Source organism: Salmo salar, chromosome 24, assembly GCF_965601325.2.
Source record: "Salmo salar chromosome 24, fSalSal1, whole genome shotgun sequence".
Taxonomy (NCBI): Eukaryota; Metazoa; Chordata; class Actinopteri; order Salmoniformes; family Salmonidae; genus Salmo; species Salmo salar.
Window position 1 is genome coordinate 24524667 of NC_138314.1, and position 72089 is coordinate 24596755.

At 44.0% G+C, this 72089-nt stretch overlaps 2 protein-coding genes across 2 annotated transcripts; both read right to left on the reverse strand.

Moving 5' to 3' along the window:
* Positions 1–2100: 2100 nt before the first annotated feature.
* LOC106585530 (transmembrane protein 132D) lies at positions 2101–17270 on the reverse strand. The gene is made up of 6 exons (XM_014171841.3): positions 15342–17270; positions 11083–11226; positions 5642–5847; positions 4976–5246; positions 4641–4832; positions 2101–4530 (listed from the first exon to the last, which is right to left on the reverse strand). The coding sequence occupies exons 1-6, from the start codon at positions 15501–15503 to the stop codon at positions 3154–3156; spliced, it is 2352 nt and encodes a 783-aa protein (XP_014027316.2). The 5' UTR covers positions 15504–17270; the 3' UTR covers positions 2101–3153.
* Positions 17271–24664: 7394 nt separating this feature from the next.
* LOC123730409 (transmembrane protein 132D) lies at positions 24665–52268 on the reverse strand. Its single transcript, XM_045706992.2, has 3 exons — positions 51356–52268; positions 45012–45897; positions 24665–24840 (listed from the first exon to the last, which is right to left on the reverse strand). Exons 1-3 carry the CDS (start codon positions 51426–51428, stop codon positions 24690–24692), a joined length of 1110 nt encoding a protein of 369 aa, XP_045562948.1. The 5' UTR covers positions 51429–52268; the 3' UTR covers positions 24665–24689.
* Between the last annotated feature and the right edge of the window lie 19821 nt (positions 52269–72089).

Sequence of the window (72089 nt, forward strand, 5' to 3'; positions counted from 1 at the left end):
AGAACCGGTTATTGTTTTATACTGAGGTAATTTAAGGCGATCTAAGCCAATAACCTGGTCTCAGAGCATTTTGTATTATTCTGTACATTATTCTGTACAGTATTATTCTGTACACCATTTTAACTCAGCAAAAAAGAAACGGCCCTTTTTCAGGACCCTGTCTTTCAAAGATAATTCAGAAAAATCCAAATAACTTCACAGATCTTCATTGTAAATGGTTTAAACACTGTTTTCCATGCTTGTTCAATGAACCATAAACAATTAATGAACATGCACCTGTGGAACGGTCATTAAGACACTAACAGCTAACAGACAGTAGGCAATTAAGATCACAGTTCTGAAAACTTAGGACACTAAAGAGGCCTTTCTACTGACTCTGAAAAACACCAAAAGAAAGATGCCCAGGGTGCCTGCTCATCTGTGTGAACGAGCCTTAACGATGCTTCAATGATTATGAGGACTGCAGATGTGGCCAGGGCAATAAATTGCAATGTCCGTACTGTGAGACGCCTAAGACAGTGCTACAGGGAGGCAGACCATGGGTAACAATACCTGCACAGGATCGGTACATCCGAACATCACACCTGGATAGCAGGTATACATGGTGGCTGCCCGAGTTATTGTTGGCGCACACACACCAGGAGCACACAATCCCTCCATCAGTGCTCAGACTGTCCGCAATAGGCTGAGAGAGGCTGGACTGAGGGCTTGTAGGTCTGTTGTAAGGCAGGTCCTCACCAGACATCACCGGCAACAACGTCGCCTGTTGGCACAAACCCACCGTCGCTGGACCAGACAGGACTGGCAAAAAGTGCTCTTCACTGACGAGTCGCGGTTTTGTTCCACCAGGGGTGATGGTCGGATTCGCGTTTATCGTCGAAGGAATGAGCGTTACACCGAGGCCTGTACTCTGGAGCGGGATCAAATTGGAAGTGGAGGGTCCGTCATGGTCTGGGGCGGTGTGTCACAGCATCACCGGACTGAGCTTGTTGTCATTGCAGGCAATCTCAATGCTGTGCGTTACAGGGAAGACATCCTCCTCCCTCATGTGGTACCCTTCCTGCAGGCTCATACTGACATGACCCTCGATCATGACAATGCCACCAGCCACACAGCTCGTTCTGTGCGTGACTTCCTGCAAGACAGGAATGTCAGTGTTCTGTCATGGCCAGCGAAGAGCCTGGATCTCAATCCCATTGAGCACGTCTGGGACCTGTTGGATCGGAGGGTGAGGGCTAGAGCCATTCCCCCCAGAAATGTCCGGGAACTCTCAGGTGCCTTGGTGGAAGAGTGGGGTAACATCTCATAGCAAGAACTGGCAAATCTGGTGCAGTCCATGAGTAGATGCACAGCAGTACTTAACGCAGCTGGTGGCCACACCAGATACTGACTGTTACTTTTCATTTTGACCCCCCTTTGTTCAGGGACACATTACTCCATTTCTGTTAGTCACATGTCTGTGGAACTTGTTCAGTTTATGTCTCACTTGTTGAATCTTATGTTCATACAAATATTTACACATGTTAAGTTTGCTGAATATAAACGCAGTTGACAGTGAGAGAACGTTTCTTTTTTTGCTAAGTTTCCAACATCAGAGGTTTTTTAAATCTACCAGTTGGCGCTAAATCGGAGATGAAGATGCATAGATAGCATTCTTTCATTGATCATATATTCTGAACACATTCTCTCTATGTATTCTATTGAGGCTGTCGACAAAATCCTTATTAAAGATACACCGTTTTTAAATTAAAGGGATGGCTTAAGATAAATGTACTGAAAACCCTATTAAATGAAAATTGAGCCAGAAAATCTATTAGCCAGAAAATCTGTTGGCCAGCAAGCGGGAGGGTTTTCAGCAGTAGGTAGCCATACCTGCAGAGTGTGAATACCAAATACTGAGAAGTGTGTAGGGAAGGCGTGCGTTGGAAAGGCGTAAATTCCTAAATCGGAATTAGCCCCAGACTGCAAAATAAATCAAGAGTTCTAGGACTAACAGATTAGTCGAGTGCAGTATCTAGTCTACAATCATCGGATAGATCACATGATCAATACCATAGAACTAAATATATAATAGTGGAACTCTATGGAATACACACATCATTGAGATATAGCTTTAATGAAAAATCATATCAGACACAATCAAAAAACAAATTAAACATGAATGTACACAATATGAAGACATAAACAGTGCATATAGAAAAATACCACTTGCTTATGTTTAGTACCTTTAGGAGTGGCTCATATAATCACTCTGGATAAATTGTTTGTAAAGCGTGTCCGTTTATGTGTGAGGGGGATACCACCATGTGAGTGTAAAAGGTAAGAGAATAAAAATGTTCACATGCAACAAAGACTCTCTTTAGCCCCGTTTATACTTGGTTCTAACATGCATTCTTTGTCCTGATCTAGTCCACATTCTGATTGTGCCCACATTTTCAGACAGGTGTAGACAATTAAAATATGCATAGTAATCTGATCTTCCTAACCACCTCTGGAGGTAGTCAGTGACCCACTGTTACCTTACAAGAGTGGACGGATCCCGCTTTCTAAAATTATTGACTTATGGCATCAATATGGGTCTTAAAATAAATAAATATCATTTCGAAAGGACAGCTGTCAAACTATTTGCATTCAGAGAGGGACCAGGAAATCTCGTCACGATGCGAACAGATATGACACACCTTTCAATACCATGTGTAGACATATTTCTGAAAATGTGGGCACAATCAGAATGTGGACAAATCAGGAAAAAAGACACATGTTAGCTAGCGCCAGGTATAAAAGAGGCTTTTGTGTCTATAAGCTTTGTAAAAATAATTCTTTCAACCAGTCAAACGGTTAAACCTCTCTCCACCACACAAAGTGCCATCAGTCGGTTTATGACAAGCATCCTCACACTTATTCACAGCATTTTGTCCAATATCTAATATAAAAATGTATCTCGCAAACCATTTGAGATATTTACATGTACAGTAAGACGCCTTTACAGATATTGAAACGAAGAAGGATCTTTGCGTAATCACATATAATGAATAGTATAACCAGTAGTAGTGATGCTCCTTATGTTGTCTGCTTTTATCCATGAATAAAGGCATTGAGGTGATCGAAGCCACATACACACCCACAGTTGGAGTGAAACGGTCCCGATACATATTATAAATGGTCCACGGGCTCTGTGATGGGCACTTGGGGTTCAACACAGTTCTCCTCCTTCCCCACCCAGTGGATCCCATGGCCGTTCTCTCTGGGGGGGTGTGGGGAGTGCTGACGGTCCAGAGAGGCAAAGGTGGTGAACTGGACCCTCTTCCTCTTGCTGGTGGGCGAATGGATGGACTCGTTGTGGTTCATGGGCTTGGCCCTGTGGGAGCCCCCACAGCCCAGAGGAGAGGAGGGGCTGGAGGAGACTAGGCAGCTAGGTCGCCTGGGCAGAGAGGCAGTCTTATCAGACCCAATGTCTATGACTGTGGTGGCGCTTTGGTTGTCTTGCTGGGGAGGACTGCCAGGCACGTTCATCACCAGCTCAGCGTCCGTGCCCAGCCACACCCAGTCGTGCCTGTGCCCCGTGGGCTCCTGGCCATGAGAGGGGGGCTGTTTGTGCCTGAACTTTACCACATAGGATATGCAGTTCACCAGGAAGACCAGGATGGCCAGACAGAAGACCCCCAGCAGGGCGTACATGCCAATCTCCAGGTCTGAGAGAGGCCGGTTGGACAGCATGTCCTCGCTGCCCATGTCCACCCCCATTGGCTCCTGGTCAGGCACCTCCTCCTGAGAGGGGAAGTTATTGTAGTTGACCAGGTTACCAGGTGCCTTCACAGTGCTACTGACTGCAACACTACCTATATCTTTAACTAGCCCACTGTCTGTCCCCTCAGCTGTCCTATAGTCACTAGGGCTGCTATAATCACTGTCATTGATAGGACTGGCAGGGCTGTTGAGGGTTCCAGCATTTAAGAAACTTCCTGTTTCAATGACTCCGCCTACACCGCCTTGGCTATTTCCATCACTGGACACGCCTGGAGCGGAGTCATGCTCGGTGGATTTGGCGGTGGTGGTGACCTTGCGCATGGCACTCTCCTCCCGCTCAGAGGCAGAGCTACTGGGCAGGGTCTGCTGGGGCTTCTGCTGCTTCCTCTCACTGTCCACCTCCTCCCCATCGTTCCCATAGTCACTGCTGCTGTCTTTACTTCTGCCACTGCCAACCCCACCTCTATCTCCACTACTGCTGCTGCTGTTGCTGCTGTCAAAGCGCCGGCTGTTGAGCTGGAACTTGACCTTGAGGCTGCCACTGCCCACGGCAAGGGTGCTCTTCCGTTTGGACTTCTGGCAGGCCTCACAGATGGCCATCTCCACCCTGACCAGTACTCCGTGTCCCTCACCCTCTGCCACCACTGCAGGTGGGGAGCCCTGCACCGACACCACGCCCTCATCCAGAGAGGTCACCGTCACACGGTAGTAGGCAGGGTCATAGATGTCCAAAGGGGTCATGGAGTCATCGCTGAATTGGACCCAGGAACTAACCACAGCCTCCTGATGAGAACAAATAGCAAGATTTTTTTTAACTTGAATTGAATATTATTAAACTCTACAGTGCACCGGTGTCTGATCTAATTGACATTCAAGAAGATCGTAAACGGCACCTGTTTGGGGCTCTGCAGTACTTCCTGTGTGGTTGCCGTGGCGAGGATGGCCCTGTTGCTTCCTGGGCTGAGCTGCAGGGACAGAGCCAGGCCAGTGACCAGCTGCACCCCCAGCTCTGTGATGGTCACTTTGTCATCTACCACCGTCACAGTCTTCTCTGCCAGGATGGAGTCAGACATGGGGGAGAACACCTGCTCAGGCACAAAACACAGACAGCATTAGATATCATATCATGTCAATATACAATGTCACATCTCTGGATGAAGGCCCAGTTAAACATTCAGTTAAACAGGCAATCAGCCATGCTTCCAATCAGACCTGATGGTTACCATACCTGGATGGAGGTGCTCCCCACGTCACGTCCTGACAGCACCCTGCCTGCCTGCAGTCTGGCGATGCGAGGGTCCTCCACCTTGAGGAAGTAACGCACCAGCCTGGTAACGTCCACCTGCCAGTCTGAGCCCAGGAAGTAGGCCTGTGGCTCCCGGGGGTCCGACTGCTCGGCTATGAAGTGTGTGATCACACGCACCAGGGCATGCTGGAACTGTAACATGCAGCCTTTGCCCTTCTTATCCTCCTCCTTCTCCTCGCTGTTCCAGCTGAGCCTAGGGAATGAAGAGAAACACTGTATTACGTTACAGCACAGGGCACACCTGTCTCAACACACACGGGCATGCACACACACAGACTCTTCCCTGTTAATCTCATCACTGTTTGTCATTGTCATTCTCCAAACAAAAAAAAAAATCTAATTCAAATCGGATCACATTGAGGTATTGTAATACATTATGTAATGGTATTAAAACACAAGCCTGAGCTATTATTTTTTATAAAAATGTAGACTCATTTTAGAGCCAAGGCTGCCTTTCAGGCAACTAGACCTCTATACTGGTCCCTTTGCCCACTGTACCTACAGTATGTACGTACACTAGTTTGTACAATGGGTGGAGGTTTTACTGTGACAGGAATGGGGGTGGCTGTTGTGTAGGTCCTACTGTACCTCTTGGTGGTGATGATGGGCACTCTCCACCCCTTGATCTGGCTGAGCTCTGTGTCAGACACCTCGATCTGGAGGGGCAGCCGTGGGATCCACACGTTCATCTCCAGCTGAGCACTCAGGTAGCTGTAGGTGAAGTTCACCATCATCCTCACCTTGCCCTTCATCTCCTTCCCATTCACAAACACATAGTCACACCTGTCTGACACCTGTTTACAGGAGGAGCAGAAAAAAGAACAAATCATAAAAACAGGCCTAACCAAAAACATATATTTCTTGTCATATGATATTCATGGGTAAATACTCAGTGGTGTAAAGTACTTAAGTAAAAATACTTTGAAGTACTACTGAAGTAGTTTGGGGGGTAACTGTACTTTACTTTACTATTCATATTTTTGGCAACTTTTACTTTTACTTCACTACATTCCAAAAGAAAATAATGTACTTTTTACTCCGTACATTTTCCCTGACACCTAAAAGTATTCATTACATTTTGACAGGAAAATTGTCCAATTCACACACTTATCAAGAGAACATCCCTGGTCATCCCTACTGCATCTGATCTGGCAGACTCACTAAACACAAATGCTTCATTTGTAAATTATGTCTGAGTGTTGGAGTGTGCCCCTGACTATCCATCAATAAAATAAAATAAAATTGTGCCGTCTGGTTTTCTTAATATAAGGGATTTTAAATGATTTATACTTTTGATACTTAAGTACATTTTAGCAATTCCATTTACTTTTGATAACCAAAAACTTTTACTCAAGTAGTATTTTACTGGGTGACTTTTACTTGAGTCATTTTCTATTTTCTATCTTTACTTTTACTCAAGTATGACAATGTAGTTCTTTTTCCACCACTGGCTATACTGTATTAGCATATGGTCTTCTAAATAAAACTACTGTATGTACAGTTTTGAAATAATATAGCATTCATTTGTAAATCAAATGGTGTGAAAATGTGACTGTCCTGATCATTACATGACACAGAGATTTTATATGAGATGCTTATCTACACTAATGAAAAGGAGAGATAATGAAACCAGGCTCTAAGTTGTCCTTAACCTAGACAAATAGTTGCATAAGCTTTAATGAACTCAACAAATCATTCTGCTGTAACTTGCTCCACTATGGTAATAATATAGTAAAATAATAGTCAAACAGCTGTAATAAACATTCACACTAAACACAAAGCACAGGCCATAATAAGATATAACATTGTAAATGTATGTTAATCCAATAACACAATGTGCTATATTAGACATCAAAACACACCAAAAACACATTCATTACATTTTAATGTAATGTAACCCTGGCGAGTAGTTTCTGTCAGCCCATTGAGAAATCTCATGTGCTTTTTGAAACCCTGGAAGACATAGTGCAGAGTCGGCTTGGTTCTATCAACATCCCTTGCTTTAATTCATTGGATAATTTACGGAGCATTGAAATACAGTTGTCATTGGCTCCCGTAAGTGCTCAGGGTAGCAGAAAAAAATGTCAGTGACTTTGACAGACGGCTCAAGGAGGAATGCAAATGGCAGAGATTGCTTATCTACCTATTCATGAATTTAGCAATTAGAAGATGGACTGTCAGAGTAATGTCCTGTTGGTTGTGGGGGGTCCTGTGACATCCTGTGACAATAATTAGCTTGCACTCATTAACTAAAATGGTGTTCTGGTTAAATGACTCTACCCTGATTCAATATGGAGAATTGAGTTGGAAAGAGAGTAAAAAGGTGCTGCTGCTACCACATCTAATCAAGCACTTATGTAACATTAGGGCCCACAATGCAGTTATGCAAAGTTATGAACAACTGTCCGTGCTATTATGCACTGATCTTTTTTCAATGAGATCATCAAGAGTTTTCATCCAGGCGGTAGACGAGGTCAGACAATCATCCTTAATCTGAGAGCATCTGTTCAGCCTGAGGCTCCCAGGTAAGAGTCCTCGTCCTCTCATCTCCAAAATACGCCATATTAGTTAACGCTCATTGAGTCACAAACCCTTCCATATTAACATGGCAACATAATCAAATCATTTCCCCAAAATATTTAATATACACTACATTACCATAAGTATGTGGACACCTGCTCATCGAACATCTCATTCCAAAATCATGGACATTAATATGGAGTTGATACCCCCTTTGCAGCCATAACAGCCTCGACTCTTCTGGGAAGGCTTTCCACTAGATGTTGGAAGATTGAAAGCAAGTCCCTGCAGCATTCAGCCACAAGAGCATTAGTGAGGTTGGGCACTGATGTTGGGAGATTAGGCCTGGCTTACAGTTGGCATTCCAATTCACCCCAAAGGTTTTCGGCGGGGTTGAGGTCAGGGCTCTGTGCAGGCAAGTCAAGTTCTTCCACACTGATCTCGACAAACCATTTCTATATAGACCTCGTGTTGTGCACAGGGGCATTGTTATGCTGAAACAGGAAAGGGCCTTCCCCAAACTGTTGCCACAAAGTTGGAAGCACAGAATCATCTAGAATGTCATTGTATGATGTATCGTTAAGATTTCCCTTCACTGGAACTAAATGGCCTAGCCGGAACCATGAAAAACAGCCCCAGACCATTATTCCTCCTCCACCAAACTTTACAGTTGGCACTATGCATTCGGGCAGGTAGGATTCTCCTGGCATCTGCCAAACCTAGATTTGTCCATCAGACTGCCAGATGGTGAAGCGTAATTCATCACTCCAGAGAACGCGTTTCCACTCCTCCAGAGTTCAATGGCGGTGAGCTTTACACCACTCCAGCTGATGCTTGGCATTGTGCATGGTGATCTTAGGCTTGTGTGCGGTTGCTTGGCTGCTCGGCTATGGAGACCCATTTCATGAAACTCCCGACGCATAGTCCTTGTGCTGATGTTGCTTCCAGAGGCAGTTTGGAACTCGGTAGTGAGTGTTGCAACAGAGGACAGGCAATTTTTGGGCGCTACGCACCTCAGCACTCAGTCGTCCCATTCTGTGAGCTTGTGTGGCCTACCACTTCACAACTGAGCTGTTGTTGCTCCTGGACGTTTCCACTTCACAATAACAATTACAATTGACCAGGGCAGCTCTAGCAGGGCAGAAATTTGACCAACTGACTTGTTGGAAAGGTGGCATCCTATGGCGGTGCCACGTTGAAAATCACTGAGCTCCTCAGTACCGGCCATTCTACTGCCAATGTTTGTCTATGGAGATTGCATGGCTGTGTGCTTCATTTTATACAACTGTCAGCAATGGGTGTGGCTGAAATAGCCAAATCCACTAATAGTTTTGTGTATATAGTGTATATAATATATGCCATTTAGCAGACACTTTTATCCGCTTTTATTCACAGTCATGCGTACGTACAATTTAAGTACAGTGGTCCCGGGAATCAAACTTTCTATCCTCCCGAGTGTCGCAGCGGTGTAAGGCACTGCATCTCAGCACTAAGAGGTGTCACTGCAGTCCCTGGTTCGAATCCAGGCTGCATCACATCCAGCCGTGATTGGGAATACCATAGGTGCACACTTGTGCACACTTGGTCTGGGTTTGGCCGGGGTAAGCTGTCATTGTAAATAAAAATGTGTTCTTAACTGACTTGCCTACTTAAATAAAGGTTAAATAAAAAAACGAAAATCCTGACGTTGCAAGCGCCATGCTCTACCAACTGAGCTACAGAGGATCATTTTATATCGATGTTGAGTTTTGCAGTGCAGAGCCAAGTCTCCTGCAAGGCTCCAAAGACACAATCTCAACATGGAGCACAGAATATAGCACAGAATACCAACAGTGTTGTACCGTGTCTGAAAGTTACGTTTCATTTGATGTTACTGATAAATGTTTGTGAGTCGAGTGAAAGATGCAAATGAAATTCATCTTGTTGACCTGAAAGAAAGATGTTCTCACTCTGCCTTGATACTGAGTGAAGTGAAGAAAGACAAATGACAGTGTGTGAAGTGATGAAAGACAAGTGGCATAGCAGTGAAAATATCTCTCTTTCAGGTCAACAAGATGAATTGAATCTTTCTCTCGACTCACAAACATTTATCAGTAACTGTGCTGACAGGGTGGATACCAACTGCATGGATTAGTAATCTTCCAAATAACCATCAAAGGTTGCAGTGAGTATACTGTATTCATGACACAAGATCCTAAAAATGTACAGAGAATAGACTTTTATTAATAACCATTTGTCATTTGATATTTGATGTGCCAGATTAATCTTAATCTCATTGTTTTTCACAAAAGTACCCATTACTCTCTTCACACATAACTGACAAGGCAAATGTTTCCATACTTCTTAAAAGCCTCTTTATCATCACAGATTTGACCTTGTCTTGGCATTTCAGCTCAGAATTTTTTTTATGGAATAAACCTTGCCATTTATCATCTGCAGATCTCATACTTTTTTCACATGCATTATAAGAGCAAAGATATCTGAGTAGAGCCGCTAAACGAAGAAGCTTAGGGCGAATTTTGCGACTCAAACTTACTGATATCTGATCAACAAACAAACACACACATTTTGGGGAAGCATTTGTTATATTGTATAATTATACTTATACTGGCCGAATGGCTGTAATAACAAAGTGACATTGTGCAACTATAACAAAAAGGAATATGAGTTTAGTTTTTCCTTTGTTTCCCTGTCATTTCCTGTTATGTGTCCATTTTAGCAGCTGATTGGCTTGATGGAGGACATCACTGGAGTGTCACTCACTCTTCGTTTTCTGATGTGGTAGAGAGAATGTGGAGAGGTGACTGGTACAACTTCTTTGCCTTTAGCAGTCTCTCCTCCCCTCTTACACCAACACTAAATGGCCCTCCTGTCTCATTGCAGCCAGACAGGACAAACATACATCCAGCACTATACTCCCTCCTAACCACAGTCAAAACAGTCTGGTCTTCATATGACCTCAAATCCCCTCCTTGGTTATTGGACATGTTTGCTCACACCACAGATCTGCAAAGTACCTGTCATGGCACTGACACCTGTTCAAAAAAGGTGCCCATAGGAGAACCCTTTGAAGAACCCTTTTTGATTCCGGGTAGAACCCTTTTGTGTTCCATGTAGAACCCTTTCCACAGAGGGTTCTACATGGAACCCAAACGTGTTCTTCCTGGAACCAAAAATGTTCTATGAGGACAGCCAAAGATCCCTTTTGGAACCCTTTTTTCTAAGAGTGTATGAACGGTAAAGTTGATTTCAGTGAAAGAAATGAAGGTGAATGTTAGAGTAGCCCCAAAACCTCTGTGTTGCAATGCTCTGTGTTTAGCAACTCTCAGTCTGACATCTTCATGTCTACACCTTGAAGAAACACACTCTCACTTTCTTATTAGTGTGTGTTAAAGTGCCAAGTACTTCCACCACTAAGATGAGGTTTTGAAACACATACATCTTCTACACAACTTTAAATGCTAGGTACCACTGTGGCATCAAGTGGCAGGCAGCCTGCTGTACTGTACCTTCAGGATGTCCTCATCAGTGGAGCTGCAGTCGGTGAAGTCTGAGACATCAGTGACTGACCCGTCCTCCTCCACAGCCACGGTCCTGACAGGCATCACCACCTTCTTCCCAGTTAGCACAGCCGTGTTCAGGATCGCTGAGTCCTAAAGGGAACATATCATCAGTCTGGCTATACACTAAGTGTACAAAACATTAAGAACACCTTTCTAATAGTGAGTTGCACCCCATTTTGCCCTCAGAACAGACTCAATTCGTTGGGGTAATGGATTTTGCAAGGCATCGAAGGCGTTCCACAGGCATGCTGACTCCAATGCCTCCCACAGTTGTGTCAAGTTGGCTGGATGTCCTTTGGGTGTGGACCATTCTTGATGCACACCGGAAACTGTTGAGCGTGAAAACCCCAGCAGCATTGCAGTTCTTAACACTCAAACTGGCACCTACTAGCATACCCAAAGGCACTTAAATCTTTTGTTTTGCCCATTCACACACTCATTGGCACACATATACAATCCATGTCTCAATTGTCTCAAGGCTTAAAACTTCTTATTTAACCTGTCTCCTCCCCTTCATCTACACTGATTGAAGTGAATTTAACATCAATAAGGGATCATAGCTGTCAACTGGATTTACCTGGTCAGTCTTTGTCATGGAAAGAGCATGTTTTGTACACTCAGTGTAGGTTTAATGAGATATTAGCCTACTTTAACCTCCTAACTACTGTTGGTTAAGATATACAGTGCCTTCAGAAAGTAATCATACCCCTTGACTTATTCCACATTTTGTTGTGATACAGCCTGAATTAAAAATAAATGGACTCAATTGAAAACACGTTTTCGCACATTTTTACTCCTGAACTTATTTAGGCTTGCCATAACAAAGGGGTTGAATACTTATTGACTCAAGACATTTCAGCTTTTCACTTTTTATTCATTTCTAAAAACCTAATTCCACTTTGACATTATGGGGTAATTTGTGTGAGCCAGTGACACAATTTCTCAATTTAATGAATTTTTAATTCAGGCTGTAACACAACAAAATGTGGAAAATGACAAGGGGTTTCAATACTTTCTGAAGGCACTGTAGGCTTGTTGTATGTAGGAAACGGAAGCAGGGGAGGATTGCGTGTGGAAACATGACCTGAAGTTGTGAGTTCCCATCACTGGGAGAAATATAGATTTTGGAATTAAACTGTGATGTCAAAATTCCAGAAACCACATCTGTACCAGGAAATACAAGCAATCAGTATAAATCCTTATTTTATTGGCAATATAAATGTAGCTCCTACCAGTATTGAACAACATTCAGCAGCATAGTAATGAGTGCTAGATCAGTCTAGACCTAATGCCCCTCTGGCCAAACATCAAATCTCCTCATGTTTGGCTCGCAGACTGAGGTCACCATCTAATCCATGATTGAGATGGACCATATCAAACAACCTAGTCTCAGAGCATTTCGTATTATTTTGTAGGTAAATCCGAGACTCTCCATTTGTATGATATGTGTTAATTTGTGGATGTCCATCATCCATTTTGTATGATACGTTACAAATTACATTTTGTATGATATGTTATGAAAGTAAAATTTGTTACACATTTTCTAAATGTACAATATGTTACAAATGATGATACAAAAATGATATGTTATGAATTCCAATTTGTTGTGGCTAATTTTAGCGAGCTGGCTAGCGCCAACGTTAGCTAGCTGGCTAACATTAGCTAGGCTAGGGGTTAGGGATAGGGCTTAGGGTTAGGAGTTAGCTTAAAGGGTTAAGGGAGAGTTAGCTAAAAGGGTTAAGGTTAGGGAAAGGGTTAGATAACATGCTAAGTAGTTGCAAAGTAGCTAAACGTAGTTGAAAAATTACTAATTAGCTAAAATTCTAAAGTTGTCCGTGATGAGATTCGAACACACAACAGTTGGGTTCTTAGACGTTCGGGTGACACATCCACCAAACACCCTCCTTAACTTGTCTGGGCTAGGGGGCAGTATTTTCACGGCCGGATAAAACATGTACACGATTTAAACTGGTTACTACTCTTTCCCAGAAACGAGAATATGCATATTATTAGTAGATTTGGATAGAAAACACTCTGAAGTTTCTAAAACTGTTTGAATGGTGTCTGTGAGTATAACAGAACAAGCAGGAAGTGGCCTGTCTGCGATTTTGTAGTTCTCCCTTTCCTTCTCTATCAAAACTTAAGTGCCCGTGGGGTTATGTAGCACTTTCTAAGGCTTCCATTGGCTCTCTAAAGCGTTCAGAAAGCGGATTGACGCGTCTCCTGTCTCCGGGCAGATAACAGGAGCACAGTTTGTCAGTGGACTGCCTGGTGGCTAAGAGATTTCAAATGCGCGGTCACGAGACCTCGCCATTTTTTTCTCTTCCTTTTTGAATGACTACAGCATTGTCCGGTTGGAATATTAACGCTATTTTACGAGAAAAATAGCATAAAAATAGATTTTAAACAGTGTTTGACATGCTGCTAAGTACGGTAATGGAACATTTTGAAATGTTTTGTCTCGAAATGCGCTCGCGCGTTACCCTTTGGATAGTGACCTGAACGCATGAACAAAACGGGGATATTTGCACATAACTATGGATTATTTGGAACAAAAACAACATTTGTTGTGGAAGTAGCAGTCCTGGGAGTGCATTCTGACGAAGAACAGCAAAGGTAATCCAATTTTTCTAATAGTAATTCTGAGTTTAGGTTGCCCCGACGTTGGCGGGTGTCAAATTAGCTAGCCGTGATGGCTGAGCTATGTACTCAGAATATTGCAAAATGTGCATTCGCTGAAAAGCTATTTTAAAATCTGACATAGCGATTGCATAAAGGAGTTCTGTATTTATAATTCTTAAAATAATTGTTATGTATTTTGTCAACGTTTATCATGAGTAATTTAGTAAATTCACCGGAAGTTTTGGGTGGGAATGCTAGTTCTGAACATCACATGCTAATGTAAAAAGCTGTTTTTTTATATAAATATGAACTTGATTGAACAAAACATGCTTGTATTGTATAACATAATGTCCTAGGAGTGTCATCTGATGAAGATCATCAAAGGTTAGTGCTGCATTTAGCTGTGTTTTGGGTATTTGTGACATATATGCTTGCTTGAAAAATGGCTGTGTGGTTATTTGTGTCTATGAACTCTCCTAACATAATCTAATGTTTTGCTTTCGCTGTAAAGCCTTTTTAAAATCGGACAGTGTGGTTAGATTAACGAGAGTCTTATCTTTCAAATGGTGTAAAATAGTCGTATGTTTGAAATATTTAATTTATTGCATTTTTGAGGTATTTGTATTTCGCGCCACACGATTCCACTGGCTGTTGAATAGAGTGGGACGCTAACATCCCACCTAGCCCAGAGAGGCTAAGTAGCCCTAGCCTCTGTCTTATGTAACCATACCAAATCATACATATTATACTAATTTGAGTGTCCCGGATTTACATGTACTATGTTACATATAGTCTATGAGACCAGGCTGTGTCAAATTTCAAACCAAAATCAAGTTTCCAATGCCTTTATATTTCAGTGCGTTTCAACTGATCATATTCAAAATACTGTCTATTGCATGATACAGACAGAGTGATTGAACGACAGTCAAGGTTTTTACTGTTCTCAAACATGAATTTACAAATATCTATTAAATCATTTCTTGTAAGTAAATGGACAAACAAATTATCATAAAAGATGGAACATTTTGAAAGATATGATGCTGAAAATATTACTAGGCAGATATTGTAAATCTCCCATGAAAACAAACAATAATGGCTTAAAAGTCAAGGGCCCCTTGATTGTAGTAGCACAAAGGGCTAATGGCAGATTGGATATTGTAATGCAAATTGCTCCCACAATTTATAACATCCACTATTTAGTGACAGAGATTATGATGGATTAATTGCAGGGGTCCTATATTAAAAGATACAACACACAAACATAGAAAAATAAACAATAGAGAAGCAGCTGTCAAAGATTGACAACCTCCTGGTAAATCATGTCACAGGCATCAATTAGCATTTCGCTACACACGCAATAATATCTGCTAAATATGTGTATGTGACCAATACAATTTGATTTGAATGTCAAGAATACAGAGTGCATTAGGTCACAGTACCCACACTAGAGTGCATTAGGTCACAGTACCCACACACTGGAGGCCACATCCAAGATCAAACAAAACATTTACAATAGCAAATGTCACAGGTGAAGGTACTTTATGAATATGGATGCTAGAGATTAATTGTTAGTCAGTGCTCACCATGACAAGTGGGGCTAGGCCCACAAAGTCTCTCTGGGTTGTATAGATCCTCATGGAACCTTCTTTCTGTCCCCCATCCCTGGTGTTTGGTGGCAACTCCAAGTGCCATGTAATCACCTGGCTGTCTGATTGGCTGCTCAGCTCCTCTACCTCAAAGTCCATCTGTAGGACCTCCAGTAGACTGCTGTCCAGCCTGAGAGAAGATAGAAGAGTCGGGATCAAACGAGGAATCTCACTGCCAGAGGAACACACTCAGCTCAAGCTATTATCTTTGATACTACATTGAATACATACAGTATGTGATTGTGGTACGGTGAGATAAACATTACAGAGGGACGGGTAGTGAGCATTTAAAAAGAAAGGAAAAGCAAGCAAGGTTGGACAGCCAAGCCCAAAGTAATCAAGGTGGCACAGCAGTGATCCTGACACATCAACCAAAGAGTAAACAGAAAAAAGCTAAGCAATAATGAACAAAAAGAGGAGGGTGGGAGGATCTGGGTTCCTCAGTCAGATATGCATCGGGACACACTATAGGCTGTTATCAATTGTGTATGCTCCAAGGACAGACAGCAAAGCATCGTCCAGGTTGCAGAGGGTCATCAGCTGCCACCTGCCCTCCATCGAGGTCCTGCATGACTCCAGGGCAAGGAAGCATGCAGGAAAGATCAGGTTGTCACCTGGAATACATTTCAATTAACAGGTGCGCCTTGTTAAACGTTAATTTGTGGAATTTCTTTCCCTCTTAATGTGTTTGAGCCAATCAGTTGTGTTGTGACAAGATAAAGGTGTTTTACAGAAGATAGCCCTATTTGGTAAAAGACCAAGTCCATATTATGGCAAGAACAGCTCAAATAAGCAAAGAGAAATTACATTACTTTAAGACATGAAGGTCAGTCAATGCGGAACATTTCAAGAACATTGAAAGTTTCTTCAAGTGCAGTCCCAAAAACCATCAAGCGCTATGACGAAACTGGTTCTCATGAGGACCGCCACAGGAAAGGAAGACCTAGAGTTACCTCTGCTGCAGAGGATAAGTTCATTAGAGTTAACTTCACCTCAGATTGCAGCCAAAATAAATGCTTCTGTCACGTCCTGACCAGTAAAAGGGGATATTTGTCATTGTAGTTTGGTCAGGGCGTGGCAGGGGGTGTTTGTTTTGTGTGTTTTGGTGTTTTTGGTTTAGGTTCTATGTTTTCTATTTCTATGTTTAAATCTAGTTTTCTATTTCTATGTTGGGTTGTCGTTGTCTCTAATTGGAGGCCATATTTAGTTGTGTTTGTTTCACTTGTGTTTTGTGGGTGGTTATTTCCTGTATAGTCTGTGCACCTTATGGGACTGTTTCGTCGTTTGTTTCTTTTGTTTAAGTGTTTTCTTTAATAAATTAAGAAGATGAGCACTTTACCCCCTGCGCCTTGGTCCTATCCTTACGACGATTATGACAGCTTCACAGAGTTCAAGTAACAGACACATGTCAACATCAAGGAGACTGCATGAATCAGGCCTTCATGATCAAATTGCTGCAAAGAAACCACCACCAGAGTACTAATAAGAGGAAGAGACTTGCTTGGGCCAAGAAACACGAGCAATGGACATTAGACCAGTGGAAATCTCTCCTTTGGTCTGATGAGTCCAAATTTGAGATTTTTGGCTCCAACTGACGTGTCTTTGTGAGATGCATAGTAGGTGAACGGATTATCTCCGCATGTGTGGTTCCCACCATGAAGCATGGAGGCGGAGGTGTGATGATGTGGGGGTGCTTTACTGTTGACACTGTAGGTGATTTATTTAGAATTCAAGGCACATTTAACCAGCATGGCTACCACAGCATTCTGCAGCAATTCGCTATTCTATCTGGATTGCACTTTGTGGGACTATCATTTGTTTTTCAACAGGACAATGACCCAAAACACACCTCCAGGCTGTGTAAGGGCTATTTGACCAAGAAGGAGAGTGATCAAATCTAATCAAATTGTATTTGTCACATGCGCCGAATAGAACAGGTGTAGACCTTACAGTGAAATGGTTAATTTCAAGCCCTTAAACAACAATGCAGTTATAAAAAAAAGTGTTAAGTAAAAAATAGATAAGTACAAAATAAAAAATAAAAGTAACAAATAATTAAAGAGCAGCAGTAAAATAACAGTAGCAAGGCTATATACAGAGGGTTCCGGAGTCAATGTCCATGGGCACTGGTTAGTTGAGGTAATTGAGGTACTATGTACATGTAGGTAGAGTTAAAGTGAATATGCATAGATAATAAACAGAGAGTAGCAGTAGCGTAAAATAGGGGGGGGGGGGGGGGGGGGGTGGCAATGCAAATAGTCTGGGTAGCCATTTGATTAGCTGTTCAGGAGTCTTATGGCTTGGGGGTAGAAGTTGTTAAGAAGCCTTTTGGACCTAGACTTGGTGCTCCGGTACCGCTTGCCGTGCGGTAGCAGAGAGAACATTCTATGACTAGGGTGGCTGGAGTCTTTGACAATTTTTAGGGCCTTCCTCTGACACCGTCTGGTATAGGAGGTCCTGGATGGCAGGAAGCTTACCCTCTGTAGTGCCTTGCGGTCGGAGTCCGAGCAGTTGCAATACCAGGCTGTGATGCAACCAGTCAGGATGCTCTCGATGGTGCAGCTGTAGAACTTGATGTAGCTGTAGAACTCTGAGGACCCATGCCAAATCTTTTCAGTCTGTTTGATCTGTCTGATCTGTTTCCCCTGTCCTTGTGATTGTCTCCACCCCCTCCAGGTGTCGCTTATTTTCCCTGGTGTATTTATCCTTGTGTTTCCTGTCTCTCTGTGCCAGTTTTTCTTGTGTTCAAGTCAACCAGCGTGTTTTTCCCCGTGCTCCTACTTTTCTATTCTCTTCTACTAGTCCTCCCGGTTTTGACCTTTGCCTGTTTTCTGGACTCCATTCCAACCTGCCGGACCATTCTGCCTGCCCTGACCTCGAGCCTGCCTGCCATTCCGTACCTCTGAATCTCTGAACTGGTTTCGACCTTTTGCCTGTCCACAACCATACTCTTGCGTACCCCTAATAGACTGTTAATAAACATCTTGGAGTCAAAACATCTGCCTCCTGTGTCTGCATCTGGGTCTCGCCTTGTGCCCTTATAAATAGGCTTTGTCGTGCCCTCTTCACAACTGTCTTGGTGTGTTTGGACCATGATAGTTTGTTGGTGATGTGGACACCAAGGAACTTGAAGCTCTCATCCTGCTCCACTACAGCCCTGTCGATGAGAATGGGGCTGTGCTCGGTCCTCCTTTTCCTGTAGTCCACAATCATCTCCTTTGTCCTGTCACATTGATGGAGAGGTTGTTATCCTGGCACCACACGGCTATGTCTCTGACCTCCTCCCTATAGGCTGTCTCATCGTTGTTGGTGATCAGGCCTGCTGTATCATCTGCAAACTTAATGATGGTGTTGGAGTCATGCCTGGCCATGCAGTCATGAGTTAACAGGGCGTACAGGAGGGGACTGAGCACACACCCTTCAGGGGCCCCCGTGTTGATGATCAGCATGGCGGATGTGTTGTTGCCTACCCATCAGGAAGTCCAGGATCCAGTTGCAGAGGGAGGTGTTTAGTTCCAAGTTCTTATCTTAGTGATGAACTTTGAGGGCACTATGGTGTTGAACACTGAGGTGTAGTCAATGAATAGCATTCTCACATAGGTGTTCCTTTTGTCCAGGTGGGAAAGGGCAGTGTGGAGTGGAATAGAGATTGCATCATCTGTGGATCTGTTGGGGGCGATACGCAAATTGGAGTGGATCTAGGGTTTCTGGGATAATGGTGTTGATGTGAGCCATGACCAGCCTTTCAAAGCACTTCAAGGCTACAGACGTGAGTGCTACGAATCGTTAGTCATTTAGGCAGATTACCTTAGTGTTCTTGGGCACATGGACTATGGTGGTCTGCTTGAAACATACAGACTCAGTCAAGGACAGGTTGAAAATGTCAGTGAAGACACTTGCCAGTTGGTCAGCGCATGCTCAGAGTACACGTCCTGGTAATCCATCTGGCCCTGCGGCCTTGTCAATGTTGACCTGTTTAAAGGTCTTATTCACTTCGGCTACGGAGAGCATGATCACACAGTTGTTCGGAACAGCTGATGCTCTCATTCATGTTTCAGTGTTGCTTGCCTCGAAGCGAGCATAGAATTAATTTAGCTCATCTGGTAGACTCTTGTCACTGGGCAGCTCGTGGCTGTGCTTCCCTTTGTAGTCTGTAATAGTTTGCAAGCCCTGCCACATCCAACGAGCGTCAGAGCCGGTGTAGTACGATTCAATCTTAGTCCTGCATTGATGCTTTGCCTATTTGATGGTTCGTCTGAGGGCATAGCGGGATTTGTTATATAAGCTTCCGGGTTAGAGTCCCACTCCTTGAAAGCGGCAGCTCTACACTTTAGCTCAGTGCGGATGTTGCATGTAATCCATGGCTTCTGGTTGGGGTATGTACATACAGTCACTGTGGGGACAACGCCATTGATGCACTTATTGATGAAGCCAGTGACTGATGTGGTGCACTACTCAATGCCATCGGAAGAATCCCGGAACATATTCCAGTCTGTGCTGGAAAACAGTTTTGTAGCTTAGCATCTGCTTCATCTGACCACTTTTTTTATTGACCGAGTCACTGGTGCTTCCTGCTTTAGTTTTTGCTTGTAAGCAGGAATCAGGAGGATAGCATTATGGTCAGATTTGCTAAATGGAGGGCGAGGGAGATCTTTGTACGCATCTTTGTGTGTGGAGTAAAGGTGGTCTAGAGTTTTTTTCACTCTGGTTGCACATTTAACATGATGGTAGAAATTAAGATTCCCTACATTAAAGTCTCAGGCCACTAGGAGCACCGCCTCTGGATGAGTGTTTTCCTGTTTGCTTATGGCTGTATACAGTTCATTCATTGCGGTCTCAGTGCCAGCATCGGTTTGTGGTGGTAAATAGACAGCTACGAAGAATATAAATAAAAACTCTCTTGGTAAATAGTGTGTTCTACAGCTTATCATGAGATACTCTACCTCAGGCGAGCAAAACCTTGAGACTTCATTAGATTTCGTGCACCAGCTGTTGTTTACAAATATACATAGACCGCCACCCCTTGTCTTAGCAGAGGCGGCTGTTCTATGCTGCTGTATGTTATTCATGTCGTCGTTTTGCCACGACTCGCTGAACCATAAGATATTACAGTTTTTTATGTCCTGTTGGTAGGATATACGTGATCGTAGTTAGTCTATTTCATTATCCAATGATTGTACTTTGGCTAATGGTGCTGCATCAGATGACCTGGCCTCCACAATCACCCACCCTCAACCTAATTGAGATGGTTTAGGATGAGTTTGACCACAGAGTGAAGGAAAAGCAGCCAACAAATGATCAGGTTATGTGGGAACTCCTTCAAGACTGTTGGAAAAGCATTCCTCATGAAGCTGGTTGAGAGAATGCCAAGAGTATGCAAAGCTGTCATCAAGGCAAAAGGTGGCTACTTTGAAGAATATAAAATATATTTTGATTTGTTTAACACTTTTTTGGTTACTACATGATTACATATGTGTTATTTCAATATTTGATGTATTCACTATTATTCTACAATGTAGAAAATAGTAAAAATAAAGAAAAACCGTTGAATGAGTAGGTGTGTCCGGACTTTTGACTGGTACTGTATTCATACTGATATTGTAAAATTGCACAACCACTGTATATCCACTGCTCATCCTCTTATAGCTCTATGCTCACTTGCCCTAGTTGTATATAATGTATGTACACTTTGTTTAAACTTCCCTGTCTGTATTTTATCTCTAAATGTTGTCAATCACTAGCAGCACCATATCACCAAGTAAAATTTAGAGTTTATGTAAAGTCAAATTTAGAGTTTATGTAAAGGTGATTCTGATTCTGAAGCGTTGTTTAAACCGAGTAGGAAAAACAGGAGGAATCCAGCTTATTAACCCTAACCTTGACTCTGATTTCACTGCATTGTAAAAGCTTATGTCTTACATATACCGTATGTTTAGTATAATAAACAACACCAGCATTGTCAAAGTGACTTCCTACACATGCCTAATAAGAAAACAACTAATTTATGATTCTGTTTTTTATTTATTGTTTTTTTCAGTCTGTTTTAATATCCAATAATGACTTATTTCCTTGGTCTTTTGTCCTTCATCAAAATAACAACAAAACAACATAAAACAAGATTATCCACATAGAGGGTGTCATTTAATATTCGTTCCCACATTAATTTCCTCTTACTGTAAAGTAATCACATTGTTTGTGCACATGTAAGGTATGACTAGCTGAGCATGTCAAATGAGCATCAGGGATTTGATTGTGAGACAACAGATTAATGAGATGGACAATCTCCCGGCTCCACTGAAACCTATTACCCCTGAACAGACACACATGCCACTGCAGGCGTCAGGCTGAAGGAGAATGCACGCATGGGCTAAATAGGATAGATAGCTTGTAGCAGTAAAGTTCTCTGATAGCCTGATCCTCTCAATGTATATGATAATGCCTTGAATAGGACTTGGATAGGATCCCCTCTAATCTGATGAACCGGTTCAAAGTCTCTAAAGCGAAACATCTTTAAAGCATTACTGAAAGTGTTCGGCCTGTTTTAACTGACAGTACTTTAGATCATCATCATAAACATGGGGATTTACAAGAATGGGTAAGTGCAGTGATGGGTTTAGACAGCTTTTAACTATGGACTTTGAACTCGGAGTCAAGTGAGGTGCCCTGAACTCATGAGATCTCCCTTGACTTGTAATATTACGCAGCTGGAATATTGCACAATTTGCGCAGCTGGAACATTGACAATAAAGAGTATCCATCCTATCCCTTTGTCATTGCAACTCCCTGTGAAACACTCTACTGAATAGGACCACATCCACTCACTCTCAAGTAAGACAGTCCTGTATCTGGCACACACCCTCCCTTCGCCACATCAACCACTTACACACAACCAACTGTCAAATATTTTCAAATGTACTGCGTGTGTCCCTTCAAAGCCAAATGCAAACACAAAACTACTTCTGATGAGTTCTCTAAGAGCTTTTTTAATTCTGCACACCATATGTAAAGACGTAACAAGAGAGATTTACTGTAATTTAATAATCTTAGAATATTGCACAAAAACACACTGAAACACAAACCAACCGTAACAGTGTTTTAGTCAAGTATCAAAACAAGATGTGCAAGAGGGTCTCTATCCCCTAAAGTATACATTAAAACGGATTTTGCTGTTTTAATCTGGCATTACAGTAAAATGGGGGACACCATTATAGCCTTCTGTCATTCTTGTGGGTGAAGCAGTAAATTACTCCAAACCCCAGATTATTAAAGGGACAGCACTCTCACTAAGTGGCCATCTTAAGTCTGATGATCTGTTGCAATGTATTGTCAAACAGAGGATAACAGAGGATATCAATTCCTTAATATCCAGATAGCACTCACATTGTGCTAGGAAGCTGAGAGACAAAGTCCATAAAAAAACCAAAGTGGTGTGACATTAGACAGCCCCTGCAGGGGGTCTAGTAAGTTAAATTACATTTTAAGATGGATTATCCCTAACAAACGATTCTTCATCCACAAATATGTTCACAAAAACTTGTTCGATAAAGAATGGACTAATCCCCATCACATGGGGAAAACAAGAAAATGAGGTCAACCCAATAATAACTTCCTTTTACCTGGTCAGTGTTTCTATCACTCCGTACTTATCAGTGTGAAGTGTATCCTGCTTGCCACGCTCAATGCAATCATGGATGCCATAATGCTCCAATTAAAATGACAAACTAGAAAGATGTACCACCTTTAAATTCACAGGAACATCTCATAGGCTATAAATACCTGGAGCCACACCAGATCATAAAGGTCAGCCAAGTCACAGAGTTGGTCAATTACATGGAATGTCAATGGAAGGTCCTGTTCCTTCATGGACAGGTTCCTACATCTGGCATATTGTCCTCAAGCAAGGTCAAGGTTACACTTCAGAAAGAGCACCATGACTCCAGATGTCTTTGTGACAGCAGCAATGGTACCAGAAACAGATCCCACAGGCTTCTAGGAACGGAAGAGGTATTAACAAAGCCACATATTCACATTGACTGGGCACACTAATGTTTAATTAATTGTTAATAATAATAATTGCTTAGTATTTGCCCAAAGTCTTAACAACATACTGTAAAGGAGACAGAAACACTTTAATATACTGAAAAGGGAACACAGAAATACTTTTTTATCCTTTATTTAATTAGGCAAGTCAGTTAAGAACAAATTCTTATTTACAATGACGGCCCACCCCGACGCTGGGCCAATTGCGCCGCCTTATGGGACTCCCAATCATAGCCAGATGTGATGCAGCATGGATTCAAACCAGGTACTACAGTGACACCTCTTGCACTGAGATGCAGTGTCTTAGACCACTGCACCACTCGGGAGCCTCTTCATGTGAACTATACACAAAACATTAAAAACACCTTCCTAACATTAAGAACCCCCCCCCCCCACCCCTCCCTCCACCTTTTGTTAAGAGTGAAAAACCCAGCAGTGTTGGAGTTCTTGACACAAACCGGTGTCAAGAACGTCAAGAATGCCTGACACCTACTACCCTACCCCGTTCAAAGGCACTGTAAATATTTTGTCTTGCCCATTCACCCTCTGAATGGCACACATACACAATCCATGTCTCAACTGTCTCAAGGCTTAAAAATCCTTCTTTAACCTGTCTCTTCCCCTTCATCTACGCTGATTGAAGTGGATTTAACAAGTGACATCAATAAGGGATCCTAGTTATCACCTGGATTCACCTGGTCAGTCTATGTCATGGAAAGAGCAGGTGTCCTTAATGTTTTGTACACTCAGTGTCGATAAGCAATTAGAGACTTCCAGAGATTTTCTTACAGACGTAGCACTACTTAATGACTTGTGAAGACAGTGGCCTCTTTAAGAAGCAGATTTACTTAAGCTTTTCTCAGCAGTAGACCTGTGCTTGTATAGCATAAGATTTCTTCTCAGGTCAGATAGCCTAAGCCCCAGTCAAAATGCCATCGTGTGTGAGTGTTATTTATTCTGAGTCGTTAGCCTATTCATTGTATCACATACTATTTTGCAAACTATTTTCAACTTACTCAGGCAAAATGGAAGTAACTAACCCTCTGTATCATGTACACTACTATTCAAATTAATTAACTAACAAACCCATGACATTAGCACCTTATGCAGTACCGTAATGTTTATTCAAGAGTATGTGTAAAGCTGTCTATGAGCAGCCAAACTTGAAGGGTCCAGCCAATGGTTGAACACATAGTGGGTTTAATGGCGTTCACTGATTGTATATTGGGGGATTGTTATGTATTTTCAGCAGACTTGCCTTTTTCCAGGTATGGCAGATTTCCTCTGACAAACAACAGCGATGGTGCCATCCACTCCAGAGTCCACCGTGATGTCCCACAACAACGAGTTACTGGGTGTTGCTGTGCGAAACGACACTCCTTTTTTTACAATCGCTCTAACAATGGAGACAATAAAAAGAGAGACAGGAATAAGACACATGTTAAACAAACCAAGGTAGAAAGTAAACTCTAAATCCTACACCTAGCAGTAGGTCCAATGGACATGGCTAACATGATGTTGGCTCCCATAACTTGGGGCCTTGAAATGATTCATTCCTAAGACCTTCAGTCAATCAGAGTCCACTTTGCTCATAGCAAAGCCCTGCAATTTAAGAGGATTTGGGCAAATCCCTGGGGATAGGTTTCAATAGACTGAGGAAAAATGCATTTTGAATGTTTAGTATTCCTCATATTCTATGGGCCTCTTTGTTCCTGTCTCGTACACAAATTATTCATGGTGTACTAATGGCTTGTTGGCCTGCTGGCCTCTCATTTGTAAATGATAAGCATTATCTAATGCAGCTGAACACTTACACTGTTCCAGTAGACAGCCACACTAGAGAGCTGAATGCTAATTCAAACATTACCCTGCAATTAATGACTAGTGTAAAAAGTCCTACAAGGGAGTTAGTGTAGCGTAAGAGTGAGGTTAGATATATACATGAACGCATCCATAGTGTTGTGCAGGAGAGGCATCCCACTGTCCATCCTCTGACACTGTACAGGATTACAACACCGCACTCATTTGTCTTTCTTTAGAGCAATTCAAAGCATGTTTCTATAACAATTGAGCACCACCAAGTGCACCACCAATGGTCCAAACACACCAAGACAGAGAAGAGGGCACAACAAAGCCTATTCCCCCTCAGGAAAAGATTTGGCATGGGTCCTAAGATCCTCAAACTGTTCTACAGCTGCAACATCGAGAGCATCCTGACTGGTTGCATCACTGCCTGGTACGGCAACTGCTCGGCCTCTGACCGCAAGGCACTACAGAGGGTAGTGCGTACGGCCCAGTAAATCACTGGGGTTAAGCTGCCTGCCATCCAGGACCTCTACACCAGGCGGTGCCAGAGGAAGGCCCTAAAAATTGTCAAAGACCCCAGCCACCCCAGTCATAGACTGTTCTCTCTACTACCGCATGGCAAGCGGTACCGGAGTGCCAATTCTAGGACAAAAAGGCTTCTCAACAGTTTTACCCCCAAGCCATAAGACTCCTGAACAGGTAATCAAATGGCTACCCGGACTATTTGCATTGTGTGCCCCCCCCCCCCCAACCCCTCTTTTTACACTGCTGCTACTCTCTGTTTATCATATATGCATAGTCACTTTAACTATACATTCATGTACATACTATTTCAATTGGGCCGATCAACCAGTGATGAAGCACATTGGCTAACCGGGCTATCTGCATTGACCCTGCTCCTCTTATCTGATTAGGTCAAACTTTCTAACTTAGCATACACACAGTTTCATGGCCTAAACTCCATAAATTTTTGTCTTCGACCACCCGCCCGAGGGTAGAGTGGCGGGTGAACGTCTTTTCCACCTGAGGCAGGGGACGAGGAGCACCCAGGAGTTCGCCCTGGAATTTCGAACCCTGGCCGCCGGAATGGGATGGAACGACAGGGCCCTTATCGACCACTACCGTTGCAGCCTGCGCGAGGATGTCTGTTGGGAGTTGGCCTGCAGGGATACCACCCTCACCTTCGACCAGCTGGTGGACATGTCCATTCGGTTGGATAACCTGCTGGTCACCCGCGGACGTCCAGAGAGGGCTCTGTCGATTCCCTCTCCCAGCACCACCGCTCCGGTGCCTATGGAGCTGGGAGGTGCTGCGCTCAGGGAGGCCGGAGGAGGGGCTTTCACGTGTACCATCTGTGGCCGCAGAGGTCACACTGCTGGTCAGTGCCGGGTTGGTTCCTCTAGGGGTCGAGGCAGCAGGCAAGAGTACTCTGGCGTCGCCCCAGATGAACATGCACCACTCTCATCCAGAGCCCTCTGTTGTACACCTGTTTTTGCATGTTTATTTCCCTGAGTTTTCCCCGCATTCCCAGCATAAGGCCCTCGTCGATTCAGGTGCGGCTGGGAATTTTATCGACAGAGCATTCGCCCATAGGTTAGGGATCCCTATTGTTCCAGTGGTTAGGCCTTTCCCAGTTCACGTTCTGGATAGTCGACCATTAGGGTCCGGGTTAATTAGGGAAGCTACCATCCCCCTGGGCATGGTGACGCAGGGGGGTCACGAGGAACGAATCAGTCTCTTCCTCATTGACTCTCCTGCGTTTCCCGTGGTACTAGGCCTTCCCTGGTTAGCTCGTCATGACCCCACCATTTCATGGCAACAGAGGGCTCTCACGGGGTGGTCGCGAGAGTGCTCAGGGAGGTGTTTAGGGGTTTCCGTTGGTGCTACTACGGTGGAAAGTCCAGACCAGGTCTCCACCGTGCACATTCCCCTCGAATATGCCGATTTGGCTCTCGCCTTCTCCAAAAAGAAGGCAAATCAATTACCACCCCATCGACGGTGGGAGCTGTTGGCTGTTGTCAAGGCTCTGAAGGTGTGGAGACATTGGCTTGAGGGGGCTAAACACCCTTTTCTCATCTTGACTGACCACCGCAATCTGGAGTACATCCGGGCAGCGAGGAGACTGAACCCTCGCCAGGCAAGGTGGGCCATGTTTTTCACCGTTTAGTTTTTTCCCTTTCCTACAAACCAGGTTCCCAGAACGTTAAGGCAGACGCACTGTCCTGACTGTATGACACAGAGGAGCGGCCCATGGATCCCACCTCCATACTCCCGGCCTCCTGCCTGTTGGTGCCGGTAGTGTGGGAGCTGGACGCGGACATTGAGCATGCGTTACGTGCAGAGCCCGCTCCCCTCCAGTGTCCCGCTGGGAGTCTGTACGTTCCGTCTGTTGTCCGTGACCGGTTGATCTATTGGGCCCACACGTCACCCTTCTCTGGTCATCCTGGGATCGGTCGGACGGTGCGCTGTTTGACTGGGAAGTACTGGTGTCCTACTTTGGCCAAGGATGTGAGGGTTTATGTTTCCTCCTGCTCGGTGTGCGCACAGTGTAAGGCTCATAGGCACCTGCCCAGAGGGAAGCTACACCCTTTACCTGTTCCACAGCGGCCTTGGTCACACCTGTCGGTGGATTTTCTTACCGATCTCCCCCCCTCACAGGGAAACACCACGATCCTGGTCGTTGTGGATCAGTTCTCTAAGTCCTGCCGTCTCCTTCCTCTGCCCGGTCTCTCTACGGCCCTACAGACTGCGGAGGCCTTGTTTACGCACGTTTTCCGGCACTACGGGTTGCCTGAGGATATAGTCTGATCGAGGTCCCCAGTTCACTTCGAGGGTTTGGAAGGCGTTCATGGAACGTCTGGGGGTCTCAATCAGAGTAAGACCGAGGCTCCTGCGGTGGACGACTGGTTCAGGCACGCGGAGGAGACATGGGACGCTGCCCATGTTCATCTCCAGCGGGCCGTGCTGCGCCAGAAAACCAGCGCAGACCGTCACCGCAATGAGGCCCCGGTGTTCGCACCCGAAATCTGCCCCTCCGCCTGCCCTGCCGGAAGCTGGGCCCACGTTTTGTGGGGCCATTTAAAGTCCTGAGGAGAGTGATCGAGGTTTGTTAAAGGTTACAGCTTCCCCCCGATTACCGTATTATCCCCTCGTTCCATGTGTCTCTCAGGCCGGTGGTGGTTGGCCCGCTCCAGGAGTCTGAGGTGTGGGAGGTTCCTCTGCCCCCTCTGGACATCGAGGGGGCCCCGGCGTACTCCGTTCACTCTATACTGGATTTGAGGTGTCGGGCTACTGTCCAGAGGCCACCCTCCCTTCCCTCCCTTTAGTTTGGGATTATTTTTGTTTTGGGTTTATTTTTGTGTTTTTGTTTAAGGTGCAGACCGGGGGGGTACTGTCACGTCCTGACCAGTATAAGGGGTTATTTGTTATTGTAGTTTGGTCAGGACGTGGCAGGGGTGTGTTTGTTTTGTGTTGTCGGGGTTTTTGGGTAGTGTTCTATGTTTTGTATTTCTATGTTCTATTTTGTAGTTTTTCTATTTCTATGTCTAGTTTATTGTTTTGACCTTCAATTGGAGGCAGCTGTTCCTCGTTGCCTCTAATTGAAGGTCCTATTTAGTAGGGGTGTTTTTCTATGGGTTTTGTGGGTAGTTGTTTCCTGTTTTGTGTTCGTGCACCTGACAGGACTGTTTAGTGTCGTTTGTCGTTTTGTATACGTGTTTCTTTTGTTTTCCTTCTTTAATAAAATAAGAAGATTAGTTTACACGTTCCCACTGCGTTTTGGTCCAATCCCTACGACACCCGTGACATAACTGGGATTTGAACTCATAACCTCTTGGTTCACAGATTCCCGATCCCTATCCGTGTAAGGTATCTGATCAATTGACTATTCTCTCATTATTGATTTGATTGACTAATTTCAACAATTTAAGGGCTTTCTGTATAGCTGTTGAATGTTGGTGGAGAATATTAACCTGTTTTAATGATACTCCTAAATCACTATGATTAATACAAGTCTTTCTTGAGTGTAGTTTTAACAGAGCTGAGATTTACTGGACTGGACACAATGTTTTTGCCAGGTTCCCATGAATTGTGTCTAGAACATTCAAATCTTATGTTCTGAAAACATGGCAACCATGTCCCGTGTATGTTTAGTGGGATGTTGATGGAATATTCCCTGAAAAAGGCTCAGTGACGCAGAAACATTGGTGGATTACCCAATACATTACTGGGAGCTTTTATATAGAGTGTGAAACTCTTTATTTTTATAGCCTACAGTTCACTCGCCGTTAGTCAGCACCTCTACACAAACATTTTCTGGGTGTGCGCCAGCTCATGCTTTTCATTAGACTGAAAACTTGGCCACCATGTTCTTTGTATGTTTGGTGGGATGTTGATGGAATATTATCCTAACCCACAGAAAACTGGACACATGAATGTTCTTGCAATGTTCTCATTTAACGTGTCTAGAACATTAATATCTTATGTACTAAGAACATGGCAACCATGTTCTATGTATATTTGGTGTGACGTTGATGGAATATTCTCCTAACCCACAGAAAACTGGACACAAATTTTCTTGCAACATTCCCATGAAATGTGTCTAGAACATTCATATCTTAAGTTCTGAGAACAATGTTACCGCATTCTGGATAAATTCCATTTGATATTAAGGGAATGGTCTCTGGGAAACATTCCTTGCACATCACGGGAACATTCATATGAACATTTTAGCAAATGACCTAATGCGACACTTAAGCGAACGTTCTCGAAAGTTGGGAACATTTGCTGTTATCTTTGACTCTGTATTGTTATGTGTAACGTTATGTGTAGCTTAACGCTGCTCAGGGGTTAATCCCATACTCTTTCAGATATGCATTATGGCAGTAAAACAAATGCTGAGCGCATTATGGGTCTCTGGGGGGGGGGGGGGATAATCTACAATATAAGCATCCATCTGATCTTCCCTACTTCCTCTCCTGGTTGAGGGGGGAGTGTTCATTCAAGGTCATAGACAGATGCTGTACTCACGCTACTGCCATGGACAAAGACTAATATACTCATCCCATTTAAAAAACAAATTTGAGTTATTGTAATTTGCCTTTGTGTGTTTGTGAGTGTTTTGCGTGTATAAGTGTGCATGTGTGGTGTGTGTTTGTGTGTCTATGCATATTTGTGTAGTGTAAGAGCATCTGCACATACAGCTCTTCCTAGATGAAATCTGATGCACCGGTTGAAAGCTCAAGGGAGAACTAATCTCTCTCTCTCTCTACGTGAGGGGACATACTTGTGAGACAGGGACTCAGACATTCCAGCAAAATTTCACTGATCCTTCCATGTTACTGCTACAATCTCTTTCTGACAAAGTGCTAACAGTACTTACTAGACTGGCAAAGGAAGGTTTAATGATTAGAGGAGAATTACACATCCCCAAAGGGGCTGGATAATGTAAAAAGAGTAGCAAAAATGTCAATTTGGGCAAGACAGTGAAGGTGAAGGTAGAGTAACCAACACAGTTCTCAATGTGTGTGTCTGTCTGTCTGTCTGTCTGTCTGTCTGTCTGTCTGTCTGTCTGTCTGTCTGTCTGTCTGTCTGTCTGTCTGTCTGTCTGTCTGTCTGTCTGTCTGTCTGTCTGTAGGTGACCTGCTTCTCTTTGTACTGTCAGAGAGGGGCCCTCACTCAATTGTTAGCAGGAACCAGCAGGTTCTCAGGGGGAAGCAGGAACAAAGGCACAGGGGACTGACAGGCTCTGAGGGGAAATGAGAGAAGAGGAGCAGAGCAGCAGCCTCTGATTAACAGGGGGACAGGGACTGTGGGTGGGGGTGACTGGGTTAAAGGGGACATGCCTGTCACCATACATCTTTCCTGACCACAACAACACTCCTGGAGCCAGGAAGACAGGTAACCTTGAGGCCTCTACAACCTCTGGGATAAAGGTATAGTACTAACTAACTAACTGTACCTGAAGATAAAAATGCTATTAAAAATAATGTATAACTGGAGATTAAAAAAACATAACATCCTGCCTCCACATGAACTTCTGTTAGTTCAGCACTAACTATAGGAACAGGTCACAGCATCAGTCTGTCTCATAAGGATTTGCTGGAGTCATAGTGGTAATACCAGCAATGCTATTATTTGCCATCACTGAAATGGCATGTATTACAAAAAAAATATGTACTGATGACACACTTCTTGTAATAAGAAGTTAGAAAACCTCTGAGAACAGTTAATCTAGTAATGGCATTCTAAATCCACCCACTCATGCTATTCATGGGTTGTACGTTTTGTCACATTAGTTAATAGGACTGAAGCACGACTGAGCATTCTACTCAATGCAGTGTCAATTGGTGCTGATGAAGATTGAATCTAAAGTGCATTACGGTGGCTTGGAAATACAATTACATTCCTAAAGGAGGCAAATAATTAGTAGGAAAACCTTTTGTCGTCATTGTGATGTCACCAGATTGACTTTAGATGCAGTAAAACTTTTGCTAGCTAGCTAAGATTGACCACCGGATTTTAGCTAGCTAACGTTAGCATTGCCAGCTATTTTTGACGAACTTTGCTAGCTATTGACAGCATTGCCATCTGTCTAAAGTAAATTTGACGATTGATGATTAGTTGACAAGGTGAATCAGATGTACTTGTCCGGGGCTACAACAAAAATATGTGCTGTTGGGGGTACTTGAGGACTGGAGTTTGTAAAAAAAAAACTGGTGTGGGATTTACTTAATAAAAACGGATTGTTACAAGATGACCTATCTGAAGCCTTTTCTCCTCCAGGCCCTCTGGGCTCTAAGGGTGGAGGGGTTTTTGCAGGAACCATAGCAGTCAGTGGCTGTGGTTAGCCAGCGCTGACTGGGGAGGCAGGAGGAGGACGAGGCACCGAGGCACCAGGGCAGGGAAGATAGATTGGCCCATAGACTGGAACTGACAGTGTGTGAGAAAATCAGCTCTCAGGTGCTGCACCTACCATCCATCTCACTTCTCTCCAAGTGAGGTTTGGGTGGCGGACTAACGCTGTGTATTTTGCATACTGGTTCCCCACCACCCGACCTCCCCGTAACCACACTGCCACAGGAAGCCATGGCCTCCCTCACCTCTGTCACACACACTCATGGCAGGCCTCGGCCCCTGGTCCGCTCCAGTCAGCAACCCCCTCCCTTGTGCTTGTTTGCTCTTCTCTCTAAGCCTTATTTGCTTCAGGCATAACAGAGAGAGTGAATAATGGCTAAGACCCTGAAAATCAAGCAAACAATCTTAAATGTAGAATAGTTTGCCATATAATTCAACATTTTAGTTGCTGTCTGTGAGTAATGCAATGCCACTCTTGGACCAATAGTACCAATATTGTTGTTAAAATACCAATAACACAATCGTTAAATGTAAGTATATGATTCTATGGATGATTGTATGAATATAAAAACACATCTCATAATACAGCATCAGTCAGTATGGGCATGATGCTCCCCATCATCAATTGACCTGGTCTTGAGGAAAGCCGAGAGCAATATTCCCAGTAAGACCCATTCTGCAGGCAGGCCCACCTGTTCTACTGCTGCCCAGGGGTTACAATCCTCCCCTGATTCACTCTGCCTTCACATCCCTGGCTCTGTACATATGAATCACTGCAGAGACATGGGGCCAATACTGAACGCAAATGCAATCTCAAACAGATGCAATCTTTAATTATGCAAGCAAATAACCATCGTTCAGCCACTCTGATGCTCCGCCAGTCATCAATGACGTGCTTGTCATACTTATGGGGCAGTTTAGGGAGTTAGAGAGACTTTTAGGGCAATGTTAACGCCAGATGGCCAGGAATAAAAACACAGCAAATGGGATGAAAAAGTCCTATTTGTCACACAGATGAATGATCGGTAGCCCACTGACTGGATCCACCGGATAGCAAAGCTTATTGGTTTTTATCCATGAGGCTATCTTTGAATAGAATACATGTTATCAAAGAAAAATGTATTAAATGGTGTTTGATCAGAAATCATCACATTTTAATCATTTAATCATTGCCTAAAAAAAGAGGCTGTGATCTGGGGTTTTGCCAACTCAATCTGTACACTAGCTAGCTCATGGTGCACAGACTAAACACATTTCCTATAGCAATCTGATTCCCCCTCATGTAATTGGGGCTCCCGAGCGGCACAGTGGTCTAAGGCACTACATCGCAGTGCTAGAGACGTCACTACAGACCCTGGTTCGATCCCGGGCTGTATCACAACCGGCCGGGATCGGGAGTCCCATAGGGCTGCGCACAATTTGGCCCAGCATCATCCGGGTTAGGGGAAGGTTTGGTCAGGGTAGACCGTCATTATAAATAAGAATTTGTTCTTAACTGACTTGCCTAATTTAAAAAAATATCTATAATTTGACTATGCAGCATAGGGAGGTGATGGCATGGCATTACATTGTCAATATGACCGGTAATAAAGCTGTAATAGAGAGTTGACACCTGCAAAAATAACATCTCATGGAAATCTAATGAAACTATCAGGTATGGTTTGACCATGTTATCACACTGATTAGATCCCTGGTCCTCTTGTCACTAGCTATCACCAACACTGGGATCATCATGTTGACGACTGAGCATTAAGCCTGACTTAATGGGACACTTGAACAGTGACAAAACAGCCAGACAGCTGCTGAGGCCCAGACTAGAAGAGACACTGGCTGCGTGATGATGAAAAGGAGGGCTAGAACACAGGCTGTGTTGGCAGGGTGGTGAACAGTACAGAGACAGACACAGACACATAAATGTACTGCTCTGTTTATGAGAGGCAAGGTGATTCAAGTTACAGGGCAGAGGAGAAATGACTTGAGGGAGAAGAGGCATGACTTGAGGAAGAGGAGAGGAGAAATGACTTGAGGAAGAGGAGAGGAGAAATCACTTGAGGAAGAGGAGAGGAGAAATGACTTGAGGGAGAGGAGAGGAGAAATGACTTGAGGGAGAGGAGAAATGACTTGAGGAGAGGAGAAATGACTTGAGGAAGAGGAGAAATTACTTGAGGGAGAGGAGAAATGACTTGAGGAAGAGGAGAGGAGAAATGACTTGAGGAAGAGGAGAGGAGAAATGACTTGAGGGAGAGGAGAAATGACTTGAGGGAGAGGAGAGGAGAAATGACTTGAGGGAGAGGAGAGGAGAAATGACTTGAGGGAGAGGAGAGGAGAAATGACTTGAGGGAGAGGAGAAATGACTTGAGGGAGAGGAGAGGAGAAATGACTTGAGGGAGAGGAGAAATGTCTTGAGGGAGAGTAGAAATGACTTGAGGGAGAGGAGAGGAGAAATGACTTGAGGAAGATGACAGGAGAAATGACTTGAGGGAGAGGAGAGGAGAGGAGAAATTACTTGAGGGAGAGGAGAAATGAATTGAAGAAGAGGAGAGGAGAAATGACTTGAGGGAGAGGAGAGGAGAAATGACTTGAGGGAGAGGAGAAATGACATGAGGGAGAGGAGAGGAGAAATGACATGAGTGAGATGAGAGGTGAAATGACATGAGGGAGAGGAGAAATGACATGAGGGAGATGAGAGGAGAAATGACATGAGGGAGATGAGAGGAGAAATTACATGAGGGAGATGAGAGGAGAAATGACATAAGGGAGAGGAGAGGAGAAATGACATGAGGGAGATGAGAGGAGAAATGACATGAGGAAGAGGAGAGGAGAATTGATATGACATGAGGGAGATGAGAGGAGAAATGACATGAGGGAGAGGAGAGGAGAAATGAAATGAGGGAGAGGAGAAATTACATGAGGGAGAGGAAAGGAGAAATGACATGAGGGAGATGAGAGGAGAAATGACACGAGGGAGATGAGGAGAAATGACATGAGGAAGAGGAGAGGAGAAATGACATGAGGGAGATGAGAGGAGAAATGACATGAGGAAGAGGAGAGGAGAAATGACATGAGGGAGAGGAGAGGAGAAATTACATGAGGGAGAGGAGAAATGACATGAGGGAGAGGGGAGGAGAAATGACATGAGGGAGAGGAGAGGAGAAATGACATGAGGAAGAGGAGAAATGACTTGAGGGAGAGGAGAAATGACATGAGGGAGATGAGAGGAGAAATGACATGAGGGAGAGGAGAGGAGAAATGACTTGAGGGAGATGAGAGGAGAAATGACATGAGGAAGAGGAGAAATGACTTGAGGGAGATGAGAGGAGCTCCTACCATTGCTCCTGTTCCTTTACTCTCCTTGTTGTTATTATGTGACCATTGACCCCATGAGGCAGAGACTGTGAGCAAGAGGCAATTTGAATTCAAACTAAAGCAAAAGGGATTAAGATACATGGGCACTGGGGTGGGAGAGAGAGAGAGAACCCAGGGAAAATGCTTATTTTCAGCCCCACTGCTTAAGTATACATAGATTCCAACACATGAGAGTAGAACAGTAAGAGAGAGGCAGCTGTCAACTTGATTTAAATTAATCTCATTCAAATGAGTTGCCACACAAATTAGTTCGACATTAGAAAAACATAAGATAAATAAATAACTAGAAGTAGTAGAGAAACACATTTTTATCGAAAAACATTTACATCACTAAGACATTTACATTACATTTCTGTCATTTAGCAGGCTCTCTTATGGCTCTATTTTACTCACGTTAGGCTGTCAACCATGTCCAATCACCATCTCCATGTCCATGTTTCAAAACCCAACCATGTATAGCTTCTCATTCTTTGGAAGAAAGATACAGCCTATAGCGTCACACACCACTGTGAAGACCTCAGGGCACCAGCTCTCCTCTGCTATAGCCTCTAAGAGGAACCTCAGTACATAACACACTGTCATTTCTTAACTAATATCATTACATCCTTTAAAACATGGCAGAAACAAAACTATGGGTCAGTGTTTCGATTTGATGAAGATATTGTGCGTAATCATATTCATCTATTTTTCTTGTTTTGCATTCTGTTGCCTTTTTTATTGTCAGGAGAGCTGATTGGTGTGTGGACTGGGAAGGCCTGCAGGACATGGACCCTGACTTGGAAGAGACTCATTTTGAGGACTATGCAATGGACCCAACCTGCTTCCTCCAGTGCTAAGTCTGCTGCCACCAGTACCTGGCCTGCTTCACCCACAGCCCAGTCTGCTGCCAGCCAAATCCACCCGTGCAAAAAACTTTGAAGTGGCAACGTGTCACTAGTTTCCATATAGACTCCGCTTTACTCCAGCGCTTTTTATCTTCTTTCTAAAATTAGGGTCTCGATTCAATTAGATCGCGCGTTAACCCGTAGTTGCTCTTGTGTGTCTTGTGTGTTCCTTCCCACTGGGCACACACTGGTTGAATCAACTTTGTTTCCACGTCAATTCAATGAAATTATGTTGAACCAATGTGGAATTTAAGTCTGTGCCCAGTGGGTTATTATCCCTACTGCGTTAGAAGTTAAAAGTAAAAAATGGCGATAGAAAGTATAGTTTACTTCATAATTTTCATGATAATTTGAATGGGGGGATTTAAAGCCTATCAGTCTAATCGGGAGTAGGGCCTATAGCCAGTGGTGTAAACTACTTAAGTAAAAATACTTTAAAGTACTACTTAAGTCATTTTTGGGGGGGTATCTATTTATTTACTATTTATATTTTTGACAACTTTTACTTTTACTTCACTACATTCCTAAAGAAAATGATGTACTTTTTACTCTATACATTTTCCCTTACACCCAAAAGTGTTACATTTTAAATGCTTAGCAGGACAGGAAAACGGTCCAATTCACACACGTATTCAAGAGATCATCCCTGGTCATCCCTACTGCCTCTGGTCTGGCGGACTCACTAAACACAAATGCTTCATTTGTAAATTATGCCTGAGTGTTGGAGTGTGCCCATGGCTACATTTTGAAAACAAACAAATGGTGCAGTCTGGTTTGCTTAATATAAAGAATTTGAAATTATTTATACTTTTACTTTTGATACTAAAGTATATTTAAAACCAAATACATTTAGAATTTTACTCTAGTAGAATTTTACTGTGTGACTTTCACTTTTAATTGAGTCATTTTCAATTAAGGTATCGTTACTTTTATACAAGTATGACATTTAGGTATTTTTTCCACCATTGCCTATAGTCTACAATTGAACCTCATGCATTCAAGTGTTTGAACTTGCAACGAGGCTGGTGGAACTTCTAATGTGGCTGCATGGGATTTGTCAGATATAAAGTTGGGTGGTTTCGTTGCATCCGAAGGCAGTGTAGGAGATAAGGTAACACAAGGAGCTGCTTGTAGACAGCTCTAATGCAGTTCCACCAAAAAAACGCTATGCGGGTGTCGACCAATGTTAATCTGATTAAATCGAGCCCTAGAACGTTCAGATGGATTTTTTTCCTCTGTTTGTATGGATGTTGTCATATGTTTGGATCCTGTTGTGTTATTCACTCAGAATCAGGCAGCTGCCATACCCACTCATTACCTTGGGCCCCTAGGGGCTATGAGTGTGTTTGTGTTCAACGTTTCACATTTGTCATTAATAAACATGTTTCAATATTTCAACACATTTTTTGAATGATTTTTGATTGTAGGTCAAACATTCTTTACTTTTACTGACTAAAATATATGTCTCTCAGAGTAAATTATCATACATCCCACTGGGCACACACTGGTTGAATCAACGTTGTTTCCACGTCATTTCAATTAAATTACGTTGAACCAATGTAGAATAGACGTTTAATTGACATCTGTGCCCAGTGGGATGTGATGTATTCATAATTATATCAGGTAATATGCAGTCCACAAGAAACCATAACAGATAACTGATCATTTAAGATAGTAATTGCATAAACAAGGTAACAGGAGTATAGTACAGTAATAAACCAACCTCATTAGAACAACACTTCTGTATGTTATGTTTATGCTACCATAATCGTTCCATTAACTCAGGTGATCTCAAATTCACCTATGTGAAGAAAAAAAACACTTTTGGAGACTATAGGGTTTGTTTAGAAATGTTTTTTCTGGCTGAGGCGGGATTTGAACTGGGGACCTTGAGGTCCACTCTTCCCCTTCCTGAAACACAGGTAAAAAATAAATTTCCATTGTTTTTCAGCTTATCATCATAGATAATAAACACTTATATTTTGAAGAAGAATGCTACATTTCTCCTTTTCCTTCTCCTTTTTTCCTCTCTTTTCTTCTCTCCCTCTTAACACACTATTGTTGCTTAGGCAAAGAGTGATTTACATTATTGTATACATTTTCATACTTCTTCTTACTGGTCCCCATGGGAAACCATAACCCTGGTGTTGCAAGCGCTATGCTCTACCAACTGTTGACTCTAATAAATCTCACCTAAAGCATTCAATCAGAACAGTGCATGTTCCTGTCAGTGTGCTCTGGGAATAGCAGCATTGTACGTGCACAGGGACCTATTGAAGCTGAGGGAGAGACCAACTCCCACAGCTACACCTTCCATCTGTACTTTGGCCTTAATTTGAGATTCTCCAATAGGAAGTGAGGTGCATCCATGCAACGCTCAGCACTGACTGACTTAATATTGGACTCCTCCAGGCACCATTATCATCTGGTTAAATGAAGGGTCAGCTGAATAATTATTTTTGGGCCATCCCTTTTCAGCCTAATGAAGACCAACTACAGAACATATAAGGCCCCTGTGAATGTGAGGGAGGCTGGGGAACCTGTAGGGTGTGAACAGAGTCCGACTGCTGCTGTTTACCTCTCAACTTATGGGGGAATGAGATCTCTGTGGGGGAGATGGAAGAGATACGCTTCATGGACAAAAGTATTGGACAGCCACACACAAGCCTAAGATCACAATGCCCAATGCCAAGCCTTGACTGGATTGATGTAAAGCTCGCCACCATTGGAATCTGGAGCCGTAGAAACGCGTTCTCTGGAGTGATGAATCACGTTTCACCATCTGGCAGTCCGACGGACGAATCTGGGATTGGCAGAAGCCAGGAGAACACTACCTGCCCCAATGCATAGTGGCAATAGTACAGTTTGGTGGAGGAGGAATAATGGCCTGGGGATGTTTTTCATGGTTCGGGCTAGGCCGCTTCGTTCAAGTAAAGGGAAATCTTAATGCTACAGCATACAATGACATTCTAGACAATTCTGTGCTTCCAACTTTGTGGCAACAGTTTGGGGAAGGCCCTTTCCTGTTTCAGCATGACAATGCCCCCGTGCACAAAGTGAGGTCCATACAGAAATGGTTTTTCGAAATCGGTGTGGAAGAACCTACACAGAGCTCTGACCTCAACCCCATTGAACACCTTTGGGATGAATTGGAACACCGACTAGGAGCCAGGCCTAATCTCCCAACATCAGTTCCCAACCTCACTACTGCTCTTGTGGCTGAATGGGGGCAAGTCTCCACAGCAATGTTCCAACAGCTAGTGGAAAGTCTTCCCAGAAGAGTGGAGGCTCTTATAGCAGCAAAGGGAGGACTTTGGCAAACATTTACTCCTGGTTAGGGATGCATGATTTATCGGTGAATATATCGGAATCGGCCGATATTAGCTAAAACTGCCAACATTAGTATCGGCCCGATGTCTAGTTTAACGCCGATGTACAAAACCGATGTCAAAGCTGACGTGCATACCTATATAACGTAGGTACATGACGTAATGACGCCACATAAAATGTTGCGCTACACGTGCAACACAGCATTCCTAACCTAGCCCACAATGTCTGCTGTGTGGATTGAGCAGTCAACAAGTCAAGCAGTCATTTGAAAGAGTAAGAATTTCAGCGAGACAACTCAAAGGTCAAATCCATTAACGCCAAGATAATGGAATTCACTGTCCTTGACAATCAACAGTTCTCTTTCGCCGACTGGTCGAGCACTGGTACACATGTTGCCCTACAGGAGTTACACAGTAATAGCGTCACTGCTATTAGCTTTACAACATACTATGGAACGTTGTTTGGGTCTTTGCGTGTCAAAAAAGATAAAAGAGTCAAATAACACTATTTGACACGTTAAATAAGCTTTTAATTGGACACGTCAAATAACACAGTTCTATTATAGAATGTTGTGTGGCCTGAATTTGCACATGCATACTTTTATTTTGAAGGCTAAACGCAAAGTCCACTATTGTGGCTAATCCTTACTGTGGCTAGTTTCACATAGATGGGTCCGACCACCATTAATCAAATAAGAACTGTCTTGTAAATTAGGGTTATTTTAGATGATGACACCTAGCTATATAGTTAGCTACCTAACTATAGCTACAGAAACAGATTATGTCGTTTTGCTATGTTTTTGGGGAAGAACATTGTTTGCATCCATGAGCTAGCTAGCTTTTTAATGGCCAGCACTGTAGGTGCGCGAGACAACTTTACCAGCATCATAGCATACGTATCGATGAATCGTTGTGACATATGAAATACGAGTGCTGGTGTAATCAATATGTAATACCTACGTAAAAAATGTATAAACGCGTTAAATTATTATGTGACGGGCAGTCATATTCAGGTCCTGATTGGTCAACAAGCTTATTTGACACGTCAAATAATGTTATTTGACACGCAAAGACCCAAACGGTGTTCCATAGTATGAGAAATCCTGGTTGAGAATGAAACGACTGAACAAATGAACAACCAAACAGCACAGCAAGTAAGTGAAAGAAATAGGTTTTGATTATGTTTTACTGGTAATGGGGATATACGTAAATGCCAACAAAATAACTTTTTGGTCAGTCTGGTGTGTGTGTGTGTGTAACCTTTATTTAACTAGGCAAGTCAGTTAAGAACAAATTCTAATTTACAATGATGGCCTACCCCGGTCAAACCCGGACGACGCTGGGCCAATTGTGCGCCACACTATGGGACTCCCAATCACGGCCGGATGTGATACAGCCTGGATTCAAACCAGGGACTGTAGTGATGCCTCTTGCACTGAGATGCAGTGCCTTACAGCGCTGCGTCCATGTGTGTGTTAACTATTTAACTGTACTAGAATGCTTAAAAGGACGCAAAAAATGTAATATTGGTTATCGGTATCGTTCTTTTGGGGCAAGAAAAATATCGGATATCGGTATCGCCCAAAAATGTCATATCGGTGCATCACTACTCCTGATACCATCAAATAAACTCCAGAATACATGCAACACAAATAAATAATTTTGACATATTGAGAAAATAGAGTTTTGGAACCCATGACATGGCCATAATTTACCACATACAGTAGTGTGGAGGAAATATAGTAGCAGCAGAAAGAGTACTATCTCTAACCAAGACAACGTAAATCTCCAGCTGTCTGTGTTGACAGCAACCCTTGATGGAGATAGCTACAGTTGAAGTCGGACGTTTACATACACTTAGATTGGAGTCATTAAAACTTGTTTTTCATTCACTCCACAAATTTCTTGTTAACAAACTATAGTTTTGGCAAGTCGGTTAGGACATCTTCTTTGTGCATGACACAAGTAATTTTTCCAACAATTGTTTACAGACAGATTATTTCACTTATAATTCCCTGCATCACAATTCCAGTGGGTCAGAAGTTTACATACACCAAGTTGACTGTGCCTTTAAACAGCTTAGAAAATTCCAGAAAATGATGTCATGGCTTTAGAAGCTTCTGATAGGCTAATTGACATAATTTGAGTCAATTGGAGGTGTACCTGTGGATGTATTTCAAGACCTACCTTCAAACTCAGTGCCTCTTTGCTTGAAATCATGGGAAAACCAAAAGAAATCAACCAAGACCTTAGAAAAAAAATTGTAGACCTCCACAAGTCTGGTTCATCCTTGAGAGCAATTTCCAAACGCCGGAAGGTACCACGTTCATCTGTACAAACAATAGTACGCAAGTATAAACACCATGGGACCATGCAGCCATCATACCGCTCAGGAAGGAGACGCGTTCTGTCTCCTAGAGATGAACGTACTTTGGCGCGAAAAGTGCAAATCAATCCCAGAACACTAGCAAAGGACCTTGTGAAGATGCTGGAGGAAACAGGTACAAAAGTATCTATATCCACAGTAAAACGAGGCCTATATCGACATAACCTGAAAGGCCGCTCAACAAGGAAGAAGCCACTGCTCCAAAACCGCCATAAAAAAGCCAGACTACGGGTTGCAACTGCACATGGGGACAAAAATCATACTTTTTGGAGAAATGTCCTCTGGTCTGATGAAACAAAAATATAACTGTTTGGCCATAATGACCATCGTTATGTTTGGGGGAAAAAAGGGGGAGGCTTGCAAGCCGAAGAACACCATCCCAACCATGAAGCACGGGGGTTGCAGCATCATGTTGTGGGGGTGCTTTGCTGCAGGAGGGACTGGTACACTTCACAAAGTAGATGGCATCATGAGGTAGGAAAATTATGTGGATATTTTGAAGCAACATCTGAAGACATCAGTCAGGAAGCTTGGTCGCAAATGGGTCTTCCAAATGGACAATGACCCCAAGCATACTTGCAAAATGGCTTAAGGACAACAAAGTCAAGGTATTGGAGTGGCCATCACAAAGCCCCGACCTCAAGCCTATAGAAAATTTGTGGGCAGAACTGAAAAAGCGTGTGCGAGCAAAGCGTGTAACTGAGCAAACCTGACTCAGTTACACCAGCTCTGTCAGGAGGAATGGGCCAAAATTCACCCAGCTTATTGTGGGAAGCTTGTGGAAGGCTACCTGAAACATTTGACCCAAGTTAAACAATTTAAAGGCAATGATACTAAATACTAATTGAGTGTAGGTAAACTTCTGACCCACTGGGAATGTGATGAAAGAAATAAAAGCTGAAATAAATTATTCTCTCTACTATTATTCTGACATTTCACATTCTTAAAATAAAGTGGTGATCCTAACTGACCTAAGACAGGGAATTTTTACTAGGATTAAATGTCAGGAATTGTGAAATACTGAGTTAAAATGTATTTGGCTAAGGTGTATGTAAACTTCCGACTTCAACTGCATGTGTTCATCAGTGAAAATACACAGGTCTAGGCAGGGGTTTGGCTGTGAATAAGGATGATGTGGAGATATTGAGGGCTGCGTGGAGATAATTTATACTGTACACACTATAGACAAGTCTATGAAAATGCTTTCAGAAACAGCTCAATCTAAATATGATAAACCAGGGAACTAGAGAGAGGCCACACCATCCTTATTACCTCGGCCCTGAGAGTCCTTGAAACCATAAGTTTCAATGCCTAGTGTAAAGAATCAATAGGGTCAGGCAGCTGTGTGAACATAGCCACGGGAAGTAGGGGTGCTGAGGGTGCTGAAGCACCCCCTGAGAAATCTAAATCAAATGTTCTTTCCCACCAAATTAGTGCACTAGGCCTTTATTACACCTGTATGAGCGGAGAAAAATATTAGTCAGACAAAAATTCTCAGCAGTATGGTTATAAACCCTACATGCGTGGCTGTCATACTATGATGTTGAAGCTCTGTAGTGTGCAGGTGCTCTGTCCTCGAGTACAACCAGGACATTTAACATAATGAACGAGCACTGCCTTGAAATGATGAAATTGGGCTTTGCCTGTAATCCCCACTATACACATATGCAGTCATTATAATAAGACGCACAGCACACTGTACGCACTCCTTTTACATCAGTCAGATAATGAGCCACTAGAAAGCTACATCTGAGCACACTTAATCTCCATCACGGTGACACAGAGACGCTTGATGACTGCACGGGAAGTTGAAATACAGTGGCAAGAAAAAGTATGTGAACCCTTTGGAAATACCTGGATTTCTGCATAAATTGGTCATAAAACTTGATCTGATCTTCATCTAGGTCACAACAATAGACAAACACAGTCTGCTTAAACTAATAACACAAAAACAATTATACGTTTTCATGAGATGTTAGCATGTTCCAGAGATTTCTGTAAGTCTTTAGCTGAACGGCCACTCCCAGGGAGAGTAGCAACAGTGCTGAACTTTCTCCATTTATACACAATTTGTCTTACCGTGGACTGATGAACATCAAGGCTTTTAGAGATGGTTCACATCAGGCAATGGTTCTTGTGAATAGCAAACTCAAATTTTGTAAATGTGTTTTTTATTGGGCAAGGCAGCTCTAACCAACATCTCCAATCTCATCTCATTGATTGGACTCCAGGTTAGCTGACTCATGACTCCAATTAGCTTTTTGAGAAGTCCTTAGCCTAGGGGTTCACATACTTTACCAACCTACACTGTGAATGTTTAAATTATGTATTCAATACAGACAAGAAAAATACAATTTGTGTGTTATTAGTTTAAGCACACTGTGTTTGTCTATTGTTGTGACTTAGATGAAGATCAGATCCAATTTGATGACCAATTTATGCAGAAATCCAGGTAATTCCAAAGAGTTTACATACGTTTTCTTGCCACTGTAGCTCTGAATATCATTACTCTCCACTATTTTTCAACTTAACTTCAATAATCTGCCTCAATTCCCTGTAAGAAAGCTAAAATCTATCATATTTTCAGATAAATACTTTAATCCACTTCAAATCTCATTGGATATTTCTAACGGACAGGGTTTGGGCACGTGTGGCTAAATCGACTAGATAAGGAAGGCTACTGTGCAATACATTGGCAGTACCTCAGCAAACAGGGTTAACTGTTATTAACCAATTATAACCACAGTGTGCTGCAGGACAATTATTGGTCTAATAAGCACTTCACTATAGTTTTTCCTTTATTTAATGGGTAAAGAGTTGCATTTGCATTTGGAATTCTGAATATTCAAGATAACTAATTGTTTTATAATAATTGACTTGACATTATAAAAAGTTAAGGTTAGTATGAGTGAAAACATCAAACATGACATCTGAAACTCACCGCATAGTGAAGTTCTCCAGGGAGGAGGAGCTGGCCGTGAGGATGTAGAAAGTGGCGATATCTGTCTTCTTCAGGGGTTTGGAGGAAGTCTGGATGACAACAGCCTTTCCCAGCTTGAGTTGAGACAGAGATGGAGCTCCCTTGGGCACCTGAAGGAGGCGCACACTGCTGATCCTCTGCATGGGAGTCACAGGGATGTACTCAGCCTGCTGCTGCTCTGAGCTGCCCCAGCGATCCCAATCGCCCTCCCTGCACTTCCCATATGCACTGGGCCGGGCCTGGTAGTACAGCTCTACTGTGTTTACCTCTGTTGGGTCCAACCTCCCCGGGCTAGAGCTCTCTGCTGCGGGACTGAACCAGCTGGCTACAGGCTCCAGCACAGCCATGCATGTGCCCCTGAGACCTCCAAGGGCACAGGAGCCCCTCACCTCCTGAGTCTGCCAGAAGGCAAACACCGTAACACAGGGCAACTCATCCTTTAGCCCATCTGCTCCCCTGTCCCAGTCCCTCCCAGCCACATAGAACAACACCCGCACCTTGGGCATGGAGGAGTAGACCCGGGGGGTCAGCACAAAGGACTGGACCTTCCAGTTGTAGGTGAATACCCCCGGGGCCCGGAACAGCTGCACAGACTGGACTAGGTCTAGAGGGACAGGCTGCTCTGTGGACAGGGGCCCATAGCTGGCATTGACAGCAGGAGGCCGGCTGGCTCTCAGGATGACAAATGGCTGTGTCTGTGTCTGCATGCTCGAGTTCCTCATGATGTCCTGACCGGCCTCCTTCAAAAATAAGTAATCTGCGTCTTTCACCTGGTAGTTCACTGGAAGGAACACAGGGAATGGCAGAGAGCTCTTAGTGTTGTCTGACATCTCCCGGCTGTCCAACTCTGTGGGAAAGCAAGAGACAAAACATTACCCTTTGGTTAACAGACAGTGTTGTTTTGATGATATGTAGAGGAAATTCATGTTCATCATTTTGGATGGACTAGTGAGACTCTAGAGACCCTTAACCTCTGCTAATAGTCTACGACCCGGCATTAACAAACCTTCCGGCTACTGGTCAGTTTCTCTAAACTCTGGGCTACCTACCACAATCAGGGTCAGGAGTTTTATAACAGGATCCATTGTTTCATGGTTATATCAAGTGGCCAGGAATAATAGCTGGCCTCAATCATTAAGTACAAAATCATAATAATTACCTGAGTACAAAGATATCCCAATAAAATATTAGTTTAACGGGAATTGCCAAAAAGAAACCATCCAGAGATTTCCAGGAACTAGACTTGAGGCAAGCTGATCAACTAGATGGGACATCATCATTAAAGTGACCATTTACTTCATCTTCAAATTCCCATAGTATACAAGAGGGCCTTTATATTAGAAATCATAGCAGGAGCAGCTAAGAGTGTTACTGTGCGTGATGCAGTGGCAAAGGAGCACTGGGGGAACAGCAGCAGCACAGACTACATTGCCTTGATATCATCCATCATCCAAATCAAGTCAATCCCATTCCCAACTGAGAGTAATTTCTAGTGAAAATGACCAAAGTGCGGGACGGACTACCTGTCATGAACACTTGGTGTCATGGTTCCACCTGTCACCAGAGGGAGGCAGAGACCATCCTAGAGACAATTATGACACTCAGGTGTGTTCTATTACTCATTATGATTTCTCTGTTAAAAGAGGTGTGTTTTCTGTTGTGCTTTGCAGAAGTGACTTGACTTTCATCCTCCCGCTTCTTTCAGATCAAAACTTTTATGTAAAACCAAATGGCAAAGTAGCAAGCAATAATATCTGCACGATCTGATGACATGCATGAAAACACAAATTATTTATTGGCAGATTTTACTGTATCAGAGATTAATGAAATGGAATTACTCCCTGTAAATGACGTAATTCCAACTATATTGACTTGTATGCCTTAAAACAACTTGACCTGCCTAGGTGGAGGCTGATCTGGTCCTACACAGGGCAGCATGTTCATGGTGTGTGTGTTTGGTGTAGGGTGAGGGTATCGAGGGGGACAACAGCATTAGAGCCCTCTGATCCGGCATAAAAGCATGAGGGGTATGACACAACTGTCTCTCTGGAAGTGAACTGAGGCGCAGGTCCACAGGCCAGCATCCACTCTCATTTGCCCCCATTTTGATAGATTACACATTATGGCTGCTGACCTGAGGCTGCATTGTCAATGGGAGGGTAATTGGCCTACTTGGTGGGAGAGAGAGAGAGAAGCAGCCTGGTATGTGCTCATTAACTGAGATGATCTCATACTCAGTGGCACTCAACAGCACTCTGGCTTTGCTAATAAACTGTCTGTTAAAAAAAGTATGAAATAGTCTATTCTCCTCTTAAGTGTAGACCTATAGCTTGATTTTGCAGTATAATGACACAAAATAAAATCAGTTGCTTGTTCATGACAAATTGCCACATTCTATTCTGCCCAGAGGACAGAGCCTCTGAGCAATGTAATGTAACGTAATTTTATTCATCATGAACTATGAACTAATACACAATGCAAGCATCTTATGCGCCAGTGATGAGTCAACTATTTGTAGCTATAATCAATAATGTCCCTCTTTACAACTACTGTTGATCTTATAACTGTCATAAACGTGTCCTTAACACAGAGTTTAGAGAGATTCCCCCCCAAAATCTCCATAATATTCATTTCCTGTAATGTTATCTGCATGTGTAGTGACACACCTTTCTGTTCCATTTGTCAAATTATGACAAAAGATGCCAGAGAGAATGGCATGTCTGTCACTGGACTGTTGATGGCTATTTTTCCTGAGGAGGAGGAGGGCTTGGAGCTTTTTGTAAATCTAACTAAGTCTTGTCCCTCACGGTCTGTGGCGTGTGACAGGTCTCTACATCATCCCTCCTTCGACCTGCTTTTATCGCCAAGCAGACACCTGTGCAGTGGTTGGAGAGCTTTACACAGTCAGGGAAACAGTTTATGTGTCACAACGGAGCCATGTCAATGGAGTGACCCCCAAAGAGAAACACAAATGGATGTTTTTATTTTTCTCACACAGACATGTACAGTATCTCAATCATCTTCCTGGGCTTGGGCAGGGGCTGTCTCCCCCTTAGCTCCAACAGTGGCCATTGACAGATGTGCTGTTTAATACCAGAGCTGGCAGCATTTCCCACCACTGTGAATAAACACTCACTGGGCCGTTTCTGCTTTGGCATCTCTGCAGGAGGGAGATGTGCTGCAAGTGTGGCAACACATATCACATGCTATTATATATTTTCTCAAGCGGGGTTTGACTGGTCATCTGTGCTCCCCAATTTATTTAAGAACACTTTAGTTAGCTCTGAAATCTAAGGGGGGTGGTAAAATTGTACTCAATGCAAATAATGCACTAGTGAGTATATACTGTATGTTAACAGTAGCATTTGCTGAGACAATAATCACTGATTCTCCACTGTGTAGGGAAGCTACAGTATATGTTGTGCGTATGTACTGTATTTCCTCTTTCGCCATGATAAACGCTTTGCATCGAGCTGATAAAGAAGGAGCCAAATTCCTCCACCAGCTGTTTCAGCACATAGCTGCTCCAATCACCCAACTTGGAGACTGACATCTTTGACTTTTCTATTTTCCTGTCCAGAAGAACAACATCTATTCTGGTCTGCAGAAATTCACTTGTCTCCATTGACATTATTGTTTTCCCTCTTGGATCATTCTAAATCATTTCAATCACTTTTTGACTACACCCCTTTTTTATTTGAACGAAACCTTCCATACATGTTTGCCCATGGTAGAAGTGATCAGAAAGTTACTTTTTGGACCTGAATGCCAAAACATTTAGGAGATAAAACTTGCTCAAAGTTGACCCATTTTGCATTCCCCACGCTACTATGAGACATCCAATGCACAACCGAATCCATATGCAACATAATATGCTGTTCATCAAATCTATGTTACAAATTCTACAGTTGATTCCAAATGAAAACATCTGTGTATAGGTTACATTTGTACAATAGGATAGTCTATATTTCTTGAGAATATGAAACTGCAATTGCATTCAGCAATTTAAATATAGTATATTAGATATGAAACAAGGAGGGAGAGGGAAAGAGATTTTCAGATCTGATTAAACAAGACTGAGGCGACCTTTAAACATAATCTTCAGGTCCCTTTTCTCAGAATAAGTCACTACTTGTGGGCCTGTTAGATACTGAAAATAATCAAGGCATTAGAACACAAGGAACAGGGAGAAGGACAGGACTACATTAGACCCTATGCTCTAAAGTTGGGGGTAACAACAGGGTTACATTATCATTAGGATCACTGGACACAGTCAAACAATTAAGGTCGCTAGAAAAGTGAGGAGACTGAGGCAAAAGCTAATTAATGGCATGGTTATAGGTGTATGTAGGTCTGCTTGGCATTGTTCTCAGTTGTGGTAAAGCTGCCAGCTGACCAATGTCTGGACAGCACAGGATTGCTCACTTAAGAGTATAAGCTCTGTACTTACTGTAGGCTACTGTGCAATTACAGTAGGCTATTTGTTGTTACTAGGAAACAAAAGATTACCCATGCTGTCATTCTATGCTATTTTCAGCAGCATTATATTGAGACCAACAAGTATACATGTCAATGTCTCTTTTAATACAGAATTATCCATCACGCTCTGACAAGCTATTCAACTTGAGTTTGTCTTGATGGCACCCACGGATTTAAGATGACCACAAACCAAACAAACCTGGCCTATGCTGCATGGTGTTTTGAGAGAACAGTAACAGTTTAACGCCATGCATTCTAATGTGCTATAATGAATGTTTATAATTGTGAAGAACAGCCTGTGTGTGATCCGACTTCAAATGGCATGACAGAGACATGACACATATGTCTCACTTATTCTACTTGAAGTGTTGAATAGAGTCTGTCATTTTAGGTCAAGACGTTGTTTACTTCCATATTGGCTGTGTCCTCTCCCCAGAGGAATAACAATGGTTTACTGGTTGAAAAGACCCTATGTCCCTGCAACCGCTACATAAAGATAGAAACGTGATTGAGCACTGATCATATGTGTACAGAAAGGGAGAGGAGGGAGATGCTTAGGCCTGTGTGGGGATTGGTAGGGATTGCTATATCCAATGAAACTCTTAAAGCTGGTTTTATCAGGATTTCTCCCTTTTTGTCCTCTTTATCTAGTCTGTTTATTATAATTCAGGAAGGCCACATCGTCTGGAAATAGCTGTCTTTGAGGCAGTTAAAAGCTATTCAGCAAATGCCTAGTGATGTGGAATATTTGCTTGGTTTTTAATCAAAACTTAATCATTACTGAGGTGATGTGAATGAGTACAATAATGTGTTCTGGACTTCTGCTAATATGCACTGAAACTCCTTTTCAGCTCTGCTGCACACTGAGACTAAACTAAGGATTTTTTATTTATTTTTTACATTTTAAAATGTGTGTCCATTTCATAAGTGGAACTTAATGACAGTGCCAAATGTCCCATAAAGTACTGGTACACAGTACATTATCAAAAACATTCTCATCCTTATAAGGTTTACTAATCTAAATGCAAGTTACATTTCATTTAACTAGGCAAGTCAGTTAAGAACAAATTCTTATTTTCAATGACAGCCAGGGGTTAACTGCCTTGTTCAGGAGCAGAACGACAGATTTGTACCTTGTCAGCTCGGGGATTCGATCTTGCAACCTTTCGGTTACTAGTTCAACACTCTAACAACTAGGCTACGCTGCTGCCCCTACATCAGCTCTAACCCTCAATAACATAAACTCTAAATAAAAATCAAGCCTTAATAAGATCGATTAGTCTTAACATGCATTTTGGAGTAATTAGACTAAGGTGGACCTCCTTGGCCTACTGTACCTGTATACCAGTATTCTCACAAAACTGCGTGGCACCTAAACTGGACTAGGCACACTCATTTCAAGCCATTGTCTTATTCACTGGACAAATGGGACTTTTTGTGTGATATAAGGGCAGTTGACCACAATGACCAGTTATCATGGTGAAATTGCAGTCTGTAACTATGTTGCAAAGCCAATTGACTGATGGCAGTGTGGTATTGTAGTCATAAAAGTATGGCATAACATTTCAGAGGAAACTATAAAAGTTAAATACATTTTCAACCACAAGGGTATACAGTCTATCTCATATCAGCTCCTTGATCATATACTAAACTCGTTTCTTACACATTATCTAATGGAATACAAATAAATCTAAATACTAATTTAGACTATTTCAACATCATAAAGAGTCTGCAATTAAATATGTACCAAACAAAAACATACAAATAGAATAGAATATGCAGATAGTCACTCAGGCTGAGTGTAAGCCTTTTTGTATGGTACATACCTTGCGTGACAATTGTGACAATCGTCGCTAGGAATATCTGTAAAATCCTCCAGATATGAGAGTAAACACTCATTTTGGCATCCAACTGTCACTTTATTACATGTAAATTCCCAGGCTCGGAGTTTCAACAAAGTGAATAGGGGTATACTTCATTCATTTCTACCCAGGAAGAGAACTTGCCTAGTGTAGCCTACAAAATCACACCTGTAAGAAGAATACAGCCTTGTCGTGTGCACTCCGTGTGTCACATAAACTATGCATTGAGCTATCAGATACGGTCTCAATGTTGGAAAAGTTCTGCGTAACGAGTTTGGAGACGTCCTGTCCAAGTCCTTGATCAGATTGCGATCAACCTAGTTTCTTCTTTGTTTTCCTTTTTAACTTTATCCCTTATGCCGCCGTATTGAATGCGATTATTTGATAGAGAAACTCCATCTGATTCAGTTTGAAGTCCTTGCATCCGCTCCCAGACTCAGACGTCTACCCAACTTTGACCATCGTCGGGACGCCGCTGCAATGTACAGTGAGATTCACAGATCATCGACTGCCTTGTGCACAATCCTTGGGGCACTAAAGGCATCATGTCATCCGGTCAGAGCACGTCCTATGCGGTGGCGACAGGATTTAACAGCATCTGTAAATTAAAAACAAAACCATGATAATTCGGGATTCCACATCCATGATGAGAAGGAGATAGATGGACTGCGGATGATGTACACAAATAGCCTGACTACTGTACATGCTGCTAATTACACTGACTAGTCGACTATAGCCTGTTAGACCAGAACATAAATTACTTATTTGGGGCATTGACAATATCCCATTGTAGTTTTTTTTTAAATGTAACTTTTCTCATATTATTTGTTCAATTATTTTAGGGGGAGATTTTCCTTCCTGTCCAGTTTTGAATCTGGGTGGGATATAACATTACATATTGCCAGAACTTTCATCAACTTTTATAAGTGGGGCAATACGAATGTGATGGACATGGTGGACATCTCTGATTGGTTCGGCTGTAAATGCATGAGGTAAATGAGGCTAAACCATGTTGTTGTGAACGCCTACTGTTAATGCTATAGTGGTGGAATTCTAGTGCCCCCTGTTGGCTATAGATGAGGAATTATAAGAGTAGTCCACTGTATGTTGGTGGATTTGGAGTATTTTACATGCCTATATTCCTTGCAGTCAGTTACATCAGCAATTATCAGTGTTTGAAGCTCATTGTCTAAAGGGTTGTCATGTCATTAGAATACAGAGAACTTTAGATTTCGACAGTTGTCAAGGGTAAGCCAGGTCTATGCCATACTGCATGAAGTTAAATATTTGTGTCAACCACAGTAATGTTGATATTCTCCTAATGCTTTGGCAACAGTTTTAGACTGTGGGTTAACCCAACAAATATTGTGCTCGGGGTGTGCAGATATTGGATTAGGATATGCAACAAAGCGAACAAAGCTTCAAAAGCACTCCGTACCTCGCATGTTGTGTTTTTTCTTCCCTACGCTGGCAAGCTCCTGCAGCATGAGGTACTGAAGTTTTCAACACTGCTGTAACTGCTGTCACTTGCAGCTGTACTCCCCTGTATTGGAGCACCCTGTGAGCAGTGAGGGGCTTGTTCAAGTCAAGCATCCAAAGCAGATGCCAGGGAACACACACACACACACACACACACACACACACACACACACACACACACACACACACACACACACACACACACACACACACACTTCATATTTATTCAGGAATTGGGTGGGGGTTGAGGTGCTCCACTATGGCAATAGCTAACAGACTCTCTATGGCCACGCTTAATTAGCTGTGTACCAGACTTCACGGATAGAGAGTCAGGGGGAAGATGCCACAAGCTACATTGAGCTACACCTCTCCCCTCGCTGCAGCTCGGTGATAAACTGTGTGGTGGTGGTATGATGGTACAGTACCTGGGCTCTGCTGCTGTAGTGCTGTGGTGCCGTAGGGTCATTTAGATCCTCTATTTACCTACTCAAGCTGCACCATGGAGTACAAGCTAACTACGCACAACTCTCAGAAACTCTCAGCTTCTGAAAACAGACAACCACTAACAAATACACACACACACACAGACAAAAATCTAATCAAATTGTATTGGTCACACACACATATTTAGCAGATGTTATTGCGGGTGTAGCAAAATGCTTGTGTTCCTAGCACATCGCACGTTTTCTATGAAAAAAATCCTCATTGAAAATGAGATGACCCTTTGTGACGATTGTCCTATGTCCTCCATCACTTAATCTAAAGCCTATTATAAATGACCATACATGACAAACGGTTCATGGTTTAGGATGAGAATAACATTTATTTGTTTTATGGAATCAAATGTAAAAGAGAAAATAAAAATGTTAAAAGTTTGAGTTAGGCACGTCAGCAATTGGTTTGGCGCCGGAACCTACTGTTGTGTGTCTCCCATTAAAATAACTCCTTATTTTGGTTAATTTGATGATCAGAAAATGTGATCATGTTTATCTATTAAATTGTGAAGGTTAAGCTAAAGAAACAGAGACAGAGACCCACCTGTTTTGAGCCCCACCTGTTTAGCAAAACATTTAAAATAATGTGTTTTTGTTTGCCTGTTTTGCATGTTATTTTATGAATTAATACGTGTCACATATCAGTTTGCAAACAATGTAAAAACAATTATATTGAGTTAATAAAGCCGCATAAAAACATGGTCTCTTCTTTGCTTTCTTGAATAAGGCAGCTCCAAAATGCAGGTATTTCAGCCTAGCTCAGTGCTTTCTGTAGTGGAAGGGCAGCCAGCGGAAAATACAGAGTGTAGGGGTAGGTAATCTTCTCTATTTGCGCTGTGATTGGCTCAGTGTTCTGTCACTCATGGGTTCACTACTTCACTGCAAAATCTACAGGGAGAGCTAGAAAGTTCAAGCCCCCTTGCGTGCTGCCATAGATTTACATTAGAAGTGACCATCCAAGAAGGCTCAAGGTCATTGGCCACAGATATAAGGACATCAAATCACGTTATATCTACCGCAGCTTTGATTGGACTGATCATGTCAACATCATACTTTCAAAATCTTAGCTAGCAAGCTAGACAAGCAGTCATGATCAAGAGGGGGAAGTGTCACGTTTGCTCCTATTTCCTCCTCTATATTTGTCAGTTCCCTTGCTCTGTTCCCTGCTGCTGTCTTTTGTTTGTGTTACCTGTTTGCTGACGCTGTTCCTGTCTCATTCCATGGCCGTTCCATATTAAATGTTTGACTCCCCATACCTGCTTCGTCTCTCCAGCGTCATTCCATGTGACAGCTCTCTCATTAATGTCTTAATCGAAATTACGGATTGCCTCTTATCCGCTCGTAGTCCCCTTATGCCATAGTTTGTAAATCTCAATTGTCAGTATAAACCAGATTTGTTTAAGCAAGTCAGCCATATGTTTTTTGTAAAATGAGGCTGAATGAACTGTTTCGCCGCCAGACTAGGCACCCCTGATAGCCAGGTGTAGCAGTGGTAAGGTGTTGGGACTGCTGTTGGGACTCTGCTGTTGGGACAGCTTTATGTAGGCCCAAACAGTTCGTGGGCACCATTTGTCACCGTTATAGTACAATTAATGTATTTTTTAGTGTTGTGTTGTAGCTTTGCTGGCATGCATCCCCCAATTTTGGTTTTTGTTTGCCCCACCAGGATTTACATGCTAAAATTGCCACTGATGGGTTCACAACTTAATTGAGATGTGTGCTGGTAATTGTACTCATGTTTATGAGCTGAATAATTCTAGATTGAATTTCATGCATTATGAATGGTAATTGATCATTGTATGATATGGCTGTTTGTCATTAGCCAATGCATTGTGGGTATTCCTATTTAAACCCTGTCATATCTTTATTTGTGACAGAGAGAGTCAGGGTAAGGTTGGCATGCTGCCGGGTGTTCAGGCATTATTGTAGCCTCAGTTTTCTTTTGATAGAGCTCAATTTATTTGATTAAGTTCAGTTTGCCCTTAAGTTTTTGTGTCCTGTTTATTGCTTTGAAAATACCTGTACAGTTTCGTGGTCTTATTATCGTCACCTTTCAAATGAAAGCCTCACTCTGGGCAAGAAAAAACACATCTACTTCGTAAGCCAACTTCTTGTTAAAATCCTACCGCATGGTCAACCTCACATCCTTGCATAAGAAAAAAGCAACACTGGAGAAACAGAGCAGCAGTGCCTCAGGAAATACAACTTAGTTGGGTTCTATTGTCATTGATGGATGTCACAGCTATAGCAGCAGAGCTCTGCCAGAGTGGGAATAGAATAGTGTCCATAAGCTGCTGATAGATGTGGATGCCAAGGGAAACAATGTGTTTTCAATGTACAGTATATCATTATTCTATTTGACAGATGGAGGTAGCTGATGTTGGGGAGTGCCTTCCCATGCTCCTTGTTCAAGTGTTGAAACTCATTTACGTGTCAATGTCAGAGACTAGACACATTAACTATCCTTGTCACTGACTACAGAGAGGGGTGTCTACCTTGGCAGTATTGTTTTGGGCAAACTCATATATCAAAAACACTGAGTGGATCCATCAATACAGAATATGAAGATGATTATGAGTCTTATATATTTATTCGAGCATGTTGTTTTCTTTTACGTACCCTTTACTCTTGCATTAGGGGTTTCCTAAAGCTTTGTGATTGTGAACTAACCCAAACTGGGCCATAAGAAGACAGTCCCCATCCTCTAGTCTAGTTGTACACACCCTGAGAGCTGAGGAGAGAGCTTGTTCAACTTCTTACTCTGTACTGTGTTTGTGATGGGAGAGTCCTTCTCCCCCTGCCGTACTGCCCATGTAATCTGATGTTGATTCATTTTAAGCCGCAGTGTACCGGAGGTTTGGAGTTGGGACTACATGATGATGGAAACTGTCATCTGTCCCATCGATGGAAGCTGCCAGTGTGCCGCCCGGCAGGGCTGCTAATCCCTGGGGTAATCCTGGACTACAGAGAAATCATCCACACCGAGGCAAAGAGGACAAGGCTACACACAGCTGATAGTCTGCCAGAGAAAGCCTCTTTCTGTCTCACACTCAACACTTATTGAATCTATCCAAGAAGATGGGTTCAATGCAAACAGTGCATTCGGAAAGTATTAACACCGCTTTACTTTTTCCACATTTTGTTATGTTACAGCATTATTCTAAAATGTATTAAATTGTTTTTTTCCTCATCAATCTACACACAATATCCCAAAATGACAAAGCAAAACAGGTTTTCATGATTTCAGCAATTTTTTATTAAAATCTGAAATATCACCTTTGCATAAGTGTTCAGACCCTTTACTCAGTACTTTGTTGAAGCACCTTTGGCAGCGATTACAGGCTCGAGTCTTCTTGGGTACGACTCTACAAGCTTGGCACACCTGTATTTGGGGAGTTTCTCCCTTTCTTTTCTGCAGATCCTCTCAAGCTCTGTCAGGTTGGATGGGGAGCGTCGCTGCACAGCTATTTTCATGTCTCTCCAGAGATGTTCGATCGGGTTCAAGTCCTGGCTCTGGCTGAGCCACTCAAGGACATTCAGAGACTTGTCCTGAAGCCACTCCTGCATTGTCTTGGCTGTGTGCTTAGGGTGGAAGGTGAGTCTTCTCCCCAGTCTGTCCTGGGCGCTCTGGAGAAGGTTTTCATTAAGGATCTCTCTGTACTTTGCTCTGTTCATCTTTCCCTCGATCCTGACTAGTCTCCCAGTCCCTGGCGCTGAAAAACATCCCCACAGCATGATGCTGCCACCACCATGCTTCACCGTAGGGATGGTGCCAGGTTTCCTCCAGATGTGACGTTTGGCGTTCAAGCCAAAGAGTTCAATCTTGGTTTCATTACACCAGAGAATCTTGTTTCTCATGGTCTGAGAGTCTTTAGGTTCCTTTTGATAAATGCCAAGTGGGCTGTCATGTGCCTTTTACTGAGGAGAGGCTTCCGTCTGGCCACTCTACCATAAATGCCTGATTGGTGGAGTGCTGCAGGGATGGTTGTCCTTCTAGAAGGTTCCTCCATCTCAACAGAGGTACTCTGGAGCTCTGTCAGAGTGACCATCGGGTTCTTGGTCACCTCCCTGAGGCCCTCCTCCACCAAGGACCTTCTCCCCCGATTGCTCAGTTTGTCTGGGCAGCCAGCTGTAGGAAGAGTCTTGGTGGTTCCAAACATCTTCCATTTAAGAATGATGGAGGCCACCTTGTTCTTGGGGACCTTCAGACATTTTTCGGTACCCTTCCCCAGATCTGTGCCTCAACACAATCTTGTCTCAGTGCTCTATGGACAATTCTTTCGAACTCATGGCTTGGTTTTTGCTCTGACATGCACTGTCAACTGTGGGACCTTATATAGACAGGTGTGTGCCTTTCCAAATCGTGTCCAATCAATTTCATTTACCACAGGTAGACTCCAATCAAGTTATAAAAACATCTCAAGGATGATCAATGGAAACAGGATGCACCTGAGCTCAATTTTGAGTCTCATAGCAAAGGGTCTGACTACTTATGTAAATAAGATATTTCTGTTTTAATTTGTAAAAAATTAGCAAAAATTCTAAAAAGCTGCTTTCGCTTCGTCATTATGGGGTATTGTGTGTAGATTGATGAGGAAAAAATAATAATTTAATCCATTTTAGAATAAGGCTTTAACGTAACTTAGTCCCGTGTGGCTCAGTTGGTAGAGCATGGTGTTTGAAAATCCAGGTTTGTGGGTTTGATTCCCATGGGGGACCAGTACAAAAAAATTAAATAAATGTATGAAATGTATGCATTCACTACTGTAAGTTGCTCTGGATCAGAGCGTCTGCTAAATGACTAAAATGTAAAATGTAATTAAATGAGGAAAAAGTCAAAGGGTCTGAATACTTTCCAAATGCACTGTATATAACATTTACAGTAGAAATATTTAATCAAGGCGAAGGGTGGCTATTTGAAGAATCTCAAATATAAAATATATTTCGATTTGTTTTTTGGTTACTACATGATTCCATATGTGTTATTTCATAGATTTGATGTCCTCACTATTATTCTACAATGTAGAAAATAGTCAAATGAAAAAGGAAAAACCCTTGAACGAGTAATCGTTCTAAAACTTTTGACCGGTAGTGTATGTACTGTACGGTAATTTTGATTCTGTACAAGGTCATACCAACAATAACCAGTAATAATCATATGCAAGTACACAAGGTACTACATCTCTGCAGGTGATCTCGATCTGGTCGAGATCACTGACACAGGTCCCTCCCCACCCTCTGAGGATATTTATAACTTAATATTATGTCTCCAGAGAAACATTTATTCAAATAAATACTTTTCGATTTGACCTAGAATAACTTTTGGGGGGAATACAAACCAATTCCGCTCTCTGTGTAGATTCAGAGCATATCTGAGTTATGTATTGCAGTTCTAACAATTATGTATACCATTAACAGATTTTTATATGCACAAAAATAAGGTCATTTTGGTTTTGTACACAGCTATACAATATGTGGAATAGAAAAGTAAAATCTTAGGAAAGTACATTGCAGCCTATATCCATAGCCACGGGAAGTAGGAGTGCTGAGGGTGCTGCAACACCCCCTGAAAAATCGGAATAAAAAAATGTATATTCATAAAACAAAAGTAGTGCACTGGGCCTTTACTAGTATTAGCGAACTGATATAGACATCTGTACCGCTGGCAAAAAAAAAAAAATCAGCGTCTCCGCTTTGGCCCTGTCACGTTCGTTGGAATAAATGTCGGACAAAGGCGCAGCGAATGTTGAGTTCCACATTATTTATTAAAAAGTGAAACTAAGCAAAAACAAAAACAAATAAACAATAAACTAACAATGAACCGTGTCTACAGAGATGCTACGTGCACTAACTCAAAACAAACAATATCCCATAACCCACAGGTGGAAAAAATGCTACTTCAGTACGATCCCCAATTAGAGACAACGATACCCAGCTGCCTCTAATTGGGAATACAAATCACCAACATAGAAAATAAACCTAGAACCCCACATAGAAAATATAAACTAGAACAACCCCCCAGTCACTCCCTGACCTACTCTACCATAGAAAATAAAAGCTTTCTATGGTCAGGACATAACAGTACCCCCCCCCCAAAGGTGCGGACTCCGACCGCAAAACCTGAAACAAAAAAGGGAGGGTTGGGGGGGTGTCTAGTGTCGGTGGCGGCTCTGGTGCAGGACGAAGAACCCTCATCTAGCCAGCATCGGTGGCGGCTCTGGTGCGGGCCGAAGAACCCGCTCATCCTGCGGATCCAGCCATGGACCCAAGCTGAACACTGTGCCTGGACTGGGCCTAGATGCCGAGGAAGGCTCCTGCCATGGAGCGGGACTGGACACCGGACCTGGCCTGGACATGGGTGCAGAGGAATGCTCCTGCCATGGAGCGGGACTGTACGCCGTGCCTGGACTGGGCATCGGCGCAGGGAAAGGCTCTGGCCTTGGAGCTGGCACAGGGCGTACCGGGCTGCGGAGGCGCACTGGAGATCTGGAGCGTAGAGCTGGCACAATGTGTCCTGGACAGATAACCTTCGCACGGCAAGTGCGGGGGGCTGGCACAGGACGCACTGGGCTGTGGAGGCGCATTGGAGATACAGCGCGTAGAGCCGGCGCAGGATATCCTGAACCGAGGAGGCGCACTGGAGACCAGGCGCGCTGAGCCGGCACCACCCGTCCTGGATAGATGCCCACTTTTGCACGGCAAGTGCGGGGAGTTGGCACAGAACGCACCGGGCTGTGGATGCGCACTGGAGACACCGAATGTTGAGTTCCACATTATTTATTAGAAAGTGAAACTAAGCAAAGACAAAAACAAATAAACTAACCGTGACTACAGAGATGCTACGTGCACTAACTCAAAACAAACAATATCCCATAACCCACAGGTGGAAAAAATGCTACTTAAGTATGATCCCCAATTAGAGACAATGATAACCAGCTGCCTCTAATTGGGAATCATACAAATCACCAACATAGAAAATAAACCTAGAACCCCACATAGAAAATATAAACTAGAACAACCCCCCAGTCACTCCCTGACCTACTCTACCATAGAAAATAAAAGCTTTCTATGTTCAGGACGTGACAGGCCCAAAATGTAGTTGTATAATTAAGAACAGTATTATGCAGGATTCAATAGTTGGAATTGTAAGATTTGTTGCCCTGTCCCTTTCTCTGCGATTGTCATTCTAATGGAATCAGAAAGAATACAATTCTGTCCTCAAATGTTTTCATCAAAGGTGCAAAGTTATGGGCAAAGACACAAAACATCCACATAAAATTTTCAATTTTTCTTGATCAAATAACATGGAAAACATCCACTTTTTGTGCAGTATAAATTTACCATCCTTACACACCAGTTACCATAAATGTATGTTACTGTATTGTACATAGGCTGGTCATCTAGGTTTGTACCTGTAGACTTTCCATCACCATGAAGAAAAATGATGCACAATACAGTAATTGAGTACATTGAGACATCAAGTGGTTTGTGATGTGATTTTATAATGTGGCTCAGTTGGTAGAGCATGGCACTTGCCCAAGTCCTGTCTTTGACATACTGAAAACATTTTGTGACACTGCTTTCTCAAGCATGCCCCTCGCTGACTTTTATGCCACGTTACCTCTGACTGGGGAACAGCCATTCGACTGTTGGCTCAGACTGAACAGGGCAATGGAGGTTGCTGAGGACTGTTTGAAGAGACAGAATAAGAGTGTTTAAGACCCATCTCGTGAGCTCAGTCATGTTCCTCAGATATTGCCCTGATGCCAAACTGTCACTTATCTTTAAGTTGCAAGCCATTACAGCGGTGGACCACTGCAGATGTTCACGAGATGCTGGACGAATACAGGATGGAGCAGAGGTACTCACACTCATCTAAGGTTGCCCCAGTCATCAAAACATTGAAGCAAGAGGTTGTTGCTGTCACACCTCCCACCATGCCTGCTGTTAGACCCCACACTGTACCACCTAACCCGGTGCCTTCCCCAGCCCAGGCTACTCAGGGCTCTGCTGAGCCGATGGACCGTATCCTTGCAATGCTGGAGCGTGTGCTGGAGCAGAGGCCACAACTGTCTAACCGTCAGTTCCAAAAAGGGAATAGGAACAAAGTGAGGTTTTATGGGAACACACAGAGACTCGCTCGTTATGATGATTTATTTTATGTTAAAGTGTTAATAGGAGGCAAAGTGGAAGTGAGAGCTATGCTTGACAGTGGGTCGATGGCCTGTACCCTGAGCTCTAGTGTCTTACTTGAGCTGTTGCATGCAATAGTGTTGAGAAGCTCTTAATTGAGTCCTACAGAGGCAGTTTTGGTTGGTTGTGGTGGGTCGAAGACGAGTCCTTTGGGAGTTTGTGAGCTGGAGATAGAGGTGTACGGCTGTAGTGTCGCCATGCATTCATTGGTGGTTGAAGGCTAGATTAAAGACCTCATCTTAGGCAGTAATATCCTAAAGCACTTCCTTTACCAGCTGAAGACACCTGGTGACTTCTGGAAAAAGGTGTCCACTGCTGAGAGTGACAGTGGTGAGGAGGGTAAGCTAATCAGCATGATGGCTAACGTGGGGAGATGGAAAGACGGTGAAGTACCTGACAAAGTTGGAACTGTTAGACTAAAGGGGGCTGTGACTCTTGAGCCTATGCAGGAGCACTTAGTCTGGGGCAGACTAGGAAACACAGAACCAGATGGCATTGCTGTCAATAGCGAGCCCAGCAGTTCAAGGTCAACACAAAGGTCAGTCCTGGTAGGCAGGACTGTAGCTCTGTTGCGGGGGGATGGGTGGCTTCCTGTTAAAGTGATAAACCCTTCTCGGATGACCATGTCATTGAGAAAAAACGGCACACTAGTCGATGTCTTTCCCTTTATGGCTTTAGAGGACTTTGACTTTGACTGTTTGCATGTGACTGATGATTTCCCCAGCAGCTTTGCAGCAACACGTACAGAAAAGACCTGACATTCTCACTGACCGCCAAGATGACCTGACTATGACTGATGACGGTTCTAGCTTGACAATACTGACGGACCTGACAATTCAAGCAGTCCTGGTGTTTTACGTGACTTAGGTTTGACTGATATTGACATTGACTCCTGTCAAGTGTCTTCTGCTGGTAAGGAGATGCTTATCCAGCTCATAGCTCAGTCCATCTTTTCCAGGCATAAATTAGATTGTGGAAAAAGCTACTGGCGGTTTTCATCACATCCAACTCAGTGACAAGAAACCTTTTCGGATGACATACCGACGCCTTTAACCTAATCAGTATGAAAAACTCAAGAAAGCATTGAATGAGATGAAAGAACGTGAAATTGTAAGGAAGTCCAGTAGTGAGTTCGCATCACCCCTCAACGCTCAAAGACACTCACCCACGCCCTCACCAGGCTGAAGCACTGGCTGCTTTATGTGGAAATCATTATGATTCACAAATGGACTCCATTACCTGCATAATTTCCTCCCCTTTATATATCACTCTCCCATGTTCACTCACCAGTTGATATTGTTCTTGTGTATCGGCGTACTGCCTTATGTTAGTGTTGTGTTCTTGGTTTTGTTGTTTTATTAAAACGTTGCACCTGCTTCCGACTCACCGCCCCATCATTACAGAATACCAACTCCAAATATGGAAGCAGCAGGACAACCGGGATCTCCCAGATGATCAATGAACAAGGTGACCTTCTTAGTCAACACCATGATCAGCTGGCTCAACTGGGGACGGCCATGGAAGATGTTCTTGCAAGTCTACAACGTCTCAACATCAGAGGATATTGTAAAGCCAGTCTACCCAACGAGTCAGCACACTAGCCCATTCAGCAACCCGCTCAGGTCAGCGATGCCGATCTATCCCTCCCGGAGAAATATGACGGGACACCATCCAAATGCCGTGGCTTCCTCCTTCAGTGCTCCCTTTATTTCGCACATCATGTAGGAGCTGCCACCACCGAGAATTCTAAGGTTGCCACGGTTATTTCTGTGCTCACTGGGCGGGCATTGGAATGGGCTACGGCTGTCTGGGAGAGAGGCGAGGAGGCGCTTGAGTCTTATGAGAGGTTCATGGCTCTGATTAAATGTATTTTTGATTATCGCACAGAGGGCAAAGAGGTAGGTGAGCGTCTGCTTCAGCTCCAGCTGGGGAATCAGACGGCTGCTGAGTATGCACTTACCTTCCGGACAGTAGCAGCTGCCAGTGGATGGAATGAGCCGCCGCTCAGCACGTTATTTAGAAGAGGTCTGCGCGAGGAGGTCCAGACGGAACTGGCCTGCCAAGATGACAACCTCACCCTGGTTGCAATGGCCATCCATCTGGATAACCTCCTCCGGGAGCGTCGGCATCTCCATTGCTTCTCTCCCTCCTTCGATGAGTGTACGGATACAGCTGGGGCTCTGTCTGTAATGTGGCCAGGGAGGGCACAGGCACCAGCAGTGTCCGTTACTTCCGAATCTGGGATCCACTAGAGCAGAGGGACGGTCATGTGATGTTACATCCCCAGGATCCAGAGTGAGTATTCCATCTACTGCTCTTCCTGTTAGACTTTTTTTTTTAGTACACATCACTCTGGCTGACTGTCCCTCATGCCCTGTGTCTACAGCTTTAGTGGATTCCGGTGCCGCGGGGAACTTTATGATCAGACACTTGCCTCCTCTCTCAATATTACTACTTACCCGCTCTCCTCTCCTTTTCCTGTTCAAGGTCCTGACTGTCGGCCTCTAGGATCCAGAACCATCACACACATCACCCAACCACTCACCCTCACCGTGGAGCCCAATCGCCAGGAAAACATCCCCTTCATCAACAGTGCACCAGTTCACAAGATCATTCTCGGCCTGCCTTGGCTTCATCGCCATAACCCTACCATCTCATGGTTGAGGATGAGAATCACCGACTGGTCACCTGAATGCCGGAAGACCTGCTTTCCTGTCCCCTGTAGTTCCACTTCGATTAAGAGTCCTGTGGTTGCCCTCCAGCCCAACATCCCGGAGGAATATCCGTATCTAAAGGTATTCTCCAAGATCCACTCTAACTGTCTCCCTCCTCATCGCCCCTGGGACTGTGTGTTTTTCCGTTGCTACACCTCCATGCAGACGCATCTACCCTTTGTCAGTGGCTGAGACCCAGGCCATGGAGGACTACATTCAAGAGGTGCTTCAACAGGGTTTCATCCACAGGTCCACGTTCCCTGCGTCAGCTGGTTTATTCTTCATGGCGAAGGAGGGAGGATTATGCCCTTGTATCGATTACCATGGACTCAGTGACATCACCACGAGGTATCAGTACGCTCTCCCGCTGGTGCCGTCAGCCCTCGAGCATCCCCTGCCGGGCCCGGTTCTTCACCAAACTGGACCTGCGGAGTGCCTACAATCTCATTTGCATCCGGGAAGGGGATGAGTGGAAGACGGTGTTCAGCACGATGTCTGGTCAATATGAGTACTTGGTTATGCCTTTTGGCTTAGTCAGTGTTCGAGGCATTCGTCAACGAGATGTTCAGGGACATGCTCGGACGTCAGGTGATTGTGTACATCGATGACATCCTGATCTTCTCGACCAACTTGGAAGATCACATCACTCACGTTCGAGCAGTCCTGGAACACCTCTTGGCTAACCACCTGTTCGTCAAGGCGGAAAAGTGCCAATTCCACCAGAGGGCTGTCTCCTTCTTGGGCTACCAAATCAGCACGCAGGGAGTGAGGATGAAGGACAAGAAGGTAGATGCGGTAAGGTCATGGCCAGTCCCAACCACCATCAAGGGGTTACAGCGGTTTTTGGGGTTTGCCAACTTTTACCGCCGCTTCATCAGGAACTTCAGCTCTGTCGCTGCCCCTCTCACCTCCCTCCTCAAGGGTGGGCCTCGTAGGTTGGTTTGGTCTCCAGCAGCTAACAAGGCCTTTCATCTCCTCAAGGGGCGTTTCACCTCCACCCCCTTGCTAACACACCCAGATCCCACGCTACCTTTTGTGGTTGAGGTAGATGCATTGGAGGTGAGTGTGGGGGCAGTTTTGTCACAAAGACAGGGGGACCCACTAAAATTGTATCCCTGTGCTTTCTTCTCCCAGAAACTGTCCCCCGCAGAGAGGAATTACGATGTTGGCGATCAGGAACTCTTGACGGTGAAGTTTGCATTAGAGGAGTGGAGACACTGGCTGGAGGGTGCCAAGGAACCATTCGTCATCCTCACCGACCATCGGAACCTTGAGTACATATGGACAGCGAGGAGACTGAATCTGCGCCAAGCCAGGTGGGCCCTCTTCTTCACCAGGTTTGACTTCACGCTGACCTATCGCCCAGGTTCTAAGAACATCAAGGCCAATGCCCTGTCCCCTATCTACGATTCAGGAGAGGCTCCAGTCCAGAGAGCACCCATAATCCCATCCTCCCGAGTCATGGGTCCAGCAGAAGTCATGTGGACATCCGCCAGGCTCTAGAGATGGAGCCTGCACCCCGGAATTGTCCTCCCGCACACATCTACGTTCCCACAGGGATAAGGGATCGGCTGCTGACCTGGGCACACACAGCTGTCGTCGCTGGACATCCAGGTATTTCTCGCACCATCCATTCCATCACTGAGAAATACTGGTGTCCCACCTTGGTGCAGGATGTTACGCGGTATGTCAACTCCTTTTCCGTGTGTGCTCAAACCAAGTCGCCCCAGAATGCTCCAGCAGGGGAACTCCTGCCGCTTCCCGTGCCTCAGCGACCTTGGTCCCATCTATCCATTGACTTTGTTACTGATCTTCCCCTTCTGATGGTTTCCACTCCATTCTGGTGGTAGTGGATAGATCCTCCAAGTCATGTCGATTGATCCCTCTTCCTGGTCTTCCCACTGCTCTCCAGGTTGCTGAGGCCCTCTTCTGGCATTGTGGCCTTCCGGAGGACATCGTCTCGACCCGTGGCCCCCAATTCACATCCCTAGTATAGAGGGCCTTCTTGGAGAAGCTCAGGGTCATGGTTAGCCTCACATCTGGGTATCGGCCTCAGTCTAATGGGCAGGTGGAGAGGATGAATCAGGAGCTGGGGAGGTTCCTGAGGAGTCACAGTCAGGACCGCAGTGAGACCCCTGTGTTCCATCCTGGGGATCGTGTCTGGCTCTCTACCAGGAACCTCCCACTCCGCCTGCCCTGCAAGAAACTGAGCCGCCGGTTTGTGGGGCCGTTCAAGGTTCTTCGGAAGGTCAATGAGGTGACATACGGTAGTGACTGGGTAATTGTAACCTGTATCTCACCCTCTTTTCATGTCTCCCTTCTCAGGCCGGTGGTTCCTGGTCCCCTAGCTGTTACTGTTCCCCACGACACCTCCACCCCCCGGACATCGAGGGAAGCCCGGTGTATGCTATCAGATCCCTACTGGACTCCTGATGTTGTGGGGGTCGGCTCTAGTATCTGGTGGACTGGGAGGGGTACGGTCCTGAGGAGCAGTATTGGGTTCCGGTGGAGGACATTCTGGACCCAACATCATCCAGGATTTCCACCTTTGCTGCCCGGACCGACCCGCTCCTCGGGGTCGTCCCCCTGGTCAGCGTCATCCTGCGGCTAGATGTCAGAGGGGGGTTACTGTCACGTCTGCACGTCGTGCCTAGGCTATCATCTGAATCATTGATTCACACCTGGACTCCATTATCTTCATCATTTCCTCCCCTTTATATATCACTCTCCCATGTTCACTCACTAGTTGGCATTGTTCTTGTGTATTGGCAGAGTGCCTTTTCTTAGTGTCGTGTTCTTGGTTTTGTTGTTTTATGAAAACGTTTCACCTGCTTCTGACTCACTGCCACATCAGTACAGAGGGGCAGTGTCTGAGTTAGAATCATCCCAGTCAACAAGGGCCAAACCAGCAGTAAGTTAACTGTTGCAAAGCATTTTACATCAAGAATGATTTTTATACTCCTAAGAGCAGATCGGCATGTACAAGTTATATCAATTTGTTTGTAAACATTGCTGGAATATTGTACATGATATGGTGTTTCCTTTGGGAATATTTGTGTTGCATTTTGTTGAGTATAATTTCAGCTAGTGATAGCTGGTTATTTACTGTGTCTTGCGGGGGTTTCCATGTATTGTGTGCATGCAGAGTAGGATGAGGATCTGTGGTGGCTGCATTGAATAACGTGCTGTTTCCCATCAGGTATATTTGTGAAATTATTAGCGTATTGTAGTTTTCATGTATTCCTCTTGTAAACAAATTATTTTGGTTAACTATGGTTACCCCAGTCAACAAGCACCACACCAGTGCATGCAGAGTAGGATAAGGATCTGTGGTGGCTGCATTGAATAAATTGCTGTTTGCCATCCGATAATAAATCCGTGACTGGTGCTACATGCTGGAGTCCTTGTTGATGATTGTGCACAACACAAGAATAGTACTATTACACACCCTCTGGTATTGGTAACTTGTTATTATGTCTCCGGAGAAATGTAGATTCAAATAAAGGTCCTATCTATTAAATTACTATTGGCATAATCAGGTGTGTTTGGCTGGGGTCAAAATGACCTACCTTTTTTTTAAAATCGATGTTGATACAGACACGTTAAACAATGATATAGATTTATTAAGAACAACTTGATTGACAAGGTCATGATAGATTTGAAGAATTAAATAAATCACCTCTGGCAATGCTAAAAAATATTCCTCTGGGGTCAAAATGACCCCAGTTGATAGTATAAGGGTTAAATCATTCACCCATTGTAAGGTGTGATGTGACAAAGCGCAACTCCTAATGCAGTTATGTGAAATACATTATATATTTTTGGGGTAGTTTGTCAAGAGTGTTTTCCATCAAGGCAAAGGTGCCTAGGCTATGTATAGAACACTTGTATATGGTAATTTCTCATGATTTGACAGTATGCCATTGCTGACCATAATGGTTCCTGTGCAGGTCTGTCTGGCGGTAGCTCTATTAGTGATGTGTTTGCATCCTAAGTTTGCAGCATTAGATTTGACTGCTGCGGGCTGCGAAGCGACAAGACAGATAAGCTTTACCCTAACCCTCCAGGGGACAGAGTCGGCCATGATGGATGGAGTTGGCCATGATGGAGAGAGTCATGAGGCCTTGCCATCCCCATGGATACACATCCATAACCTCAATACTGCAACAGATGATCACTCTTTGGACAAAGTAAGAAAGAAGACTACAGTTACACATGCAAGAGCATACTCTAACTCTCATATGTTCCTGCTAAGTAGATATGTGTTTGCCATCTACAGCGGCTCCACTCATTGTCAGCAACACAAACTGGATGGAGACATTGCAGTTTTTCATTTGAAATAAACTGGACTCAGTTACCATAGTACTTGTACACCAAAAAGTTGTTCATTCCAGGCCTCTCTCTTGGACTCATCCTCTCACTGGGAGAAGCTACTGTACTCTGTAGAACTGGAAGGACTCTAATCTTAAACCCAGTTTGCCCACAGCAGAGAGACAGGAAGCTGCCTACCAGAAAGAATTACCTGGCAAGCAGCTACCAGGTCCAAGGGATTACCAGCCGGGGAAATTCAACACAAAAATTGTGTTTTCTTTATTTATTTCCAGAGTGGCTTAAGCCTGGTGGATTTCAGAGCATGACCATAATCTATCCATTTTTTTCCCACATGCATGCTCATCACAGCATGACATGCCAGCCAGGCAGTTAGTCATCCATGTTATTAGATTTTTTTCTCAGGACAGATGAGTTTGCAGGGCAGGAGGAGTTATGGGTCAATAAATATGACAATCATGCAATGTACATACATTGGCAATGATGTGAGCACCAAAGCACTAAATTATACAGATGTGTTCACACAAATAAGGATGGTCCTCAACTTGTACAGGCACAGAAATTAATTTGAATTGAATGAATGAGTGGACCTGCAATAGTTCAGTAAATACTGCCATCTAGTGGTTAATAAATACATTGGCCTGCCTGTTGAATTGAGTCCTGGCTCGTCCGACCAATTCGGTGACATTTGAGAAATGTAACTTGGTCAGAAAATTACATTCGGTCATAAAGAGCACATGTTCACGTTACTCTGGACCCTGATCTCTCTTTTGACGAACATATCAAGACTGTTTCAAGGACAGCCTTTTCCCATCTACGTAACATTGCAAAAATCTGAAACTTTCTGTCCAAAAATGATGCAGAAAAATTCATCCATGCTTTTGTCACTTCTAGGTTAGACTACTGCAATGCTCTACTTTCCGGCTACCCGGATAAAGCACTAAATAAACTTCAGTTAGTGCTAAACACGGCTGCTAGAATCTTGACTAGAGCCAAAAAATGTGATCATATTACTCCAGTGCTAGCCTCTCTACACTGGCTTCCTGTTAAGGCAAGGGATGATTTCAAGGTTTTACTGCTAACCTACAAAGCATTACATGGGCTTGCTCCTACCTATCTTTCCGATTTGGTCCTGCCGTACATACCTACACGTGCGCTACGGTGACAAGACACAGACCTCCCTACTGTCCCTAAAATTTCTAAGCAAACAGCTGGAGGCAGGGCTTTCTCCTATAGAGCTCCATTTTTATGGAATGGTCTGCCTACCCATGTGAGAGACGCAGACTCGGTCTCAACCTTTAAGTCTTTATTGAAGACTCATCTCTTCAGTAGGTCCTATGGTTGAGTGTAGTCTGGCCCAGGAGTGTAAAGGTGAACGTAAAGGCACTGGAGTAACGAACTGCCCTTGCTGTCTCTGCATGGCCGGTTCCCCTCTCTCCACCTGGATTCTCTGCCTCTAACAGGGGCTGAGTCACTGGCTTATTGGTGCTCTTCCATGCCGTCCCTAGGAGGGGTGCGTATTTATGCTGCAGTAGTTTATGTGTCGGGGTGCTAGGGTCAGTCTGTTATATCTGGAGTATTTCTCCTGTCTATCCTGTGTCCTGTGTGAATTTAAGTATGCTCTCTCTAATTCTATCTCTCTTTGTCTCTCTTTCTCTCCTTTCTTTCTCTCTCTCGGAGGACCTGATGTCACGGTTGTCGTCGGTGAAGGAGGACCAATACGCAGCAGGTACGTGTATGCTCATCTTGATTTTTATTAACTACAAAAATGAACATACAAAATAACAAAACGAAACGAACGAACAACTACAAACAGTCTGGTAAAGCATACGGCTTACACACAGAACAATCACCCACAAATAACACATACAAACACACCCTAATATATGGGACTCTCAATCAAAGGCAGATAGACAACACCTGCCTTCAACTGAGAGTCCCAACCCCAATCAACCAAACATAGAAACACACACACTAGACTAACCATAGAATTAACTAAACATAAACCAAAACCCGGAAATACTAAATCAAACACCCTTTACACAAACACACCACCCCGAACCACATAAAACAAATACCCCCTGCCACGCCCTGACCAAACTATAAAACAATTAACCTTATATACTGGCCAGGACGTGACAGTACCCCCCCCTTAAAGGTGCTACCCCAGAAGCACCTTAACAAAAAATAACCCCAAGCAACACCAACAAAAAGTCCCCTTTTCTAAAGGGAGGGAAGGGAGGGTGGCTGCCGTCAACGACGGCACTGTGCGACACCCCCCCTCCCCAACCCAGCTATTTCTGGAGGTGGCTCTGGTTCCGGCCGTTCCAGGCTGTCGGGCCACTCTGGCATCGCCGAGGGGCAGTCGGGCCAGTCTGGCATCGCCGGGGGACAGTCTGGGCAGTCTGGCAGTTCGGGACAGTCTGGCAGTTCGGGACAGTCTGGCCACTCGGGCCACTCCGGCAGTTCAGGGCAGTCTGGCCACTCCGGCAGTTCAGGGCAGTCTGGCCACTCCGGCCACTCCGGCAGTTCAGGGCAGTCCGGCCACTCCGGCAGTTCAGGGCAGTCCGGCCACTCCGGCAGTTCAGCGCAGTCCGGCCACTCCGGCAGTTCAGCGCAGTCCGGCCACTCCGGCAGTTCAGCGCAGTCCGGCCACTCCGGCAGTTCAGCGCAGTCCGGCCACTCCGGCAGTTCAGGGCAGTCTGGCCACTCCGGCCACTCCGGCAGTTCAGGGCAGTCCGGCCACTCCGGCAGTTCAGGGCAGTCCGGCCACTCCGGCAGTTCAGCGCAGTCCGGCCACTCCGGCAGTTCAGCGCAGTCCGGCCACTCCGGCAGTTCAGCGCAGTCCGGCCACTCCGGCAGTTCAGCGCAGTCCGGCCACTCCGGCAGTTCAGCGCAGTCCGGCCACTCCGGCAGTTCAGCGCAGTCTGGCCACTCCGGCAGTTCAGCGCAGTCTGACCTCTCTGGCGACTGTTGACTGGCGGGCAGCTCTGGCGACTGTTGACTGGCGGGCAGCTCTGGCGACTGTTGACTGGCGGGCAGCTCTGATGATGACTGTTGACTGGCGGGCAGCTCTGATGATGACTGTTGACTGGCGGGCAGCTCTGATGATGACTGTTGACTGGCGGGCAGCTCTGATGATGACTGTTGACTGGCGGGCAGCTCTGATGATGACTGTTGACTGGCGGGCTGACGCACTATAATCCTGGTGCGTGGTGCTGGTACCGGATATACCAGCTTATGAACACGCACCTCCAGGCTAGTGCGGGGAGCGGGAACAGGACGAGTCGGACTGGGTTGACGCACTTCCGGGTCCGCACGAGAGACAGGAGCTGGAAACCCAGGGCTATGGAGGCGCACAGTCGGTCTAGATCTTACCTCCTGTACAACCCACCTTGGCTGGATGGAACTAGTAACCCTGTACGAGCGGGGTGCTCGTACAGGGCAGACTGGGCTGTGCAGGGGCCTGATGGTAGCCGTGCGTAGAGC

Coding starts and splice junctions, on each gene's coding strand:
- LOC106585530 (XM_014171841.3), bottom strand. CDS start 15,503: ATGGACTTTGAGGTAGAGGAGCTGAGCAGCCAATCAGACAGCCAGGTG. Junction 11,227..15,341: donor GCCTAGCCCCACTTGTCATG/GTGAGCACTGAC, acceptor TGTTCCCTTTAG/GACTCAGCGATCCTGAACAC. Junction 5,848..11,082: donor CTGATGAGGACATCCTGAAG/GTACAGTACAGC, acceptor TCCTGTAAACAG/GTGTCAGACAGGTGTGACTA.
- LOC123730409 (XM_045706992.2), bottom strand. CDS start 51,428: ATGAGTGTTTACTCTCATATCTGGAGGATTTTACAGATATTCCTAGCG. Junction 45,898..51,355: donor TGTCACAATTGTCACGCAAG/GTATGTACCATA, acceptor GCTTTCCCACAG/AGTTGGACAGCCGGGAGATG. Junction 24,841..45,011: donor CTGGAGAACTTCACTATGCG/GTGAGTTTCAGA, acceptor CTCCATTGTTAG/AGCGATTGTAAAAAAAGGAG.